Source organism: Danio rerio, chromosome 5, assembly GCF_049306965.1.
Source record: "Danio rerio strain Tuebingen ecotype United States chromosome 5, GRCz12tu, whole genome shotgun sequence".
Taxonomy (NCBI): Eukaryota; Metazoa; Chordata; class Actinopteri; order Cypriniformes; family Danionidae; genus Danio; species Danio rerio.
Window position 1 is genome coordinate 13,483,244 of NC_133180.1, and position 72,089 is coordinate 13,555,332.

Below are 72,089 nucleotides of genomic sequence, written 5' to 3' on the forward strand. Positions count from 1 at the left end.
CATTTACTACGGTTTAATTTGATTTCTCATCTCTGACTTGCGCATCAATCTGCAGTCTGAAATCCAACCGTTATTGTGAATCGGCATTGCTGTGCTCAGCACCGTCTGCCATTGCAATAGTGTCTGAGACGCATCAAAATATTCCTCTTTTGCAGCATACGGATAGACGATGGCTGATCTCAGGATATTGACAATTAACATTTAATAGTTTTATATGTTTTGTTACAGTTATTTTAATAGATTTGGCTTTGTTGCAACACTTGTCATAATTGCAATGCAGAACCCAGAATTTGTATTATGCTTGCAATTGATTTTGCATAAATAAATTAATTAATTAATAAGCATTGCAGAATATTATTAATAATATTATTATTGACTTATACATAAAATAATAAAAATAAATAAAATATATTAGTTATATTGACAATTTAAATATATAATTCTGTAAGGCATGAATTTAGGATATATCTGCAAACTTATTAATTAATTATGTTAAAAAATTTGGTTAATAAATTCATTGACTTCTAATAAATTAATAAGTTTGCAGATATATTCTACATTCATGTCTTACAGAATTATATATTTAAATTGTCAATATAATTAATATATTTTAGAATAATATATTCTTTTAAGAAGGAATATAAACATGACATATAACTTATTTTCTTTATGGAAACAAATGACAAATTTGAAATAAATACTGCTTTTTTGATCTGTGAATTGCACAAATAATCAGTAAAAAGTGGCTGCTGTTTTCAGAAGAGATATTTTGAAGAACCAAATTAAAATAGTGAGTTTCTAAAAAAAAATTTGATGATAATGGAATTTTGTCTTTAAATTTACACTTACCAACTACATTTGGCCACATATTAAAATAGTAAACAATGGACTTTTAATTTGCCAGTAACCTGGGTTAAGCGCTTCCGGCGAATGGAATGTCAATGCAAAATCCGGTGCGTTTAAGGTCTGTTTTCTTTAAAAATCAGCGATCTCCACTAGCTGAGTGATATCCGATTTAAAGTGGGTCTCAGATTGTACAAGAAGCACCGCATTAAATTACATTCCCTCTGCCATGTCTTTATAATATGAGCATTTATATTACCCCAGTATATTCAATAGAGCTTCTGCGTTAGCCTGCCGATTCTGACGGGCGCGTGCGAGTAAACAGTTTTTTGTCTCGTTTTACGCTTGAGCAACTAAATGAATGCTAAAGTTTATTTACCTGAATGTATTTTAATGACATTACAACATCGATGCTGTATAAGGAACCGTATAAAATGGAAAAAGTTCACATTAACAAGTCACCGGAAGTGTATTAGCATGGGAACAGCACTAGCTCGGCATATACCCTATACTTTTTTTCCTCATAAATTTTCCATCATAAAACCCAGTAAGATTTTGTTGTTTGGATGAATTTGTAATGTGCCATAAGTATTATAAGGAATTTTATATCAAATGTTATGCTGTAGACCAGAGGTCACCAATCATGGTCCTAGAGGGCCGGTGTCCCTGCAGGGTTCAGCTCCAACTTGCTTCAACACACCTGCCTGGATGTTTAAAGTATACCTAGTAAGACCTTGATTAGCTTGTTTAGGTGTTTTTGATTAGGCTTGGAGCTAAGATCTGTCGGACACCGGCCCTCCAGGAACAAGTTTGGTGACCCCTGCTGTAGACGAACAGCTACACACACACACACAAACTCACACACACACACAGTCCTGTTAAGTTCATTGTCTGTCCATTTTCTTTAGCATCTGGTTTCACTCTCTTTCCTGTCTGGGGAGCTGATGAGGTTTTTACATGTACCCTTGATCATTACTTAAAAGACTGAGCCATAAACCTCAAAAGTGTGAGCTGCAGAAATCAATGCAGTTCTATTAATCCCATTTGCAGGAGCGCTTCCCCTAAATCTCATTACTGTAAAGCGATATCATAGGAAGAGTTGTTATCAGGTTAGCAGTGCGAGTGCTTCTCTTTGCAAAAACCAGCATCTCGTCTTTCCTTATGCAAGATGATTTTTGATGGATGGATTGATGTTCCCAGAAGAGACGATGATTAGGAGCGGACTGATCTTTTAAGTACTTAAAAAGAAAAATAACACACAGAAAAAGGGAAATTTTAACAAAAAAAAAATACAATACTTTCATCTGTGCATGCTATTCACACAAAAAAAGAGCTACAGCTACTAATGTTCTGAGCAATTCTCAAAAGCTGCCCACTATACAGAAATTCAAAACTCAGCTGTGATTCACCAATCAACCTGCTACACCACTGAATAACCTGGCTCAGTCTATTCTTGTTTTTAAAAGACAGACTTTCAAACCATGCCACCAGAGCGAAGGATAGAATAGACTCAATAAAAGCACAATAAAAAAAAGAGTAAGCATAGTGGGGCCAATGTGAAAACGTGATGGTTTCCTGAGACAAAAAAAGGTGCTGATGCCCCTTCTACACACAGCTTCACAGTTTGCCTCAAAATGTATATAATCTAAATATTTTTACTGTTAAAATAAAAATAATCTAAAAAAATAAAATATTCTGATTAAAATCAAGGTCTGCTTAAAGTTCAGAGTTATTACAGTTAATCTAAACTATTAAATCTTAAACTATTTTATTTGTATGTTAAGTGAATGTTAGCTGAAATTAAATAAAACTTGTTTAATAATTTTTTTTCAGCTAGTTGCAAAGAAAAAATTCTCGTTTTTAATTAGATTAGCCTAACTAAAACTACATTACTTATATCAAGTGACGTGTGAATGAAAGCTCAAATATTGATTATTAGTATTCTTTTTTTAAATATACAGTGGTGGAAATAAGTATAAACATGTCATGTTTTTTTCCTGGGAATATTTCTAAAGGAGCTGTTGACATAGAATTGAACCAGATTTTGGTAAAAACAAAAACAATACAAATATTCACCACGGCGAATGAAGCTCTTCACAAAACTTTTGGCCAGCGCAGAAATTAAAATGGTCGTGCCCAACTGAGTCTGGTTCTCAAGGTTTTTTTTCTTCACTCCCACCAGGTGAAGTTTTTTTTTTCCCTCTCCGCTGTCGCCACTGCCTCGCATGGTTCAGGATTGGTAGAGCTACGCATCGATGAATTTGCTCTTCAGTGTTTGAAGTCTCAGTAATGATTAAATCACACTGAACTGAGCTAAACTGAACTGAACTGAACTTAAACACTAAAACCTGAACCACACTGTTCCAGTTACTATGACCATTTATGTGAAGCTGCTTTGACACAATCTACATTGTAAAAGCGCTATACAAATAAAGCTGAATTGAATTGAATTAAAATAAAACAAAACTTTGAAAAAGTACTTATGCATAATAACATTAGAATGACACAAGGAGAAAGTACTGAACTACTGAAATGTATACTTTATATAACAGGGCTTTTTGGTTATGGCAGCTTAAAGACGCGCCTCAGATGGAGAATGAAGCCACATGCATAGCTCAGGTGTGAGTTTTTCCTTCAACAGAGTGTAAAAATCTTGACGGTTCTGTGGGTCTCGTCTATCAAATCTGAGCTTTAATTAGAATTTTCTATTGGATTCACGTCAGGTGATTGGCTGGGCCATTCTACAGCTTGATTGTCTTTCTCTGAAAGCATTTGAGAGTTTCCTCTGCTGTGTTTTGGATCATTGTCAAGCTGTAATGTCCACCCTGGTTTCATCTTCATCATCCTCGTAATGTAGACGTTGGACTGAAGCAGCTAAAATTTATGTGCAATGAGGAAAGGCAGAGGGTTGCAGAAGAACTACTGAGCGATTTCAGCTGCTGTCTGGGCTTTCACTGCATTTCGTTTTATTTTATTACACAAAAATTCCTTTATAAGCTAATCAGTTTTTTTCTTTGTATATATACATTTCTTTTGTTGTTATCAACATCTGAGGAACATTTCAAGTCAGCAGCACCTTTAGAAATATGTTTTCTGAGAAAAATGGTGACGTGTTCAATACTTATTTTCCCCACTGTTTATATGTAATATTGCAATTTCTTAATTGTTCATCCAAGCCCTTCATGTAGTAGAATTAAACACCAAGCAAGTACACCATTGATCAAGATTTAATATTTACTGAAGCAAAGTATAACAGATATGTGGTTTTGCATGTTTTCAAAGCTTTTCTAGATTCAAATATGACATTTTATGATGCATTATCCAGCGCTTCATGTCGAAATACTGTACTCTGTACATTTGGAGCAGTGTTAATGCATGTTTATAAGGGTACGCCATCTGACAGGTCTGAGTGAGTGGATCCGTAGCTTGTGAGCGTAAAGTCTGTTGTTATTGGCTGGCTGGGCTGCTTGGAGACCTGAAAAAAACAAATAGAAAAAAAACAAACTGATGAATGAATGAAAGAAATCGAAAACATGTCAACATTAATTTCAGACGCAGCCAATAATTAGAAAGGCTGTGCATTTGACATTATGAAGCCAAAAATACTTGAAATGAAATACAAGAAATTTGATTGTCACAAAATGCATAGTTTATCTGTGTTAAAAGGTCAACAGCCAATGATATAGCTGTATTTGATTACAAGTGTGTATATACAGTGAATCAGGAAAGTATTGATATCGCTTCACTTTTTCCACATTTTTTTGTTATAGCCTTATTCCGAAATGGATTAAATTAATGTATTACCTTAAAATTCTACACTCACTACCCCATCATGACAATGTGAAAAAAGATTTCTTTAAATTTTTGCAAATTTATTACAAATAAAAAAAACGGAAAAATCACATGTACATAAATATTTAACAGCTAATAATATCAACATTGAAATGGGTTTTAAAATTTTTTTTAAACGTTTTAAAACTGAAAAAGTTTACAAAGTTTTAAAACTGATTTTATTCTAGCCTAAATAAAACAAATGAGACTTTCTTCAGTAGAAAAAATATTATAGGAAATACTGTTAAAAATTTCTTAATTGGGGATGAACAATAACAATATTTTTGTTTTTAATCCGATGCCAAGTATTTCATCGATATCAATATCAGTACTTAAATGAAAAATTTTATAGTGTTTTTTAAAAATGATTTTTAACACCTTTACTATGATTATGGTTATTATTCATAAATAAAACACAAGACTCCTTTTTACATGATTCCTTTTTACATTTATTAAAATTACAGAACTATAATTGGGTAAATAGCACCATATTTAACAAAAAATAATGCACTGCACAAACCTTGTTAAATTACAAAATAATAATTTTTAAAAGTAAAATATAATAAAACAAATAGTTGCCTAGCAAAAAATATATCCTTGACAACAGTCAATAGACTGAAATGGGCAAAAAAAAAATCAGTCTTTGGGGCTAGAATTTCTACACCTTATTTAAAGGTCAAAGCAGCAGAACTTCGGATTGAATCTTAAATTTCAGTTGCAATATTTATTTGTGCTTTCTGATTTTAGTCAGGTTTTTGTGAAGGAACAACCGAATGTTGATGTTTTTCCTCTTTAGGAAGGGGCAGATGATGCAGTGACCATAAGATTTTTTTTTTCCAGTTTGCTACGAGCAGGAAATGTTTGCTTATGATTTCTCCACCAAATGAATGGGTCTCGGTTTCGGGAAACTACTATCTCCTCAGTGTGGTGTCTACTACTGTGCCGTGACCTAACGCTGACCTATTAGTGGAGATACAGTGGAAGAATATTATAGTTCCCATTCGTGTTTCTATTTAAGTAAATATTTCTATAATATGTGGTGCTATAATTATTATGTTATTTGAAAATCTCAGATCACTCAATAAGATAAAAACCCCAAAAAGGATTGATACTTTTACTTAAGGATCGATCCTTTTGATACATTCCTAGCATCGAAAATATTGATACTTCAAGATCAATCTGACTATCCTTAATCCGTTAAATATCACTTGAGAAATACTTGAAGAAGAATAAACATTGCACAGTAGCGCTAATAATTTCGCTCTCAACTGTATATAACATGTCAATGTGACTTCACCTTAATCTTACTTGACTTACATCATCAAACTTCTTTTCGCTGAAGACTTCGTTCTTGTCGATGAACGTCAGCATGATCCAGTCGCAGATGATTGAGCACTAAAACATTAATAGCATTCCCAAATATTAGAATTGAGCATCAGGACAAAACCCTGACTGAAAGAGAAGCCGTGTGTGTTCAGTAATGCCTCTTTCCATTAGGTCGTCTCCAGACTAAGCACTATGAGCGAAGCCCAAGAATCATTCCCATAATGCAATTTGTGAAATGTTGATGTCTGCCATCAGAGTCATTCAGGCATCGTCATCAACATCTCACACATCGTCCTAAAATAACCATGCTTTTTATATGTATTCGGCACAAAAATAAATACATACAATTCCTACTGAAGTCATGGCCGTGACCGTGTTGATGATGGTTGGGATTAGACTGAATCGTCCTGCCTGAAAGGAAATGTGTACTAGATTAGTAGATGTCATATGTGCATTCGGCTTGTCACTAATGGACTTCCTGTATGATCTCACATGTCCATGAACGATGACATCCAGGCGAATCCCATAAGCTTTTATCAGGCTTCTGTACTCCACACCATCCTTATGGTAATATTTAGCAAACCTCAAACATGATAGAAAAAAATGTAAAGACAATATTATTATTGAAAGAGTGAGCATTTATACAGTTGAAAACAAATTCTATATCTGAAATTGTCCTCTATACCCTTAAAGTCAGCATGAAATCAAAATTTACTCCCATTTTAATATGTGTATAGTAGTTCTTGTTATTAAGGCTGTATCGGTGCATTTCATTATTTTGTAAAAAAAATAAATGAACTAATTTGCCCTCATGAACTTTAATCAACAAGCCTATTGAAAATATCTTTTTCACCTCCTGGTCAACCGGAATTTTTTTAGGCCGGGGCTATCGGTGCTTGAGGGTAGAGGTCTGCATTGACCGGACCAAATTTCTTGTGGCGTGGAAATAAATTTCAGAATAAAACTGAAATTTCGGGAACTCTGGTGTAGTTTGAACATGAGCAGGCAAAGGCACATTTTTCTGAGGCACAATATGTACCTGCTATGTGTTTAGAAATAACGCTGATATGATCAATGAAACAATCTGAAGTTGGCAAATATATTGAGTGGGTATCAGGGCTCAACAATAAGGACTGTCCGATGGCCCGGGGCCAGAGTGAGAGATGCTCGGGGCAGTAGACAGAATGGTGACTGGCCCGATCGGACCCGTGCTGCATTGTCATTCATTTTAATTTGCGTGAAACTATTTGTCAATTGCATGCAAATACAGTCTTAGAATCGAAAAATAATTTGTTCTTTTAAGTCTTTGAAAGCTACCTTTTCGGTGAAGTCGTAAACACCACATAGCTTTTCGGTTCCTCTTATCTGATTGGATGTTGTAAGCACGTTATTTTTTTACATAACCTGGTAAAAACCAGTACAGTGAAGAGACGACAACATGACGGCCACAACAAATTTTGAGGCTAAAAGAAAACATCTGTTTTTTATTAATTGCTATCAACCGCATTAAAAAGACTGAAACGTGTAATTTTGGCTATTCGAATGTAAAATTTATGTAAACGCAAGACAAAAAACTATTTACATTCAAAATGTAATTGTTTATTAGAATTTTTGTTTAACTTGTAACACAGATTTCTTCATGTAAACAACATACCCACAATAAACCATCAAGATCCTGGCTTGACAGCCATATTTATTACAGAAATAAAAGCACTGGCATTTTAATGCCATTTGAATTTCAAAACAATCAATGCCAATAAAGAAAACATTGATTTCCATGTTGGATTCTAAGTGGGCTGCAAAAAAATGTCAAAATACAGGTGTTACAGATATGGAAAATGGAAAAATTTAATAATAAAAATAAAGTATTGAATACAAACAATTGTACTTAACAGGAAAAAAACCTGCAACTTCGTTAATTGCGTTATTTTTTAATGCGGTAAATATTTCAAATTAATCGCATGCGTTAACGCACTAATTTTGACAGCACCAATCTGTTTCTAACATTGTGGAAACAGACATTTACATAAGTACAACACCATGAAAAAATGTTGTGATGTTTTGCATAGTTTGTCGTTACTTTTAAGTCAGCCACCTTTTGTTTTGCAATAAAATACCTGCACATTTTCTATACTGCTATATTTTACAGCTAAATATTTTAACATTTTCACAATATTTAAATTCTAGATTCACAGATATTATTTTTGACACATTATTTAAAATATGTGGCCAAGAAATATCTACAATAAATTTATTACATTTTTATTTTAGTGCGGGGCCTGTGGAAATGTTGGCAGGGCTAGTAAAAATCTGAACCACTGGTCCAATCGGGCCATAAACCCTGGGTATGTTTGTAAGTCTGACTTGAGTCAGTGCCTTACCAGCCTCAAACCTCACCGCATGTCAAGCGGTAACGGTTGGGTAGAAAACGGGGCGGGCAGTGGGTAAAAGAGGCTTAATATACGGCGGTAGCGGTTGGTTGCGATACAATACCTGGCGTGAGCGAGGTTAAATTTTCAGTCCCGCATAGATCTCTACTTTAGGGTGGGCTATTAGGACTTGACTTTTTTTCTGCTCTGCTCTCATCCATTCATCAATCTTCCTCAATTTTATTAGCTACCCCGTCATTCAACAAATCCAATTGGTTCCCAAAGTATGAAATCATCCATCGCCCTCTATTTTTTTTTCATTATAGGAGCAAGTGGATGTAGGTCACCATAGCAAAAAAAAAAAGACAATCTCACACCATGTCCTAACGACTCACATGATAAAAGGTATCTTTTCCATGTTAAAAGGATTTTTTGTCCTAACCTTTGGCCATTGCTATTTCCGCTACCTTGTGGCAGAACAACAGCATATACTATGACAATGATAACCTCGGCTACTGATTATGGGCTTCATTCAGTGTTAAAGGCTACCAATGTGGGTTTAATTACCATTTTACGTGACATTTTTTGCCATACCACTGAAAGCAGAAGCAGATACTGTACCTCAGATCTTGAAAATAAAATAGCAGATGGTTTGAAAATGAAAGCCAGAACTGTGAATCAGTCACTCAGTAGCCTATAAATAATGTTAGAGGTTCAATATGTATTAATTAGATTTAAAAGCTTTTACCATTTTGTTGGGAGAACAGTGGTTGGTACTTAAATGTTTCTGTCATGTTTCATTGCTTTTGGTGTAAACAGCCAAATTGCTTGTCGCTGGAATCATGTCATGTAAACTATTTTCATGGGACATATAATAGTGCACTATTTGAAAGAGCAGCCATTTCTAGTCGTGTCCGAAACCATAGTGGACGTTCTGAAGTGCACTCAATCCCACAATGCACAGCAAAAACGAGTCTACAACACGCGTACACTCCGCAGCTAGTACCCTAAATACCCATGCACTTGAGAGTTTGCGCACTGATTAAATTTGGATGTTTGTTAGTGGTATTTAGCTGAAAATATAATTTTAAAATCTTTTAACATTAAAAACCAAGATCTTTGAGAGTATATCAGGACGTTGAATCACATTCATCGCAAGTTGATTTCTGTAGTTCATTTATTGGCCACCGGTGTCGCTAATAACTAGGGTTTCAGAATTCTACTTGGTTCTTGTTAGTTGTAGCAGTACCTGTAGTAGTATCCAGAACTGGGCAGGTTTTTCCTCATGTCCAGCCTTCTGAATGAATATGTGGGAATACACGCAGACGGATCCACGTCAAAATCGCACTTCCAGTTAATGAACACTCCAATTATTCCACCCTGAATGTGTAGTAAAATGTTAACACTTATGTTAAACTTACATATCAAAATCTTATCATTGCTTAAAGTGCAGAAATCCAACCAACACAGGCTCATTGGAAATTAGATTTCAGTGAAACCGCAAAAAACATACTTCTACGTACTTTTGACTGCAGTTTTCAAGGTAAAATTAATGCAAAGGGGCAGTATGATGCGAACTACTTTTGTTGTTCACACTAATGATATATCAACTTATTTTGTGGTTAGTTTGGTTTCGACAGCTCCTGGGTTTCCACAAAGAGCACGGTTCCACAAATCATATAAAAGCACGGTAATATCATGGTAAAATTACGTGGTCACAGTGGACTTTTCTCTATTGCTTTTTTTTAAACACTATTGGTTGGGTTTAGATCAGCAGTTTCCTAGGTGATCTGTACGGCAAGTCATGCCTCATGGATGTGTACGCTCATAAAAAATCATTTAGGCCTACCAAATAAGATGTATTGTATTATGTATTCATATTGATTGCATATCAAATTTCCATCCATATGGATTACATATCAATTGAAATGTGCAACAAAACGTACAATAATTAATGGATATCATAGATTTGGAAAAATGTAGACAGTGCCCTCTAGTGGATTTGACATCTGAAATGTACGATAACTAATGTTTTCAGATTCGCAAAAATGTAGACAGCGCCCTCTAGTGGATTTGTCATCCGAAACATGCATCGAAATGTACGATAACTAATGTATTTCCGATTAGCAAAAATGTAGACAGCGCCCTCTAGTGAATATGTCATCTGAAACGTGCACCGAAATGTACAATAACTCATGTATTTCAGATTCGCAGAAATGTAGACAGCGCTCTAGTGGATTTGTCATCTGAAACATACAACAAAATGTATGATAACTAACGGATTTCAGATTCGCAAAAATGTAGACAGCGCCCTCTAGTGACTGTCATCTGAAACGTACAACGAAATGTACAATAACTAATGTATTTCAGATTCGCAGAAATGTAGACAGTGCCCTCTAGTGGATTTGTCATCTGAAACGTACAACGAAAAATGTAGACGTACAATGAAAAATGTAGACAGCGCCCTCTAGTGAATATGTCATCTGAAACGTACAACGAAATGTACAATAACTCATGTATTTCAGATTCGCAGAAATATAGACAGTGCCCTCTAGTGGATTTGTCATCTGAAATGTACAACGAAATTTCGATAACTAATGTATTTCAGATTCGCAAAAATGTAGACAGCGCCCTCTCTTGGATTTGTCATTTAAAACGTGCAACAAAACGTAGGCTGAGGCACATATTTCCAATAATCCTGAGGAATGAGAACAGTTAACGATAGATTGTGTACATGCCGTTCTGCAGAGTTCGCTGAATTTCTCTCTGGCCTGCGCTGCGATGAAGCCCAGGCTGAACACGGGACAGTAAGGGTTGGTTTCTGGATGATAATGGCATCGCAACAACTTCTTCGGCTTGTTGGGTTTAATATTGCCCCTGCAGTTAAAACCATCACTTAGATGTACTTATAGGACAAGGAGAAACATCAATTGAGATCAAGTGTGTCTGATTTCTGAAATATTGTGAAACTCATTAACATACCTGAGAACTTTAAACTTTGGGAAGTGGATGGCATTCTTTATGAACACTGTGAAATTAATGGCCTGTTCCAAAGCCGGCTCTCTGTGCAGAAAGAAAATACATTTTCCTGACTTTTTCTTTTTGACTTTAAACAGATCAGGCAATAAAAGCTCAGTACCTGACAACAGCATATTCCTCAATGGGACACCAGGATTTGATCTCACAGGTCTTGAATGTGTAGTTGTAGTATCGTATACACCGTCCTGTTCTTTGACCTATCCAAAAACAAGTGTATGATTTAATATTCACTCAAAAATGACATTTGCTGTTTGTGCAAACGTATTTAAAATGAGCTGAAATAACAAATTTCTTGAGTTTTCTTGGGACAAGTTGATTGTTTTATGTTCAATCCACTTAAATTTGTAAAAACTAATAAGTTAGCTTAATTCCTTCATCCACTTTTGCTATTTTAAGGATAGAAAAATACACTTTGTGCCCCGGTGCATGGTCTAACAGGGTTGTGCTTATTCTCTTAATGAGTTACGTGTGTGTTTTGAACAGAACGTGCATTAAACCAATCAGAGTCTCATCTCCCATTCACTTTCAGAGTCAGTTGCGTCGCACGAGGATAAAGAATGAGCCTCCTCCATTCGGCCTCTTTACTTTCTCTTTACATTACTTCTTTACTTTCGTGGAATGAGAAAACGGTGGAAACTCACTCCACTGAAGACATCCATTAGTCCACATATTTAATTTCGTTTGTTAAGCACAAAGATTTGTTTCAAAACTATTTCTTTATTCAGTTCTTATTTCCAAAAAATGAATAAATGAACAATAATAACAAAGTGTGGTCAAACAACTGAGTTATGTCCAAACACACGTCCTATTTTTTTGCCTCATATGGTGAAGCATACAAATCCAAAACCCGACAGATGGACAAATCTAAACTTGTTTTTAGTAAAACAAATATAAGTATGCATATAATAAATAATACTGCCAATAATAATAACATTATACAAATGCAAATTGTCATGAATAAACATGAATAAAAAGGTGTTCATCCTAGATGAAGAAGGCATAGAGGCAGTGATTTTTATATTAAGGTGGAAAATAATAATTTTTGCAACATTTTTATCCTTTATTTTTTCATATGCAAAGATATTTATGTATTCCTGTACATCATGTGTGTATTAAACAATGTTTAAGTGTTTAGACCTGCATGGGCTCATAACTAAAGCACTCTGTACTGGTCTTTTGACCAGCTTTTAGTTGGTCAATGGTGTGTTTCAGTTCTACAAAATAGCAACACACCAACACTGCGCCTTAACACACCTCCTTTTCAGAACAGGACACTTATGAGTCCACAGAGTGGTGCAAATAGATTTGCTATTTAAGCAATGTGGCGGAAAATGTGAAAATTACAGTTGCGCTGGTCTGAAAACAGTAACAAACCACGCCAACCACGATTTGCACCTTTTTGTGCCGGGTGTATGATAGGGCCTCTATATTTTTAAATTAATTGATTATTTAGAATGTCTTAATTGTTCCCAAGCAATAGCCTGCAGTTAACAGCAACATGTCACACTCGACAACATTAAAGTAACAGTAAACAAAATTAATCATAATCAAGTAAAGTAAAACAGAACATACAACCCAATTGCAGTTGGAACAGATGAATGCAAATATCTGTGGGTCCTTGCTGTCTAAAATAGGTATACCTTCTGCCTGATGGCAGGAGGCAAAACTTTGAAAAGCGGTTGGTTCTCATCTGCTAAAATGAACATAGCCCTCTTTATGACTCTCACCTCATACAAATGTCCAACACTGTTAAGATTTGTGCTCATAATCTTTTGAGATAGATGAACAATTTTTGAAAATCTGTTTAACTTGTCACCCTAAAATGACCATACCAGCATATTACTGCAAAAGTTTAAAGAGACTAAATAAAGGAATAAAATGTCCAAAGAAGAGGCTTTTCCATATTAATTTATGTAGCTTTAATTAATTATGTAGGATTAGATGTTAAAAATGAATTTGTTCTGAAATAATACTTCTTTTGTTTAGTTTTCTAGTGAACAATGTTATTTTTTAATAAACATTCTTAAATTTATTTTAGTGTAAATACTGTGTTTATTTCTTTTTTATTCAGAATTTTCATTAAAATGTGTATAGAAAAAAAAACTTTTGTGTATTTGTGTGTGTCTTTAATGTTTCATATGACAAAATTAAATATCAAAATATGTGTAATTATATTTTATTCTGTATAATAGATGTATTTATGCAAAAATTAAATTACATTCTTGGTGGTATTTATTAAAATATTTATATAACCCTCTTGCCTCTTCAGACCTAGTGGCTAAAATTCATATAGCTTTAGTTCAATATGTAGGATTGGATGTTTTAAAAACAACTAACTAGTCCTAAATAATACTCGTTTTGTTTGTTTGTTTTTAGTGAAAGATGTTATTTTTTAATGAACATTTCTAAATGTATTTAATGTATATTCTATATGTATGTGTTCATTCAGAAAATATTTAATTTCTATTAATAATTTTCATATAAATATGAGTATAACATGTTCTTACATCACATTTTAAGTGTTTTTTATTGTTTCAGATGACAAAATAGGATATGGAAAGTGTAATCATATTTTATTGTCGTTATAACAGATATATTTACATAAAAATGAAACCACTTTCTTAGTTGTATTTGTTAAAATGTGTAAAACCCTCTTTCTAAAAGCTAGAGCTTCGGGGAATAGTGACAATGTATATTTATGACAATTGATTAATTTGTTGGGGCTGTACTGTGATCAATAATTAAGCTCTTGTCATGAAATAATACTTTTTTTGGATGCCTGATAGGCTTTTATTGGTATGTAAACTCTTCACAAGTGATATCACACTTCATTAGGTGTCTTCTGTAAATAACTGTACTAATGTATTATTTTGGACTTTAAATGATTGTGAATGTAAATCTCACCATGACCGTCAAAATCACTTTCTCCTTGGATGCAGTCTGAATCTCTTGTGCAGTTGGCATTGGCAACACTGTAATGCTGCAAAACAAACATTTTCATAAACACTGACCAATCCCAGCTTCCCAAATCTCTCGACAGTAGCCCATGTCTTGCTCTCACCTCGGCACAAGTGCCCTGCGTCTGATCATGTGTCACTTCTTTCCTGAGAATCGTACTGATGACATCACCACCCTGAGCATGAAGAAAATCAATTCATTAATCAGACAAACAAGACAATTCCTCATGATGCTTTGTGTGAATTATAGGAGTTGTAAACTGTAAACAACCAGTGATTTTTAAAAACAAACTGTATAAAAGGACGTCATCATTCGCCACAAAATGGATCCATCCAAAGGAACCTTTTTAGAATGAACCAATTTCATTCAGTCATTCACTTTCATTTGGCTTAGTCCCTTATTTATCAGGGGTCGCCACAGTGGAATGAACCGCCAACTATTTTATCATATGTTTTACCCTGCAGATGCCCTTCCAACCACAACCCAGTACTGGAAAACACCCATACATACTATCATTCACACACACACACACACACACACATACACTACGGCCAATTTAGTTAATCCAATTCACCTATAGCGCATGTCTTTGGACTGCAGGTGAAACCGTAGCACCCGGAGGAAACTCAAACCAACATGGGGAGAACATGCAAACTCCTCACAGAAATGCCAACTGACCTAGCTGGGACTCAAACCAGCGACCTTCTTGCTGTGAGGCGACAGTGCTTACCACTGAGCCACTGTCACCCCATTAGTAATTAGCAATTGATTGTGTTTCTCATTTCAAGCGGATGTACATCACAATAGGGGAAAAACTAGTCTGCCTTTGTCACTAATAGTTAATGTTACTAATAGTTAATAGTTAATGTTGATGTAAAGTTTGATCACCTCAGATGGTCTGACGTATTCGGTGGTATCCTGAACGGCGTCTCCCAGCAGAGCGACTCCTCTCATCTCAGTGTAGACGGAGCTTTCAGGACGCGTCTCCGTCTCCTGATAGGCTTTCTGACTGATAAACACATACCTGCACACAGCAAAACCCCACTTACTGTACATTCATCCATTACCCAGATACATGCCAAACAATAAAACCTTCACAATATTAGAAATAATGTAGGCTACATATATATATATATATATATATATATATATATATATATACATATATATATAGCTGTACTTTTTAAAATATTTCCTAAATAATGTTTAACAGAGTAAGGAATTTTTGACAGTTTTTCCTATAATATTTTTTCTTCTAGAGAAAGTCTTATTTGTTTTATTTCGGCTAGAATAAAAGCAGTTTTTAATTAAAAAAATGCTAAATATTACTAGTGCCCTTAAGCAATATTTGTTTACGTTTATTTACAGAACAAACCATCGTTATACAATAACTTGCCTAATTACGCTAACCTGCCTAATTAACCTAAATAACCTTAAGTCTTAAAATTCCCCTTTAAGCTGTATAGAAGTGTCTTGAACAATATTTACTAAACTATTATATCCACTGTCATCGCAGCAAAGATAACAGAAATCAGTTATTAGAAATGAGTTATAAAACTATTATGTGCTGAAATGTGTTGAAAAAAACAGATTTCCATCATCAGCTAAAATGGTGTAATTGGATATGAACGATTTGTTGTATCACCAGTTTACTTCTACTGCCATTTACACTGCATTTTGTCAGCATATGTTTAATAATCTTCTAGAGGCAGAAAGAAATCCATCTATTCTATTGTAACTTTGCTTTTTTTGGTGTCATTACATTAACATTAAGTTAACATTATTTAAGCTAAAAAAAATTACTAATATTAATAATAGCAAGATGATTTGTAATGGATGGTGGTTCTCAGAAAATAGATAACCATTGGGAAAAGATTCACCTTTTATCATTAAAATTACCACGTAAGTTTTGAGAAAACTGCATGTCATCATGGCATAGATAAACGAAATGAGTTATTAGAAATTAGTTCATAAAACTATTTTGTTTTGACATCTTCATCTCCAATAAACAGAAATTTTGGGAAAAATATACGGAGGGCTAATAATTCAGGAGGGCTAATAATTCTGACTTCAACTATATCTACAGTTGAAGTCAGAATTATTAACCCCGCTTTGAATTATTTTTCTTTTTTTAATATTTCCCAAATGATGTTTAACAGAGCAAGGACATTTTCACAGTATGTCTGATGATATTTTTTTCTTCTGGGGAAAGTTTTATTTGTTTGATTTCTGCAAGAAGCATTTTAAGGTCAAATTGATTAGCCCCTTTAAAATATGTTTTTTGTACAGAACAAACCATCGTTATACAATAACTTGCCTAATTACCTTAACCTGCCTAGTTAACCTAATTAACCTAGTGAAGCCTTTAAATGTCACTTTAAGCTGTATAGAAGTGTCTTGAAAAATATCTAGCATAATATTATATGCTGTCATCATGGCAAAGATAAAATAAATCAGTTATTAGAGATGAGTTATTAAGACTGTTATGTTTAGAAATGTGATGAAAAAAATATCTCCGTTAAACAGAAATTAGGGAAAAAAATAAACAGGGGAGCTAATAATTCAGGGGGGCTAAGACTTTAACTGTATACTAAACTAAGAAATGTAGAAAATGTATCATGAAGATGTTAATAAAGTCAAAATATTTAAGATGATATTAGCAACTTACCTTTGCCTCACAGATTATATAATCAACTTTTCCATTAGATTTCCATCATCAGCTAAAATGGTATAATAGGATACGAAAGTTTTTTGTATTAGTTTATTTCTACTGCCATTTTCATTGCTATTGCCAGCATATATTTAATGTTCTTCAAGAGGCAGGAAGAAATCCCTCTATTTTATTTTAGCTTTGCATTTTTTTTTCATGTTATTATTCATTTTCAAGGCAAAAGTACATTAAAGTAAATGGGTTCAACATGATTTGTTAAGCTTAAAAACATGCATATTGTAAAATTACTAATAGAACAAACTTGTAATAAATGATAATAGATAACCATTGGGAAAAAGATTCACCTTTTATAGAAACTGTATAATTAAAATTATAAGTTTTGAGAAAACGACATGAAATCCATAATGCTCATATTGTATCAATATGTAAATTTACATTCAACAATCATGACAAATCTGTATCAAACATACAAATGTTCAATTAATTTATTCTTTTATTGAAGATTACCAATTACATAACTAAAGGTGCAGAAATGAAATTCCTCTGTATGCAGAATCTTTGGATTTCTTAGATTTATTACAATTAAGGACTTGAAATCAACATGAGAGCAGTTTAGCATTTCCATGTTGTGTGACGTTCTATCTGAGAAACAAATATAATAAAGGCTATAATAATTTATCATCATCTTTATTGTCTCCCTGTACAGAGACACTTATCTTGCCCAGTCAAGAGAGCAGATTAAATCAGGAAAACACAATACATTTTAGTGACAAACAATTATTAATAATATATAAACAAATACACAAAAACATTCCACAAAACACCTACACCTTCCCCAGAAAGAATAAGAATGATGATAATTATATTATTATTTCCTAATATTTAATAATGAAATTGATCATGGAATTAATGACCATTTAAGCCTATTTACCTTAAAGTTTGATACCCCATACCTCTCATCTGCAGATAATGGCTTGGACCACTGATTATTTCAAGTGTCTTTTTACAAAATATCCTGACGGGAATCAATTTTGTGAATTACAAAAAGCATAAACACAGTGGAAAACAGCTTCTTACCAAATGAAATACGTGATGACCAGGAACTGCACAGCTCTGTAAATGACTCCTAGCTTTTTGTCCTTCACCACCATTACTTTTGGAGTCTCATAGTCCCAGAAGCCCAGGAAAAAGTCTTTGAGGAACTCCAGACAACCCATTTTGTAAAAGTCTTATATAATAACAAATAAAGCTCCTGTGAAGTGAATGTCCCAATGTTCACTGAGGCTGTGTGGAGACACTCATCTACTGATTACAGCCTACTGTCCTCTCTCTCTCTCTCTCTCTCTCTCTCTCTCTCTCCATCTCTCTCTCTCTCTCTCTCTCTCTCTCTCTCTCACCCCTGAAGTGGCACCTTTGTTCTTTTTTTCATGGCTTTATGTCGTATTGTTTCTGCCTCTATGGATAAACGTGTTTTTATTACAGTTTATTCCTTAGATTTCTACATTAAATGTTAAAATATTCATTCATTCAATTTCTTGTCGGCTTAGTCCCTTTATTAATCCGGGGTCGCCACAGTGGAATGAACCGCCAACTTATCTAGCAAGTTTTTACGCAGCGGATGCCCTTCCAGCTGCAACCCATCTCTGGGAAACATCCACACACACATTCACACACACTTATACACTACGGACAATTTAGCCTACCCAATTCACCTGTACCGCATGTCTTTGGACTGTGGGGGAAACCGGAGCACCCGGAGGAAACCCACGCGAAGACAGGGAGAACATGCAAACTCCACACAGAAACGCCAACTGAGCCGAGGTTCGACCCAGCGACCTTCTTGCTGTGAGGCGACAGCGCTACCTACTGCGCCACTGCCTCGCACTCTGCATGTTAAAATCTTATGTATCTATATTTTATAACAAGTATGAATATAATTTATCTTGTATAGACACATAGAAAAAAGGATAGCACCCAAAAAAGGATTTTTGCTGCTTGTTTAAACCACTTGTGGTCCAGAATGTAATTTTAAGGCTTGGTTGTGTTAATAAGATGCAAAGCTTATGTTTCACTTAAAGGAAATCACTTTTTTTCCCCATAAACCTCACTTTGATTATATAAAGATATATATATATATATATATATATATATATATATATATATATATATATATATATATATATAAAACAAAAAAAGTTTGCTATGTTATTTAATTATAAAATTACAAAAATTTTAAAAACTATATTATATTAAAAAATATAGACCTACACATATATAAATAAATACTAAAAATAACTAAATAAAGCTATATAGAAATATTAAAAGAATTTATAATATGTGTATTTATATTATATAATGTATTCATAGAATTTAAATTTATAAAAATAAACCGAAAAAACATTCAAATTTTACAAATCACAATTAAAAATAATAATTTAATTTAATATTTAAACATGCATTTACATTTATACATACATATATACAATTAAAATAATAACGGTCTGCATTATGAACGAGTCAGTGATTCAGCAGGTAAAGAACTTTCAGAATGAATAAAACGTGTGCCTTTTAAAACTTCCCTTTGCTGCTACAAGGTAGAAGCAGATGCCAAATAATAATTTATAAATAAATGTATTTATTCATAAATATAATTTATAAATAAATGCATTGCACAAATATCTTTAACTTCATCTCATAGCTTATATATTAATTTATATGCCTTAAACTCAAACATTTCTCACCTTTCTACGACAAATCTGACGAGAAACACCTGAGGGAAAAACCTGAGGCACGACTCTAAAAGATCTAAAAGATCATTAAATGAAATGCAACCGGAGAGTAGTTTTTGTGGACTCTCTCTCTCTGTCACTCATTAGTATCCTGTTCTCTCCTGTCATGCCAAAATGAATGAAAGCGTCCACTGCAGCCATAACTCACCTTATATCTGTTATCAAGCATCTAAAAATACAGCTCCTGAGATGAAGAGCATCTGACAGTCAGGGCTAATGATGAAACTTCTGCTCGGACATGTTTACGAGCGAGCTAAATGCTGCATTGTGTAACTCAATGCAGATACGCCACTGTTACTTCATATGTGCTTAATTATCTCTCTGAAATCACGCAAAGACTTTTAAAGTGCGTAAAAGAGTATTAAGAGTTAAGCATGATACGACGTGAATACTAGTTAGCGCCCATAGCTATATACATTCGATGTCGCCTAACCTGATGTTGTCTATTGGAAGGAATGCGTCAATAGAGTCGCCATTTTAGTACAGGGGTAACGCTCCTTTGAAATGAGCGCCATCTAGCGGTCACATAATCTAATGACTAAATATTATGACAACTTGATCAACTTCTTTTATAAATATATATATATATATAACTTGACATTACTTTTTTTTTCACCACCACACTGGGTTTTTTACAAGACAAAATGTTGATGATGGAAACTGTATTTTATATACTTAAATTTGACTTTTGCATGCTAAAAGTACTTGAGTAAGAGACGTTTTACTTGATTTGGGTCATTAAAAAAACTCCCTATGATGTATGTAGCCCATACCTGCTGTAGTCAACCTAAAACCTACAGTAGGTTGACATAAAACCAAAACAACAGCCATTCTTGTCTTAGGACATTTTATTTGGCAAATTTTAATTAACAGTAAGTTTATGACATGTTAAATGTATAGTATAATTTGCTGGTTTTAAACATACAGAATAATAATAAATATAGTTATGAAACAACCATAACACCGAATGTTGACTAATGAAGGTACATTTATAACAACTATTTATTTGTTAGACTACTGTATTGTCAAACCATGTTGAATACAAATGCATTCAACAGACTTGTATGACAGTGCATTGCTGTAGAGGACAAATAAAACACGAGACAGATGTTTAGAAAGAGTATAGTTTATTTAGTTTGACATGCAAACTTATCTAAACAAGACACACTTTCAGAAAACAGCCCGGAAACATTATAATGCGCGCGCTCGTGAATATAACCCGCGGTTGTCTTCAACTGTTGTCTTCAATAGTCCTTCTTTGCTCAACAACTCAAGCTGAAAAACAAAGCAAAACATTACAACAGTCAGACATGGAGCAAAGAGCATAGAATTGCCAAGAGGCGACACTCTACAATTTGGGAAACAATAACGCGCTTTTTGAATAAATTAAATAAAAACAAAGCAGCTGCTTTCCATGACGAGCGATCGCGATCACTTCAAAATGGCGGAATCCGGGTCTGTTGCTCTTGGTCATTCTAAGCTCTTTGCATAAAGTTAAATCATAACAGTTACCATGGTTTCTATTTCAAACTATAGTAAACTAAAGTTTGAAACTATAGTTTAAAATAGAAGATGAGTGGGCCTCGCTACTCCCACCCACCATAACCCTCGCAGCGAGGAGCGTCCCACTACCGGCCCCCCGTGTTTCCCTGAAGGTCCTCGGGGGTTGTTTGCTCCCTGCCTAGGGCTCAAAGGCCGCCTCGCCCCAGGGAGTGCACGAGAAGACCGGGCGCCAGGCCGTGCCAGTATTCACTGGATGTTGCTCGGCGGCACATTTCGAGCAACAAACACGTAATGTTCTTCGCGATATGTCGTTTATGTACGCAAACCGCAAGGAACTACAGCACAGACGGGCCCGGGTGAAGCTTCACGAAGCGGACTTCGTGAGATTGGCGTGGCTCCACTCGTATCGTCGGTATTGAACTTATCTTGGTCAAGTACAAACAGCTACACCGGGCGAACTGACAACGTTGACAGAGAGCGCACGAGCTTTTTAGGAATGCATATGCAAATTTTTACAAGGCACGTCACTGTTGTCTCATTGTCATGGCAAGCACTGAAGAGGGCTCCTGATTGGAGCACACAGACTCTGGAGTCACAACAAGCTGCCGTCTGCTGTGGACAAAAATATATTAAATATATATTTTTAAATTTTTGGTGCTGTGTAATATTCTGAGATGCAGTAGAATATGGAGACAGATGAATATAATTGGATATATGCCGAGCTAGTGTTGTTCCCATACTTACAAACTTCCGGTGACCGGTTATTGTGAGTTTTTTCCACTTTATATGGTTCCTTTTACAGCATCCATGTTGTAATGTAATTAAAATACATTCAGTTAAATAAACTTTGGCATTCGTTTAGTTGTTCAAGCGTAAAACGAGATAAAAAGCCTTTTACTCGCACTCGGCCGTCAGAATCGGCAGGCTAGCGCAGAAGCTCCATTGGGGTAAAATAAATGCTCATATTATAAAGACATGGCGGGGAAAATGTAATTTAATGCAGTGCTTCATGTACAATCTGAGTCCCGCTTTATATCGGATATCACTCAGCCAGTGGAGATCGCTGATTTTTAAAGAAAACAGACCTTAAACGTGCTGGTTTTTCCTTTGGCATACAGTTTGCCGGAAGCGCTTGACCCAGGTTACTGGCAAATTAAAAGTCCCATTAGCATGCTTCAGCATATACCCTAAAATCCCAGGATGTCTTTCGAAAAAGAGTACGGGTTTACCCCGGCATCCTGGCCAAATTTACCCACTAGGCTCTGTCCTTCAGGGCCTCCCAACCCTCCCCATATCATAATTGGCTTTAACACACTTCTGTCTTCTCTCTCTGTGGTGTGCGGTCTGGTGCAAAATGGCTGCTGTCGCGTCATACAGGTGGATGCTACACTGGTGGTAGATGGGGAGATTGCTACCCAATAAATATCAAACTAGCTAAATTTAATAACAATATTTCCCCTAAATGCTCATTTTGTACTCAATATGATGAAACACTAAACCATTTATTTATTTACTTACTGTAAAGAGTTTTGGGTTGACTTTTCCAGTTTCATTAAAAAATTATTATTTCCAAACTTCTGTATTTCCCCTAAAATTGTATTCTTTGTTTACTTTCTGAGTGTAGAACCTTCTCATAGTAAATATTATTGATTCATTGCTTTTTTAGCAAAATTTTATATCGATAAATGTGAATTTTCAAAGAAACACCCTTACTTTTTTATTTTCAGAAAGGAATTTATGTGAACTCTTTAAAAGACTAACAATTACACTGGATGTAAAACACTTTCTTGGTGTAAATCATTTAAACTTGTTTAATTAGCTGGAATTCTATTTCTGTAACCCTCTTTGTCTCTTTGTTCATATTATATCTTTGTAATGTTCTTTCTTGCATTAAAAAAGTAGATTCCCCCTATGTGTAAAGCGCTTAAAGTGCCAAGAAAAGCGCTAAATAAATGTAAGGAATTTTTATTGTTATAATAAAGCGCTGTTCTACCATCATGATATAGCCAGACTAAAATAAATCGCATTATTTCGATTAGTTTACTCTAAAGCAAACACTCCACTCACTGACAAACAGCCCCTTTCATAAAGATTTATTCCACAATCAGAGATGCTGTTTATGTTCACACAGCTACATTACAAATCAACTAAAGTTTAGAATATGATAACATAGTGGACCACCCCATTAAAATGAGCTAAATCAACACAATTCACAACACAGTTTTTTTTAGGAGGCAACTTAATTGTTTATGTTCAATCTACTTACATTTGCAAAAACAGAAGTTCAACAAAAGTTCTCTCACAAAATGAAGGAATTGTGTGCAGCCCAGAATTTTTTTCTACAAAACAGACGGACAGACCGACAGACAGACAGACAGACAGACAGACAGACAGACAGACAGACAGACAGACAGACAGACAGACAGACAGACAGACAGACAGACAGACAGACAGACAGACAGACAGATAGATAGATAGATAGATAGAATAGCTGCTATATATTGCAAGCTAATGCCTATTAACTAATTTTACCACATATCGTATGTTACAGTAACTTTATATATATATATATATATATATATATATATATATATATATATATATATATATATATATATATATATATATATATATATATATATATATGTAACGGGTCCCACACGAGTGGAATCCGTTCTGCGTTGTGTTGTTGTTTTTCAATAAAGGACTCCAAACCTCTTACCGCTTGGCACTGTCTTTATTTTCTGCACAAATAGAAAATGTGTTGAAAACATGCATTCTGTGATTATGATCTTCATTAAACAACCGTTTAATGTCTCCATTAACCACGAGACAACCTTCTCTCAGCTCAGAAGGAAGTGAACTGAGAGAGCGATTTCTTGAAAGAACATGTATTAAACTAATCTGCTTAACATAAGACTAAATTAATATTAATGACATGAAATCACAAAAACTACCAACAATACAAAAACATACCTGCACAAATAGAAAATGTGTTGAAAACATGCATTCTGTGATTATGATCTTCATTAAACAACCTGTTGGCACACGAGGAGTAATTACAGCATGCTAATATGTGCTAATCTCACTCACAAATGCAAACGATCTCAATCACAACCATTTAGAACCACAGTTTCATATTTCCACATCACAGAGTATGTTTAGCAAAGCAACAAACATTTTAGATTTAAAATATACCATCAACCGTCAATAATATTACCGTTTAATGTCTCCATTAACCACGAGACAACCTTCTCTCAGCTCAGAAGGAAGTGAACTGAGAGAGCGATGAGCGCGCACACAAACGAGTATACACTCTTAAAGTGACAGTACACTTGAACAGGTCCTGAAAGTCACATACAAGCATAACCTCAAAACGATAAAATAATATATATAATAATATCAAATGAAGTAAATTAAAGTTATACTCAATAGAAAAAAGGATTTTGAGTGAAAATAATATTACCAAAATAACTCTGTTACATTCACCCCTCCTTATTTTCATCAAAATCTTTCAATGTACCAAAAAGACATTCCCAGTGAACATGATACTAGCACAAGTGACTCGCAAATCTAATTCACGAAACCAACATAAAAGTTACCTCAATTTCAAGGTTTAGGAAAACAAGAGGTTGATCAAGTCTCAAATTCCCTATAAGTTAATGTGATGCCTAATACACCACACAGCACTTGGCTCTATTAAACTTGACTTTTGTCACAAACAATGTCAGTACATTAAATTACTAAGACTTCAAAATGAATTCTCAATTTAAACAACTTGAACTTTTGAAACTGGCATCTGCACCATAGATTCAATCAATCTGTTTACAGATTTAACTATCCTTCCAACTCTCGTTCTAACAGGCTTGACAAGATCAGCATTTTCAGCACCTCTCAACGATGGATCACTGCACAGTAAGTCAGGAGAGCCAGGTAAGTATTGTGCAATTTCATTTGAATCTTGTTCATGTTTCTCATTTGTAGGCAACTCATTGGCAGCACCAGGAGATTGATGGATATCTGCATCCACTGTGTCTACCTCATCCAAATCATGAGAGTTTTCTAAATCTACAGGTAAAGTCACATGAACCACAGGGTTGCGGTCTGATTCACAAACAGGAAGTGGGTAAGGATAGTCAGAGGAAGATTGAATTGAGCTCTCAGTGAACGAAACAGCAGACAAGTCTTCGCTTGAGTCCTGATCTGCTCCATTCTGATCAGACTCCACAATGATCAGTGGCTGATTATTTTCACTGGTACTTTGCTCTTTATCAATTCCAACAATTGGCAAGAAATTCACTTCCAGTAAAAGATTCCTATGCACAACTTTAGTGCGGCCTGATGCATCCCTTATCCTATAAACATGAATGTCAGGATTCACTTCAACAACAGTAAACACTCCGTCTTCCCATTTGTCGGCCAACTTCCTTTTGCCTCTTTCTGATTTATTAGCCACCAATACTCTATCCCCCACCGACAAGTGAGTTCCTCTAACACGCTTGTTGTACTGATTAGCCTGATGTCTTTGCTCGACAGAGGAATGCTTTTGAGCGATATCCATAGCATTTTTCAAGCAGCACAGTAAAGACTTGACATAAGAGTCGTAATCAGCAATGTCGGGGTTATCGAGTACTTGATTGAACATGATGTCAACCGGAAGTCTGGGTATGCGGCCAAACATCAAAAAGAAAGGTGCATAACCTGTAGTTTCGTGAATAGTTGCATTGTAAGCAAATGTGAGAGTTTGGATCTGTTGTGGCCATTGACATTTCTCTTTTAAAGGGAGCGATCGAAGCAAATTACCCAAGGTTCTGTTGAAGCGCTCCGTGCCACCATTGCCCATTGGGTGGTAAGCTGTTGTGTGAGATTTTGCGACACCAGCCAGACGAAGAAGCTCTGCTATGAGGTTACTCTCAAAATTTGTGCCCTGGTCAGAGTGTATGCGTTCTGGAAACCCGTAGATGCAAAACACATTGTCCCAAAGCTTTTTTGCAACTTGCTTTGCTGTTTGATTAGCGCAAGGGAATGCATGAGCAAGCTTGGTGAAGTGGTCAGTAACTACGAGGACATCCACCGAACATTGTTTGCTATTTTCTGCTGACCAAAAATCTATGCACACCAACTCCATCGGGGCTGTGCTCTTGATATTCTCCAAAGGGGCACGAGCAGCAGGTTCTGGTGACTTTGCAAGGACACACCTTCGACAGCATTGAACATATTCTCTGATATTCTTTCCCATATCAGGCCAATAAAAGCGTTGTCTTGCAAGTGAAATAGTACGGTCCTGCCCTTGGTGGCCTGCGAGATCATGGATACCAGACAGAGCTTTGTTCCTCAGACTATCAGGCAGTACATACTGTAATCTTTTCCTCTTAGTCAAAGGGTCTTTCGTCACTCTATATAACACATCATCTCTAACTTCCAACTTACTCCACTGCTTCAACAGTCTTATTACTTGAGCACTTGCACCATGCCTTTCTCTTCTTGATGGACGTCTCTGTCTAATCAAGAATGACAACACCTTGGATATAGTCAGATCTTCCTGTTGACTGTCCTTGAGCTCCTGGGCAGAGAGCACTGGTAAAGTCTCCTGACAACCCGATATCATCTGAACATGATGGACTAAATGAAGGGCTCTTGACTCTGCTCCGTCTGTCCAACTGCAGTGTGACTGACAAAGAGCTTTGACTTCATCCACGTTGTAGTCAACACTTTGCGAAAGACACTCCATGGGCTGATTTGGCTGAATATGGCTACTGACCCTGAAAACATCGTGAACGGAATCTTCGCCTATCCCACTGGCCTCCTGCATCAAGTAAGAATACGGCTCATTCAACAGTCTCCGTCCAATTGGCTCAACAAAAGGGTCGCGACTCAAGGTGTCCGCCACAACATTAGCTTTTCCGGGCAAATGTTTCAGGTCAAAAGTGTATGCCGCCAGTTTGGAAACCCATCTCAACTCATAAGCATCAAGTTTTGGCTTAGTCAGAATATATGTGAGAGGGTTATTATCCGTCCAGATGGTAAATTTGTGGCCTTTCAGCCAATGGCTGAACTTCTCACATACACTCCACTTCAGAGCCATAAATTCTAGTCTATGAGCAGGATATCTGCGCTGCGATGTACTGAGGGTCTTGCTTGCAAAAGCAATGGGTCTGGCTTGTAGTTCACCTTTTGGCACTTGGGACAATACAGCCCCTAGCCCGTCCAATGAAGCATCAACAGAAAGAATGAAGGGCTCATTGAAGTCAGGATGTGCAAGCATGACACACTCCAGTAAAGCAGTCTTAAGTTTGTCAAAAGCGACCTGGCACTCTGTAGTCCAATCTGCAGGGGTAAGTTTACGGTAAGTGCCTTGAAACTTCCTTTCCTTAGACAATTTTCCTCTTCTTTTCTGTCCAGCTGTAAGGCCGAAAAGAGGTTTAGAGATAGATGAGCAGTTTGGAATAAAGTGTTGGTAATAAAATACCATGCCAAGAAAAGACTTAATCCTTTTGACAGACGGTGTGCAGCCATCATTATCCATCAGATCATGAGCAGTCATCCTTGTGATGACCTCCACTTTTGCTGGATCAACTGACACACCTCCACTGTCAATGATATGGCCAAGGAATCTTACTTGACTTTGAAGTAGATGACATTTTTTAGGTGAAAGTTTCAGATTGTTCTCCCTCAGTCTATCAAACACTGTACGCAGCCTGGACAGAGCCTCACTTTCAGATGGTGCAAAAACAAGGAGATCATCAAGGTAACATAGAAGCTTTGAAAAGTTCAAGTCTCCGAAGATCCCAAGCATCATTCTCATGAAGGAGGCTGGACTATTACAAAGCCCCTGAGGCATTCGATTATATTCATGAAGGCCTAGCGGTGTAGTAAAAGCCGTATATTTTTTGTCCTCCTCACTCATTGGAATATTATAAAACCCTGACGTGAGGTCCATAGTGCTGAAGAAGCAGTTTCCTCCAAGCGCAGCCAGACAGTCAGCCTGGTGAGGCAAGGGGTGTGCGTCTTTCATAGTTCTGGCATTTAACCACCTGAAGTCTGTGCAAATACGCAATCCACCATCCTTTTTCCACACCATCACTAATGGTGATGCGTACTCACTTGAAGACTTCCTGATGATACCTTTTTCTTCCATGTCAGTGAGAACTTGCCTTAATTTTTCATAGTGGGCAGGAGGTACTCGCCTATAAGGCAATCGAAAGGGTCGATTATCCGTCAGTCGTATTCGGTGCACATATCCAGTGGCTTCACCACAGTCCAATGGATGCTTGGAGAAGATGTCTTGGTAATCAGCTAGTAACTGGGTAAGTTGAGATTTACAATCATCACTTATCTGACTCCAGTTGACGTCAATTTCCTCAAGACCCAGGTTCAGCAGATTTTTGTCAATGTGGTCAGCTGCACAGGAATTACATGAATCATCTGACTTGTTTTCCACTAGAGTAATGTGCAGTCCCTGAAAAATCTCAAAATCTTCAGATGCAATACATGGAAACACATCAGCCATTTTGCTGTTCCTCTTCAATGTGATCACTTTATTTGTCGGATTCATAACTGTCATAGGCACCCACCTGTCACCCCAAAGTGGTACAACAAGACGACCAACTAGAATGTCTCGAGGCATAGCTTTTGAATTGGTCGGCTCAACGATCACTGTGCTGCCTGGCGACATGGGCACATTAGATGGCAAACGGCCCCAGACCAAATGTTCATGCTTTGGTAAAAGTACCACCGCTTGAGTGAGTTTGACAGTGCCTATTTTGTCAGGAACAGTTTCTCCTTTCCAACGCTCAACACCCGTAAACATTGACAAGAACTGCTGAACGTCTTCATCAAACTTATTGTCAGGTCTAGAAGCAATGTCCCAATAATCATTGTTGTTCTTCAGCTCATGAATTAAGTGTTTAATGATATTAGAGCCCAGAATAAGATCATCACGCTGGCCAGGCACGACCAAGCAAGGTGCAACACACCGAGTGTCAAAGAACTGGATCTCCAAATCATAGAAACCATCAGGCTGGGTTTGCTGACCTCCACAGCCGATCAAGACAATCTTTTCTTCTGAATGCTTTTTTTCAGGCAAAATGCCTGCAGAACTAATTTTCTCCACAGCATGTTTACTGATTGTGCATGCCATAGAACCGGAATCAATCATTCCGTTAAGAATAACGTGGCCATTGACACGAACAGGAACATAGAAAAGGCTACTGAAGGCTTCGACTTTCTGACTAGATTGTACAACTATCTTGGTCCCTCTAGGAGCACTATTACAGTTTTTCTCATAGAGCTGGGCAAGATCGCATTCTTCATGAAGGTATTTAGTATCCATACCCACATCACCCCTTCCATAATGCGGGTTCAATAGTTTAACTGGTTAGGTGGTCTGCCAGCCCCACTTTCCAATTGATGCTGGTTACGATCAGCTCGCTGAGGGCAGTCCTTTTTCCAGTGTCCAGGAGTTAAACACTTCAGACATCTGTTATCCTGTCTACAATGTGACACCGTTGAATGATCCAAAGATCTACAAACCCTGCATGGTTTGCGGTAAGTCTGAAATGTTGTAGCTTGATGATGTGGGCTAACTTGAAATTGGGTCTGTTGAGTGACAAGACGGTCCAATAGACTCACTAGACTTTTCATGCAAGCACTGTCACTGCCAGACTGCACCATAGGAGAAGGTGGAATGGACAAAGGAGAGTTAGAAGCAACTGTCTCAACAACATCAGGACTCTGAGTGCAAGCTCTATGTTCAGTTATATTCAAACTGTGTAAATTAGTGAAGGTCCTAGCTTTCCTCTCTTGCATATGTTCATCAAGTCTCTCCTGTATCTCACCAGCTGACCATTTCTCTGCTGATTTGAATTTGAAGACATTAGAAAGAGACTTATCTGGGCAGTGCTTGATAAACATCATGCTGATTTCATGACTTGGATCACAAACGCGCCGACCTTGTCTCTCCAGGCATTCCTTGGCAACATCCATTGTCTTGTTCAGCCTGATCCAATACTCCATTGCATCTTCAGATGGCATCGGTAAAGTATTGTAAAAATCGGCTAGGGGCATACTAGAATAGGAGATGGTGCTGAAATGCTGTTTTAAAATGTCAAAGATCAAGCGAGGTTTACTGGTGCAGTCAGCAGATGTGTTATTACGCAATTTAATTTTCACTACATCACCTGCTTTCCCCATTAGCCTATCCAATATTTCTTGTGACTGCTCATCAGTCGGAATAGCACGTTTTCTCAGGTACAGGGACATAATATTTTCCCACTCTTGTACAGTTAATTTATCTGAACCATCGCCCCTAAATATTGGTGGCTCTTTTACATCTGACTGCATCACTAGTTTGACATTAGACAGTGTCATCTCAGCTGGCTGTTCAGAATTACTACGGTTTGTACTGTTATCAGAACGTAGCTGAGCAGTAATAGACTGTCCTACTTTTTCAGCTATTTCACTGATGAGTGAACTCAAATCTGAATTTTGGTTAATTGGAGATGGCATGGCACGATCAACATATCTTGTAGAAGTCAGAACAGGTGTATCAAATGCTCTGCTAGTAGGCCCTGGCATCCTAGGTTCAGAAGGTATTCTGAAAAAACCCCTTCCCCTACCAAACTGGATACTTTGGTCAAACACCTCATTGTCCTTCATCTCTTCAGCAAAGCTATTAACGCCTTCTGCCATATTGCTGTATTGTACCAATTAATTATCTTCAAATTTAAATCAATAAATGAACTGAAATATTGTACTGAACAATGGCAATCAATAACAGTAACCAGTCAGCAAATGTATATTTTAAGAGTCTGAAATCAGTTCGAAAATGTCTTCTGTGAGAGAAAAAAAATGTATATAGTCCACCTCACTTTATATAAAATAGTCCTTTTGTCTTTGAAAAGTACCTAAAACCAGTCCATGCAGCTTCCACGGCGAGCGAGCAGACGTCGGTCTTCAGATGGATCCTTAAAAGGTCACGGCACCATTGTAACGGGTCCCACACGAGTGGAATCCGTTCTGCGTTGTGTTGTTGTTTTTCAATAAAGGACTCCAAACCTCTTACCGCTTGGCACTGTCTTTATTTTCTGCACAAATAGAAAATGTGTTGAAAACATGCATTCTGTGATTATGATCTTCATTAAACAACCGTTTAATGTCTCCATTAACCACGAGACAACCTTCTCTCAGCTCAGAAGGAAGTGAACTGAGAGAGCGATTTCTTGAAAGAACATGTATTAAACTAATCTGCTTAACATAAGACTAAATTAATATTAATGACATGAAATCACAAAAACTACCAACAATACAAAAACATACCTGCACAAATAGAAAATGTGTTGAAAACATGCATTCTGTGATTATGATCTTCATTAAACAACCTGTTGGCACACGAGGAGTAATTACAGCATGCTAATATGTGCTAATCTCACTCACAAATGCAAACGATCTCAATCACAACCATTTAGAACCACAGTTTCATATTTCCACATCACAGAGTATGTTTAGCAAAGCAACAAACATTTTAGATTTAAAATATACCATCAACCGTCAATAATATTACCGTTTAATGTCTCCATTAACCACGAGACAACCTTCTCTCAGCTCAGAAGGAAGTGAACTGAGAGAGCGATGAGCGCGCACACAAACGAGTATACACTCTTAAAGTGACAGTACACTTGAACAGGTCCTGAAAGTCACATACAAGCATAACCTCAAAACGATAAAATAATATATATAATAATATCAAATGAAGTAAATTAAAGTTATACTCAATAGAAAAAAGGATTTTGAGTGAAAATAATATTACCAAAATAACTCTGTTACATATATATATATTGTTGAGGTTTATATTACCATATAGCAATGTTTTAACAATGTTTTATTATGTATGTACACGTATATAATGTAATATGTAAAGCAAAAAGATAAAATTATTGACATACGCCAGCGATTCTCATGAATTTCTACGCAGGCATTCGCTTGGGTGAGCAAAATCCCAGGGTCCTACTCTCTCGGCTTTCTGGCGTCACAAAAAACACGTGTGTTCTGGAGACGCACGTTAGCGCTGAAGTATATTTGCTGTGTTTATTTACAGTAGTTTTTATATAAGTTTTGCCGAGTGACAAAACGCAGATACCGCTGCCATGGGCGGATTACAAAAGAAGAAGGTAAGACCGAGATTCAGAACAAAACTATTGTAAACAAAACGTGATATCTTGTTGAGCGCAGGGCCCTTTTGCAGGCTTCTGAACACAGTCGTTATTGTAGTGTTTACTTATAGCCAAATGGCATACGATATGTTTAATTGGTTTATTTTGACGTGGACCCTTAACTGTAATGTCTAGTTTCAGTTAATTGCAGCTTTGACTGACAGCGTATCATGAGTAAAACATATCTGTGTGAAAAAAATGTGTCGTGCATTTACAGCATGCACTATCGTTATGTGTTAACTTGACGTTTCTTCTTGTTTAGTATGAGAGTGGGTCAGCCACTAACTACATCACCAGGAATAAAGCTCGTAAGAAGCTGAGTCTGAGTCTGGCTGATTTCAGGTTGGTTTACACATCTGTCACACTCGCTTCTAGGGCTTCACGATGTTGGAAAAATCTGACATTGCGATGTTTTTTTTCCTGCTGTAAATATGTTGACATGAATACAGTTTCCCAAGATGGTTTGACTAGCTCTATTTGCTGGTTTTCTGGTGAGCCTAGCCTACCAGTATTCAGCTGCAGAAATTGAATAATCACAATGCAAGAAAGCATGTATTTCATGCTTTGTCTCGTTTTTGTGAAAATTTCTTGTAGACCAAGTAAAACTTATAGGTGGGCATAGATAATTTTTTTTTATCTAGAATAATCTCAGAATTAAAATGCCTTTGGCAGAATTCAAATGAGCCATTCAGAATATGTGTGCTACCTAAATAAGTCTTTAAGAACAGGTTTCTCAAGCCAAGTGGCGCATTAGACCAGGGGCCAGGCCCGGATTAAGAACACAGGGGCCCCTGGGCACATTGTCTTGTAAGGCCCCCTACCTGGCCGCACCCCTATAGTTGAATTTAAAAAATAAGAATAATAATAATAATTTTTAAATAAAATGAATCTATAATTTGTTGCACACAAATTTAAATAAATGCTATATAGTACATATGTATTTATAGTCTCCAAAGATTTAACTTATTTTTCAAAGCATTGAATAAAAATACTAAAAAAAAAAAAAAAAAWATATATATATATATATATATATATATATATATATATATATATATATATATATATATATATATTATTATTATTTTTTTTTTATTTTTTTTTTTTTTAAGGGTATTTTAATGTATTGCTTTTACAAACTTATAAAGCATATTATTGCCATGGCATATAACGCACAATGCCTCTCCAATCCAGTTCTATGAATCTGAGTTCTATGAATCTGAGTCTTTCATAATACAAACACTGATTTACTGTATCTCCTCCTCTCCCTGTATTTTCTCTACTCTTCTCGTGATGAAGACTTGATTATAAACCTAAAAGTATCCAAAATCACACACACTATACCTCTTCTCTCCCTCTCTCTCTCCTTTTCAGTCTGTCTCTCACACGATGAATACAGTCCGCGCTGCGCTGCCGTTAGCCTCCTCCGCCTGGTTAATGCTAGCTTCTCATTTAAAGTTACCATAACGTCTTCTTCTGTACCCTCATTCTCCTGATCATGGGTCTGTTTAAAGATGATGTGTATGGAAAATGCCTCGATAAAGATGCCTCCTCTCCTCTTTCTCTCGCGTTTGCTAAATCCACTTGTCCACTCATTTTTGATCTATGACAGATACTAACATTACACTACAGTCCGCTCAGTTTAGTGCGGGTTATTACAAAACTGACGTTTCCGCGCTTGACCAATTACAGCATTCTGTTTAGTTAAAGAAAGAAAGGCAATTTAAATATAATAATAATATTAATGTGTGATCGCGATTTTTTTTGCTCAGAGGAAATACAGTTGTCTGAGCAATATAGTTTTTGCAGAGAGGGAGGCACCTACAATAAGGCTAAACATTATTAAATACCCACGAGACACTTGTGACTTTATATCACATTTGCATAATTTTTTAAAAATGTTTCCTTCCTTATAAAAATAAATATATTTCCAATCTGATATGTAATGGGGAGAAAAAAAGTAGCACAAGTTCAGCAGATGGTGGATTCGAACCGAGTTTATAATTTATCGCGCCAAAAGATGGATATGTGTGCCTTACAAGTGCGCCACTGCAGCTGTAATGTTTAATAGCTCTTCACTTGTCTTGTCTCTATCAATCAGGCATCGATGGGCGTAAACCCAGAAAAGCTTATTCCAACTAGATGCGCTATTTGCAATTAGCCAAAAAAAGACACTCCGACATTGTCTTTTTTTCTCCCCCCTCGCAGGGGCCCCTAGGTGCCCATAAGGCCCATTGGTTAATCCGGCCCTGCCAGGGGCTCATCTCCTGTTTCCAAAATGCATCACAAACTGCTTGAAAAACTGTTCTACTATGATAATTGGTGATAAAATTAAAAGATTTTCAATAAGATGCATTTGTGTTGACTGTTTATTCAGTTAAACATGAATTTTGAACTGTAGGCCTACATAAGCTCAAACAGAAATCATGGTGAAAATGTATGTCAATCATAATTGTTTCGCAGAATTTTTACACCGCAGATGTATTATAACTCTTACTTTGTGTTTTATGTTTGTGCATGTAATTAAACTTGTGTATTAATGTATGCATCTGATGTTGTAGGCGGTTATGCATATTAAAAGGAATTTATCCTCATGAGCCCAAACACAAAAAGAAGGTCAACAAGGGCTCGACGGCTGCTAGAACTTACTATCTGCTGAAAGACATCCGCTTCCTGCTGCATGAACCCATCGTTGGCAAATTCAGAGAGTATAAGGTAAAACTGTGCCTTCGGTAAAGCTGTATGCTGGTCTTTGTCCCTAATTAGTTTGATAAATTTTGTACATTTGGGTTTTTGAGTTAAATGACAGTAGAGCTAATATACTGGTTGGTTGGTAATTCCCTTCTAAAAGTAACTAGAAAGATGCACCAATTTAGGTCTGAAGTCCTTGCTGTTTTATTGAACTATTTATTTATTTGTTTTTTTTGCTTTATTTTATAACTCTTATCTGTTTTCCTTCAATATCTTGGCTTATATTTAAAGCTGATTTCAAATGGTATCTAATTCCACTTTGGTCGTCTACAATTAGTAAATAATATAGTTGAACTATAATGTCTCTGATTATAGGGTGGTAATGATTCTGATAATGACTGAATTGTCTACTAGTCTAACTATGACACTCAAATATGTTTTTGTTTTTAATTAATTAGCATTTCACAGCTGATGGCATTGTCACTATAATTTTTGCTACACATTAAAATGTAAAATGAGAAATTTTACTTTATTATTAGAAATATTTTGGCTATTTGCATGCTGTTTTATCTAAAAATACCTGTTGTTCCTATGCTGAATTTAGTAGTTTGTTCTTGGATGTATACGGTGCATGCCATTGTATCACCACTCTATTCCAGTCCTTATGTGTAATCTCGCAACATTTATACCATTGTTTTGATCAAATAAATTATGCATAAAATCCAGATTATAAAATATCGGTTGATTTTGGCATGATCTGTTTGAATGCATTGTGTTTTGGTTACTGATGTTGACAAAATTGTGTAGGTCTTTAAAGATAGCAAGTTATGATTGGTCTGGAAACAGTTGTGCTTGGACATGTGCTGTCCATGACTCAACAAGAATAATTTTTTATCTGACAAGAATTTATGGACTTGTCTGACTTTCTGACTATCATAATAGTAGGGCTGTGCAATTAATCAAAAATCCGGTTTCGATTTGGCATCTAACGATTATGAAAAACCATCAGTCGATATTCCATCATATATTGCCCCCTTTCCAGTTGTACACATTTGTTGCTCTGCAAAGCTCAGTTCCACATGAAAATTACTAAAAGCATGTGCTGTAATGTAACGTTTGCAGCATGGGATGCGCATCATTCATTAATGTATGTTCGAATCATTCATGTTTTTTAAAAGCTTGAAAAAGCGCATGTTGGTGTGTGTGCGTGTGTGCCGCATTTAGCCTTAAAGCTAAAGATGCTTAAAGCAGTTTAAACATAACAGATTTAATAACTCATTTCTTTTATCTTTGCTATGATGACAGTACATTATATTTTACTAGATATTTTTCAAGATATTTTTTGTGATATATTTTCACATCCTGAAATCTTTCTTCCCTGATTATAGATCTTTGTCCGGAAGCTGCGGAAAGCGTATGGGAAGGCTGAGTGGAGCGCAGTGGAGAGACTGAAAGAAAACAAGCCTGGCTACAAACTGGACCACATCATCAAGGAGAGGTGAGGGTGAACGCAGTGCTTTCTGTGAACTGCAGATGGCAAACTTGAGCTCTCAGATCCCTCATAACGGCCTGTTAATTTTTCCATGCGGTGTTATGTGATAAGCACCTATTTGTGTCCAAACACTGTTGTGAGAACGAGCCTTGGTTCATGTCCACAAACAGATCAGTTATGAGAAATCCAAAAAGTCATATGAAACTATGAATATGATACTTTAATTATCTTGGCTGGGCCATCTGTCTCATAGACTGTCTGTCTCCCATTCATCTGCCACCATGCACAACTGTCACATCAGCAGCTTTTGGGATTTGGGATGTTTTTCCAACATTGTTTTTTTCAATATGGAACACAAATGTTTAAAGGTTTACTGTCACCCTCTTCAAATTCTCACTGAGGCAGAATTATTTATATATATATATATATATATATATATATATATATATATATATATATATATATATATATATATATATATATATATATATATATATATATTGTTTTATTTATATTTATTTATTTATTTTAGATAAGTTCCTGTTTTTGCTATGGTAATGATTAATCTAATGTATATGCACAAGTATATTATTGTAAAGCATACTGTAGAAAATATCATTTTAAAAGAGGAGTCTATCTGAATATCTGTGAGGGTATATAGGTGCATATTGATTCATATATATAAAATCGTTAATTATATCGAGTTCTACTCATTTGTATTGTTTTCAACTTTTCTATGTTTTCTGTTTGTAATATTTTTAATGTAGTTTTAGGGGTGTACAGATCACAACCCTGCGGATTAATAACTTTTTAAAAACAAGTTTTAAACAATTACAGAGAGATCGACTCCCACGTTATTCAAATCACGTGTATGAAAGCATTTTTGCTTCCCTGTAAGATATAATGATGATGGAAAAAGTTGGTGTGGAACCTGCCTAAATACTTTCTTAAGTTATTAATTAAAGGTGTTTTCTGTCACTGTTTGTTTAGCCTAATGCATTCAGTGTAAAGCTGCACACTTAAACTTTAAAAGATCGTGATCTCACTTCAAACGCACAAAAAATGAATGAAAATTAAATTTGCATATGTTTATTAATCCTTCGAAGAGCAGCATTCATATCTGTGTTTAATCGAGAAAGATTCAGTTTTTACACTTTTGCAGTTAGTTACAAACACAGATACTGGGAGAACAGTTTATAGTTCAGATATAAACACTAATGTTTATGGTAAAGATTAAAATCACAGTGTAATGGAACTTGACGCTTATCAATGTTGTAGCAATTACATTGTTTAACCACTGGGTGGCGACTAACAACCATCAAATATGACACTGAATAGGTTTTCAAAAATGATCCACCTACAATGAAACAAAGTTTTATGTGTGAATTGGTAAATCATTAATTGAAAATAAATATTATATGTTGTACAAGATGTTAGATTTCTATATTTGGCGTTATCAGCAACAGTAGCAAAGATCATTTTTCGTATTGAATATTTTTCTTTTTTTCAGCTGGTTCTTCCCTGATTTTTATTTTTATTAAAAATACAGGTTCTGAGTTCTGCTTATGAAAACCAGTGGTTTTTGCAGTAATGTTTCGTATGAATGGAAAGCAAATGACATTTGAGTCTCCCTTTTTTGCTGATCTAAAAAATGGTTCGATCCTTGACTCAAAAACTGTAGTGTGATCTAAACCGTGAGATTTGTGATGCGTTCACCTCTAGTAGTTTTAAAAGTTGTCCCTTTTTTGGTAAAGTAGAATTTGTGTGATAATTAATGCATGATTTTCAGTAATCCTGCAGATTTGCTCCTCAAGAATCATTTGTTAATGATTTATTACTTTTTTGTGTGGAAAACATATGTTGGGCTGCCCCTGACCAAATATTTTTCCATGTTTGTGTTATAACATTCATTTGCTATCCTGTTACTTGTTCTGTAAACAAAGCTTTTTAACTTGTATTCAGCTAAATCTAAATATAAAAAAGTAGTAATCTGGTCAGGAACTTTTATTAATATTATTAATAAGTTAATTTATATAATCTGTTATAGATCATCTGTGCATCAATGACTATATGTAATTACTCTTATTTATATTTTTTAATTAAATTATTTACACGGGGCTTCAGTGTTAAGGCTTTTGGGAGGGCGTGGCTAAAGTTGAGGCGCGATCATCATAGCAGCATCAGCCAATGAAATTAGTTCGCAATCAGCTACTGCGTGAGCCTGAGTATTTGCATAAAGCGATCTGATTTGCTGGCGCTGTTGGTGCTTGAAAAGTTAATAAATTCCAAACTTTTGCGTAGACGGATCCACAATTCAGTTTGGCAACCCTTGACATCACCCATTCAAGGTGAATGGGAAGTGTTGAATCGGGCATTAGAGGGCAACGTTAACGTTAGATTTTATTTTATTACTATCTTTTTTTAATTAAACAAACAGCATTTCTCTTAAATGTCACCACTTTCACTTTTGATCAATTGAATGCCTCCCCAAAGAATGATTATTCTGGGTATTTTAGTCTGGTAAAATATTAAAATGTTAATAATAAACTTTCTTTTCAGCATTTACAAATTTAGCTTAATTAATTCACATTCCTTTGAAGTGTTTTGAGCCGCCAAATGATTAATGTCCTTCCTGTCGTGTTGTCTTTGTATACAGTCTCTAAAATAAGTTTGTTTTCCCAGGTATCCCACGTTCATTGATGCTCTCCGAGATGTGGACGATGCCCTTTCTATGTGTTTTCTGTTCTCTACATTCGCTCGTACTGGAAAATGCCACGTCCAGACAATTCAGCTGTGTCGGAGACTCAGTGTTGAGTGGATGAACTACATCATCTCCTCACGCTCCCTAAGAAAGGTACATTTAAATGGTTTGAATTATAATAATTGTTTTTAAATGGTCAGTCTCTTTAATCTTCATCTGGAGAGCCAGCTGTTGGAGTGTTTCAGTCACTTCAGGCTTTTTGCACTGGTGTGCTTTCAGTTTAAAAATGTTACTTTAGAATAAAAATCCTCAAGTAGAGTAAAAGCTCCCTGTTTAGGCTGGTGTTTTTACTACATTTGAGAATCTCAGGATTCAAGCTCATTGAGTGTCTGCATATTTTACCAGCATTCATTCTTGCCATCTACTGTACTAATCAGGGAATGATATACAGCTTATGGTCATACCACTGTTACCGTGCCTGATCTTGTCTGATCTCAGAAGATGAATATACGCAGGACATCCAGCGGCTATTGTTTTTTTAGTCGGTCTACCAAAATCTATCTACACCGTGCCCACCGGGCTACCTATGAGCAGCACCAGACAATGTTGTAGATTAATTTTGGTAGCCTGGCTGAAAAAAACAATAGACGGGATGTTGGGCCACCAAATTTTGCGAGCCCTGCCCTGACACGATAGTCCAGAAGATATGTCAGAGGGCATTTCTGGATAGCGTTTACAAACTAAAAATGAGTCTTCATCATTTTCAAGAAGCTCCATTTTCATAGATTGAAGAAAAGAAATCAAAACTGAAAAATCCTGATACTGGATTTTTGGTACCAATCGATACTAACATTTTAAAAACGCCCATTTCCTGCTAACATTTAAACGCTGTTGAAAGCGTTCAACAGAAATGACTTATTGGCCCTGAAGGTCATCAGTTCTGTGTGATATGCGAACTGTACTGAGTGTAAGCACAGGTATAGGGACACTGGAGCGTTTCAAAGTTCCGTCAATCAGCTGATTTGTCTGTAAGCTGACATTCGAGTGGTCCGCTGATAATTCTTTAGGTTTTTAACGGCTTTAAGAACATGGTCAACAGTGCTCAAATGTTGGAAATTGACATTTTTAAAACTTGTGTCGTTTAGTACCAAATTCCTAAATGTTTTAGATGATTAGGGTTGTCAAAATTCTGAAAGTAAAGCAGCGTTTCTATCCATTGAATCAAAGACAACAAAATCATTATCACTTTCTGATAAACTGGGGCCAAATATAAAAACTGAGGTAAAAGAAGCCACTTTGGACCTTTTTTCTTGCATAATAAATTAATCTAAATTTCTCAAAAGATGAATTTTAATTAATGCACATTTGCTTTTGGAGGCATGACATGTTCTTTGGGAGCACAGACAATCAAGACAGTTCTGGAAGTTATAATACTGAAGCATTTTGATCACCGACTTTGGCTAAGGGATTTTAGACTAAATAAAAAAACAATATTTCAGATTTTTTACAATATGGTCGGCTCGCTGGTTTATCTGTTAAATCAAAATCACATACGTTTTGTTGATGTGCATGTTGGAATTTATTCGGCATTTTTGTTTGTTGGATTTTTTTGCAATGTTCCAAAACGCACATAAAAATATATGGATGGAAACATAGCTAGTGAAAACCGTAAATGGGGTTTGTCAGATAATGAAGTAAATTACCACCACCCTTATTGCTCATTCACTGTGAAGGATCTGGGTTTTATTGTGGACGGTAGCCTAAAGCTAAATAAACAAATCAATTCTGTCGTTAGTTCCAGTTTTTTTTTTTGGACCTTCGAAGACTAAAAACCCTCTCTAGGCAGAATTAGTTTTGAGATTGTAATTCATTCTTTTATACAGTAGTCAATGTGATTTAAAACAAATTTGTCCTAAAACTTTTAGAGGTCCAGTGAAATTAAAATAATATTTTTCTGATGTTAGAATCAGTAATGTTTTTAGGATATCTATAACTTCACGGGACCTTTAATCAACACCCTATTTTTGTCTGAAGAACAATAAAAAATTTGATCCACCTCAAATATTGACTACTATGTCATGACAGATTGATTGCTACAATTTGTTGTGTTGTGAGCTGCCTCATAATCTGATCATAGCCTCAGACTTCAGCTGGTGACATTTGCTGGTCATATTAGAGTGCCAGAGGGATAAAATCGTTCGAGAAATTCAGCAACGATTCTGAGATTTTTAAAATGCATCGCCTTGAATAGATTCTGAGCTCAGCTTTAGCAGCAGATGGTGTGTTTTAACCTTTTTCTATCACCTTTGATTGATACTGTTTTCTTTTTTTTGTAGGTTTTTCTTTCCATTAAGGGTATTTACTATCAGGCAGAGGTTTTGGGACAGACCATCACATGGATCGTACCATATCAGTTTGCCCATAATGTAAGTATAACATATTTTTGAAAACATTTTTGTGGATTCTTCAGTATTCATTCAGTCAATGACCTATGGGTCAGACTTTCGTTCACCGTTTATCAACGAAACCTGGAAAACTGAGAAGGTAAATATGGTCATTTTTCCACAGGAGTAGCTGAAAATTGATGCTGCTTTGTAGCATTCCAAGAATACAGGCTATTATTCTGTTATTAGTACTTGCTTGGGTGGCTCAGGTTTTGTGTATTTCTGTCTTTTTATATATTTACATATTCACTATCATGTTGAGGACATGTTCTCTTTCTGTGGATTGTTAAGGTACCAGTTATGGGAAAAGCTCAATAAAAAATAAATTAAACCAAACAATACACACCCTACACATCTGCTGTTAACTAACTCATGGTAACATGTACAGCACCTCTAATGACTATTGTTATTTAATCACTGGTCATGGATCATTATCAATATTTCAGATGCTGTTGTCCTTCTGCAGATTATTTTATGATGACTATTACATTGAACGTACTCATCGTGTTCCTGTTTCTTCTTCTCAGCATCCTACAGATGTGGACTACAGAGTTATGGCCACATTCACAGAGCTCTACACAACACTGCTCGGCTTCGTTAACTTCCGCCTTTATCAGACTCTCAACCTTGTCTACCCGCCCAAGGTATCGCTCACGAAATGTGTGAATGTGTTTCCATTTTATGGGGTCATAAACTGAAAAATCAAAATTCACTTGATCATTCGACATATGAGAGATTTTAGTACTATTTAAACATCCTGTAAGTTTCAGACCTCAAAACGATTTGTCTCAATTGTCTAAAAACAGCTCATAATAAAGCAAATCTCCCTAAAAATGACAGCTTGAGGATTGTTGCACTTTATTATATAAGTTAGTCTAAAGTATGCCTCAACAGAAGAATAATCAAAATTATTTAGCAAATATGACTGAGCAATGCTGCGATTGTCATGCACATCTTATCAGGGAAGCACAGTTCTGTGACAAGTAGTAAGTCTCCATATGAATGCTTAAGGAAGCTCTCCATTAAATCCCCATAGATTTGCATTATAAACAGACTGTTTAACTGCTTTCATTGATTAAATGTGACTAATGAAACAAGACTGTATAATTATCTCATAGACGTATTTATAACTAAAGTTATGAGCTGTGCTTTCATTGTGTTATTTCCACATGCTTTCAGATGTTGCAGCATTGACTACACTGAGCCGTAGTTTACTGGAAAGCCATGTAACAGCTGTTATCATTAGAGAACAAGTATATCAATATTGTCTGATTAAGTTAAATTAGATCTTGAACACAATTTTGCGAAGCTTTTCAGTGAACTACGGCTTAGTTTATTTAATACTAGTTTACTAGAGCTGGTTTTACTGACAAATTGCGCATGAAAATTGCCTTTGATTAATCACCCAAGCCATCGATGCATGCATTGTCTGTTTAGCTCAGCCCACTGATTTAAACTGTAGTCTTGAAAAGAGAGGGTTAAACAGAGATCTATCCAGGAATCAAAATAAAAAGAAAACGAAACAAGTCATTGTGTAATGCAAGTTGTGGTAAAAACAGTCATTACATTGTCTTCTGATACCAACATTAGGAAAGAGTAGATAACATTTATTTTTATTTAAGTACCAGGCATTTTACAGTAGATTCATTTCAAAACAAACAACAATTTACTGCTGGATGTGCTGAAAGGTTAAGCTAAAAAGGCCATGCTGTGCCATGTATGTTGCATCCAACATTTAAAGGTAAGGGCGTAGGTTTGCACTTGACATTCGTGGGGATGGACGAATCAACCTTGAGTATATGTATATGTATATACATAATATAGCCAAGACGAGTTCTTTTTGGATTATTATTATTATTGATTTTTTTCCTAATATTTAAATGTCCAAATTCTGACGAGAAAATCTTAATGTACTGGCCAGTTTGTTATTTGCCTGTAGGCTTCAGTGCTTAATTTAAAACTAGTTTTAACAGATTTTTAAAACTATGTAATGATAGAGAATAAATTTTTATTTTAAAAATAAGAAAATAAGAATCTTTTCATATTTTTTATTCAAAATTGTCATTATTTATAAAGCTTACAGTTTAAATGCACATTTGTAAATAAACACTTAGTATAGTAAAATACTAGGGTAAGCAATTTGACAAAATGGTTGGAAATATTTTTTGTATATCAAAAAGTGTGGTTATGATAACCATCCGACAAGATACTCTAGCAAAAATTTGTTTTTAATATGTCACCAAAATAAATAAGCAGTAGTCATATCTCATAATTAAATAGAATCAGGCGAATAACTGTAAAAAAGGTTAAATTTTCCAGAAAACAAATAGCCACTCTTTTATTAAGCTGCTACAGGCGTGACAGTGTAATGTTAGAATAATGTTTAATAACTGATAAAGAGAGAGTTTAATAAAGAATTCAGTTTATTTTAGCCATAGTGCAAGTATAATATGTCTAATAAATATAATAAGAACTGACGGGAATCATACTTTAGCTGTTCATTCTGCAGTTAGTTTTCAGAACATATTATTTACAGACTAGCCTATATCAACCTGCTATAACATCAGACTGTGACTCACACTTTCGTTAAAAAAAGCTCCTTATGTCCACCTTTAGCTGCTGTCATGCTTACCTGTGAGTGTCACCCAACCGCACACAACACACATTATTCTTGCATGGGGAAAAAACTATCCACTGCATTTGGCGCTGCTTATCTGAACGCAGCCACAGCCTCTCGCATGATAGCAGGGAAAGGCACATCCAATTTAAAATGTCCATGTTTGTTTTGGGGGCGGGAGGTCTCAAGGAGAGAACATGATTGAACCCTTTCTGTGTGCCTTAGTCAGTGTTGACAGCACGATTTATTTATTTATTTTTTAAAGTGGATTAAATTATTGGTGGAAACATTTAAATGGTCGGTGGATATTGATGTGGACGCGTCCCTTCCGTCCACCTTAAATCTACGCCCCGTTTAAGGAATAGTTCACCCAAAAATGAAAGTACTAAGTATTTTCTTTCCCTCTCGTGGTTCCAAGCGTTTATAAGTTTCCTTTTTCCTGTTGAACACTAAAGAAGATATTTTAAAGATAGCCTAAAATGTGCAACCATTGACTTCCATAGTAGAAAAAAACAAATATGATGGAAGTCAATACCTAATGGTTTCCAGCTTTCTTCAAAATATCGTCTATTGTAGTCGACAGATGAAATTAAATCGAACAGGTTTGGAACAGAAGTTACTCAGAAGTAAAGGCTGAGTAAATGATGACAGAAGTTTCATTTTTGGGTGAACAATCCCTTTAATGTTACAGTAACTGTTGTTTTTATAGATCATATGATATGTTAGCAGGTTTAAATTATGACTATTAAACAGCCTATTACTTCTGCATCAAGATGCTTTTTTAATCCCTAGAAGCATTATAAGTAGGCTTCAGAGAACACTACAAAATAAACCAAAAAAAAATCTAACTAGGAACTGAATTTCTTCTTTTATTCCCTGTTGTGTGTCAGCTTGATGGACAAGGAGAGATCAGTCTCAAAGCAGAGTTTGAAGAAGATTACGCCCTGGAATCTGAAAGCTACACTGAGGTAAAGGTTGATTTCTTTTTAATAACCCATGTCAGATGTAACTGTGTTGAATGACATGTCTATTGGCATGTGTTTGCAGAAACTGTCAGCATTGAGTGCCAGTCTGGCTCGTATGGTGGCGTCAGTGGAGGAGGAGGAGGCAGAGCTGGACCACTTCCCTACTGAAGGGGTGAGCGAGCAAGTGACTGACAACTGTGTTTATCATCAACACCCACACTGATTGACTAAAATTCACCTGTGGGAAATTGGCATTGGCTGATTCTGACAATATAATACCCTTGGATAAAAAGTTAATTTTACATGAAGTAAAGCCACTGCACTGTTTAGGTCCAAAGCTTGCTCAGATGTTGGAGTATAATTTATTTATTTATTTATTTATTTTTATTTTATTTTATTTTTTTTATGTCTGGTGAGTCGTGGACTGACCAGTAGCTCTTGATGTGTATGGTCCTTTGCTGCTGGAAATACTGTTAGATTGTTGGTAAAAAGGTCTTTGACAACACATTTAAAAAAAAAAAAAAAAAGCATACATATACCACATGAATAGTATTACAGAAATATTTTGAGGTTTTATAACAGTGACGTTTCCAAACCGCAGAAAACTTTGAAACTGGTTATCATCCCATGCCTAGTGGAGAATGCAGGAAATAACTGTAAGACATTCTGTCAGGGTGTCCGCGAGGTCTTAAAGTCTTTAAGTGTCTTACATTTCAAAAACTAAATTAAAAAAGTCTTACATACACTGAAATATTGGGTTGAAGGTCTTCAATAATTTTAAATTTCCTATGTTCAGGGAAAGCTACCCTATTGGGCCAACACATAATCACCAATAATCTGTCTCAGAACTTTTATTTATATATTTTTTTTTTTATTGCAAAGAGATACAATTAACAGTAGTTGTTAGACATTTTACAGCAAATTCTCCAAATTAAATTCCCTAATCAGGGAAAGAAAACTAAAGCAACACATGATCTTTCATTAATACAAAAACTATTTACAGAAGAAAATACAGAAAAAACTCATTAGAAAGAATCCTTGATGTTTAGCTTTGCATAAGTCTAAAATGTCTTTCACAATGGTCTTAAAAGTGTCTTAAAGTTTTAAGTTTGACTTGAAGAAACCTGCAGAAAGCCTGCCTGTGGTTAATGCCAGGTAAATGGCTGCTAAAAAATAATATTAATCATAGTAATAATAATTCATTTACTTGGTTCAAATACAGTAGTTTTAACTATGGTAGTTTGGGCATGGTTACAGAATTGTTGTTGTTTCACTTAATGATGACTTGGCCAAATAACCATGGTAATGCAATAGAATGATATATTAATAATATTAATAACAAAGTTTTTTTTAGACATGAACAAAAAATGTATAATGATAAATTATAATAAAGATGATTATTATGATTATTATTGTTAATCAAATTACCTTACTTGCTATTATTATTATTATTATTTATTTCTACTACTGTGCTTATTCGGAAATAGAATCTATCAGTAATACAGTTTACAATGTGATATTAATATAAATTCATATTTAAATCATTATTATTTATTACCATATTTACTAGGACTATATTAACTTGATTCTACTACTGCTTAAACAAATATTTTAATCCTCATGTATTTCTGCTATGGTTATTTTCTTAATAATAATTATTATTAATAATTACTAATAATATAATTAAAATGAATTGCTTCAGTCAAATTACCATTGTTAATTATTTTAATTATTATTATTAATAATAATAATAGTATTTTTTTACTGCTTAAAATAACATGTAATGTTCATGTATTGTTATTATGGTTATTATAACAGTTATTATTACTATTAATTCATTCATAAAGATAATAATAATAATGTTTTGCTTTGTCTTGTAATAATACTGTTGTACACCTTGAACTATGAAAATACCATAGCATCTGAATATGGTGTATATGACAGTAAATATTAAATATTGAACAATAAAAAGATACTTTCAGAAAAAATGGGAGACAAGAAACCGTCTTGAAAGTCTGAAAATCGCGGAAAGTCTGATGTGTGTCGGGTAAAAAGGGATAGTTCACCTTAAAATGAGTTTGAGTTTCTTACTTCTGTCGAACACATAAGAAGATATTTTGAAGAATGTTGGAAACCTGCAACCATTGACTTCCGTAGTATTTGATTTTCTCCAAAGAATTTTCTTTTGTGTTCAACAGAAGAAACTCAAACTGATTTTTTGGTGAACTATCCCTTTAACCTAACAATCTTTATACTGTTTTCATGTCTCCCATTACTGTTTTTGAACAAAGGAAGAGTGATTAAATGATGACAAAATAGGTGAACTATCCCTTTAATAACTGAAACAGTTACATTAATAATCTAGATATCGGTTTTCCTCAAATACCCCTCAAAGTGGTTGACGGGATCTCTCCTTGCTAAAGAACTTAATCTCCATAATTAATGCAGGCATGTGACTTCACAATAACTCTTCAAGCGTTGTCAAGTTCACCCAAGGAAAGTGTCGCAAGGTGGCTGTTATTGAGGTGTGAGTCGCTGAAGCATTTAACCTGAGGTTTGATTAATTGTTGTTTTGAATGGACCTCACATCCTGGTGTTTCTGTTCACTGAGGGAGCCTGTAACTGTGGCGACGGGGCAAAGGTGTTAAAAAAACAGACTGATGAAACCTCTGCGACTGTAACCGACCTTTGTCTTTGTTTAATGCTGCTTTTATAGAGCTTTATTTGTGTGTGTGTGTGTGTGTGCACGTGCAGGAGGACCAGGAGAAAATGGAGGTGAGGGAGAAGATGGAGCAGCAGCAGAGCAAACAGAAGAAACTCTTCGAAGGCCTCAAGTTTTTCCTAAACAGAGAAGTTCCCAGGGAATCGTTGGCGTTCGTGATCAGGTGAAGGAGTGTGACGTACAAGCTCGTTTTAATTACATGTCATTTCATTTTAATAACACTTTCCTTAAATAGGGTGCGAACAGGTGCTCTGTTTTTGCTTAGTTTTTTTTAAGACATTGAAGGCCAAATTACATGTACTTTAGAAGCCGATAGTTTTGTGTCAAATATTAATTTAACGTGAAATGTATTGATTTGTCACTAAAATAAATCATTTATTTTAGCTAAACAATTAACACTATTCTACACCATTAGCCCTTATTTTTCTTTAATAAAAATTAACATAATTCTCTAATACTGTGATGTGCAGAAAGTAATACAATTTCATTTATTAACATTTTATTAACAAAATAAAAAAATATACATACAAGTCAGTGTTACTGATATCACTGATATATTTGTATACATTTTTAAATATAAACACAATTGTATTCAAAAACGTATATATAGATGCAAATGTTTTGCAACATGACAATTTACGATTTGTTTGCAGGAAATAAATTCACATGCTGTTTGCCAGCTCAAAACACGTTGTAAAAATAATGCAACATCACCAATGACTCATTTTAGTGCAAAACAAATGCACTCTCAACACATTTATTTCATTAATAATGCATCATTAGCATTATTACAGGGCTAATTTTACTGCTAAATAAATGCAGTCAACACTTTGATCACTGCATGTTCTAGTAAGAATGTAACAATAACATTTTAGTGCAGAAATAATGCATACGACATCAGAACACAGATTTATGTGATGTTATTCATAAAATAATGCACGAAAGACAAAGGCTGTAACGTTACACTGTCAAATATTACACTGTCAGAGTCCTGCTCAGACACATATTTTACCAATTTGTGGTGGATGTTAGAAAGCTGCTAAAAATCCTGCTCAAGACGGTCGTTTTTTACGGTTCCTGCTCATCCTGGTCATCAGAAGTCTTCTCGTTGCACATCTACACTGCGTTCACCGGAGATGATGTTTACACACACTATGAAGTGAAGTCACACCTTCCTGGCTTAGCACTTCTCAGTTTCATTCATTCATTTGTTCATTCACAAAATATGTCCGCGTCTACTTCCCAGAGGACAACAGCCAATTACATTAGTTTTCCAGGGTTGCGTAAACGTGATTGGGTAGCATATGCTCAAGGGTATTTGCATGGAGTAATCTGACTGGCATCTGTTTGACCATTTAAAGTTCACTCAAAGTTCACGTGAATCTTTGACGCTGACATAAGAAAGATACCATTTTAAGAATTAATTTAAATAATCCGAGGGCAGTTTCATCCAGTTAGCCACCTGTGGGTAAAGCTGACATGTCGTTCAGGTCCAAAACCGCATGATCAGCAGAGCGTGACTAGTCGACATCAATCAAAAAGCATCACGGCAGAGAATTAAAGTCGATTAGTTGACTAGTTGGTGCAACCCCTTGTGTGTGTGTGTGTGTGTGTGTGTATTCTGTTACATGGTTGCTTTTAAATTAAATAAATGAATAAAATCGAATTTAATAAAACTAAACTTTATATTAACAATAGGGATACAACGATTACAGATTTTAGTTGTATGATTGCAGTCTGAGGAATAATCACGATTATTATGCATTCATTCATTTTAAACTCTTTTAGTTTAGAAAATCACATGAAAACTCCTTTTGTTTTAAAGTGTTATGTATTGCTATTCAATAACCAATGAATACAGCACAACATAATAATAAACCAAACAAACAAACAATAGTCCATTTTACTTTGGACTTAAAAAGAAGTTTTTGGCGTTTAAACAGAAGTAATAATTTTACACTGAAAATCAATGACAGAACAATAATAAATTAATGAATATAAATAAGAATACATTTTAAAAAGTTGTATTTTTCTAATGTCTAATAAATATAAACCACTTATTAGCTAAGGGTTTCCCTTTTAAAGAGATCCAATGTAGGCAAAGGCTGCTGAACCACTGTCTGAAAGGCACTTTTGATCAACTATATTTTAATATTATATACATTTTTCTCTTTGGAGTAGGAATGTATAGTATAGTCCATACAGAGTATGAAGCTGACCGTTTAGTTCTTGTCATGTGACTCGCAGTGCTTTCATTCAACTAGGTGCACCTGGAAAGCATGAGCACGTTGCACTGCCTGTACCTCCATAGTAAATAACAAACTTGCGTGCACAAAAGACAAGATATGTGAACAGCCTTATGGTTTTAGCTTCTGCCATAGGTAAAGTCAGCCTTTAATCCAGTGTGTACATGTGTATTGTGTACAAGCTCAGAACTTTAAACTAGCACACAGTAAGCATAACTTTTAGGTGCAGCAGTTTCCCTGCTGAAACACGGTGTTGAGAAGGCTTTACGATTAATTAACTGTGACGAATCAAAGCGCAGTTAATAGCGAAATTGGTTAATCGTTGCATCTGTAATCAACAAAAAAGTCAGTGTTAGTTTAATATCAATAATATACGATTATATTTTTGGTCAGTTTTATTTTTTTATATATATTTTTATTGGGTTAATGTTTTAGCATTTTTGTTGAATGTTTCTGTCATTTTTTTATGTCAGTATACTGTTTATTTAGTTTTAGCTGTTTTACAAGACAAAGTTTTGGCAATTATTCGAAACAGATTTTAATATACATTTCATTTTAGTTGATTTTAATCCAAAAAAATGTAAAGAAATGTTAAAAAAAACACTATGAACCTGCACTTTTGTCAGCTTATATAAACTTGTCATATGTTGTACAGGTGTTTTGGTGGAGAGGTGTCTTGGGATAAATCCCTGTGCATCGGCAGCACGTATGAAGCCACAGACGAAACAATCACGCATCACATCGTGGACAGACCCAGCATGGACAAACAGTATATCAACAGGTCTGAAACCAACTCTCTGATCATATACAGTAGCTGTGTTTACTGTAGTTTCTGTGTTTACTGTAGTCAGTTTATGCTTTAGTTTTATTTGTATAGTTTATAATAGTTGTTTTATAATAGTTTTATTTGTATTTATAATTATAATTTCAAAGCTTTGCAAAAGGTGCATACTATTGCATTACAATCAAATTTGGAAAGATTAAGGTTATTAGTTACCATAACGTTATTAGTTACTAATAACATTAATTAACTAGTAACCAACAGTTTTTAACAGTTAAAGTTAGTATATATAAACAGTTAACCTGTAGTTCTAAAGTTAATAGATTATGTCTTTGTGTATGTGTTCAATGAAGTGTTTTATGTTTGTGTATTAAGTGTATATTCTTGTGCTTTATGAATTTTTTCAATGGTGCAGATACTACATTCAGCCCCAGTGGGTGTATGACTCTGTCAATGCTAAGATACAGTTACCTGTGGAGGAGTATTTTCTGGGAGTCACACTGCCGCCTCATCTGTCACCGTTTGTGGAGGAGACTGAAGGAGATTATGTGCCGCCAGAGAAACTCAAGCTCATGGCCCTGCAGAGAGGAGAGAAACCACGTGAGGGTTTTACTTACTGCTGTGTAGAGATGCACTGATTTTCTTTGCTAATTACTATTTTTTTAAATTTTTATTATTAATATTTTTTGGCAGGGCTGTGACCTGTCTATATGTACGTATGGTCATTTTACAGCTCCGTTGGGTTAAGTTTTACCATTTTTGAATCCATCAAGTCTATCTCCGGGTCTGGCGGGAGTACTTTTAGCTTAGCATAAATCATTGAATTGGATTAGACAATTAGCATCTGACTATTAAAAGTAAAATTAATTCCTTTTCAGATTTTTTGTGATGATTGTAGTTGCAAGCTGCTAATATAGTATCACTTTCACACACTAGCTATGTTTCCATCCAAAAATGTGAATTAGATTTATGTGCAGCACTGAAATATTAAATAAAACATTTGTGAATAAAGCAGCACTTCCATTCTAAGGCAAAAAGAACAAAATGACTTCCTGATAACCTGGCACTAAAGTAATGTTATAATACTGAACCACCTTGACGACAGACTTTGGCTGAGGGATTTTACAATGACCAAAGCAAAAAATAAATAAATCTGTTAAAACAATCACATAACTTTTTTTTTTTTGATGCACATGCTGGATTTTATTCTGTAAATGTTGTTCCATCAAAGTTTTGTATTATATGATGAAAGGTTAAACCCAGGGGTGCCCAAACCTTTTACTATAAAAGGTCAAAAAGCAGTCTTTATTGAGGGCTGTGAACCGAATATATACCAAACCATATACATTACATTTGCCATGGGTAATTTCCTAATTTATTTGGTAATATTAAAAAATAGAAAACATTGCTTTAAATCATATTGACTAATGCAGTATAATTTTTAACATTTTATAATAAACTTAATACAGTAAAATCCCATCCATAAGTCCTATGCTGAATACACTAGTCAAGATTACTTTGATTTGCTCACAGATTTCTTGTGCATCTGTCAAGTTACAGTATTTATTAGTATTTACAATATTTACATTTTAAAAGTCGGAAGCATATACAGTATTTAATTGAATCATTCATTTTTTAGTTTAGTTTTAGTAGCTCAGTAAAAAAACAAAGAAGCAAAAGGTTTTGTTGAATTGGAAATGACGATCACTGTCAAAGGCATTCGCCCCAACCCCTCCCCATCATTCTCCCTCTTTTTTTAGACGGGATGGTGGGCCAAATCGAAGATTACATAGGGCCAACTTTAGCCCGCAGGTCATACTTTGGGCTTCTCTGGTTTAATCTATTCAGTTATGTGCACATTTTTTATTGCACATTTTCAAAATTATGTGCATCTTTGTGTTTCTATTAAGCAATTTTAGGAAATTTTTCAAATAAACAAATTATAGGTGGATGGCAACTACAGAAAAAGTTTGACGGCTCTGTGATGTCACAATCTGCACTGTGGCTAACAACAGATCAGTTGGAATCAGCTTTAAGACCGGCTGGTTACTGGTTTGATCAATCAAGCAAGGAAACTGATTCTAGTCCCTGGCCAGTCGATCGTGCATCTCTACTGTTTTGATTTGTGAGTGTCGAACGATTGTTAAATTTACCATCAATCTCTTAACAGAAGCAGAAGAAGACGAGGAAGAGGAGGGAGAAGAAGAAGAGGATGATGAAGAAGACGAAGAGGACGATGAGCAGAGTGAGGATGAAGAGGAAGCAGAAGAAGAAGCAAATCTAGCTGAAATGGAGGAGAAGAGATCTCAGGGAAAGGTTAGTAGAAACTGTAAAAAAAAATATGGACGTAGTATCGATTACGTCACCCATAGGTTTTGAAGCGCGCAAATGAAGCTATAAGTGGGCATGGCCAACTGGTGCCATGTTTTTTTTTGCATGTCATCGCACTGACCGGGGGTAACCAAAAATGGGCAAAAAGGTGGAGCTACAAATGTGTCTAGACCTTTGCTCAGATAGGGGGTTTTTTGGGAGAAACGCTTAGGACTTTATTACCTGCAATTCGTTTGTGTTCTGACCACGTGCTTGGTTGTATACTATATCAATAAAGTGTTTAGTCTTTTAAAAACACTGTTGTATTACATTGAGCCACTAAGTATTGTTCTTATGATGTTTTTCTACAGGAGGAAAATGTAAATTACTTACAAATACGTCAAATATAGTCTGTGTTAGTAAATGCAAGGCTATATATGAAATCCAGGCAGAACACTGTTTGACAATGTTTCAGATGACTGTTCTACAGCATACAGCTAATCAATCTGTCAGGTTCAAGAGTGCTTTACAATTCTAGAGAAAATTATGAATGATAAATAAATCTTAAATAAAATAAATACATTTATAGATATGAAATACAAGTAAACAATTTCACTAACAAGGGAAATGGAGGCCACTTGAATAGCATTTGACTTTGTAAAGCCACATAAAACAAAACGAGTTCAGCAGCTAATCAGCTGGAATCAGCTGAGGTGAAGTGACTGCGACCAGCGATACCTAGCTGTCACTCAAGTGGCCACACCCGTAATTATGCAGACTTAATATAACGCAAAAGAAAAAAAAATAAAGAAAAAAGGATGAGTTATAAAAAAAATCACCCCCCTTACAGTTGTCATGAACAGTGATATTATTAGCTATATACATCAAAATTGTTTTTTGTACCAGGCTTTAAACTTTTTTTTTTTTTTTTTTTTTTTTTTTTTTTTTTTTTTTTGCTGTAAAGTTGGCCATTCTAACATTGGGCTCAATAGAAATTAGCTCTTTTGGAGCCAGGCCTAGTGAATTTTTGATGAATAGCAGTTTCAGTTACTTGCGTGTTTACTTGAGGAGGGAGAGCGGGAGATTGCCCCTTGGTTTTGGATGCTCTTGATTTTGCACGTAGAATATTTTTGCAGTTCTGCTTGTTGACTTCAGTTTTACAGAAATTGCACACAGTAAAATATTTAAGGCTGTTGCATCACATCTGTTAAAAGTGAATGCTTATTTATTCGCCTTCAGGCCATCCAAGAGGTGACTTATTCTTAAGTAGATCAATTAAAGAAGATTTATATCTCGATGGTCATTTGCAAAATGTAAATTAGCAGTTACCAGCACTTGTATACCTTTACACATAAAGATGGCAGAAACAGCCAAAACAGGGTTTTAACAGTGATGCCACAATAGAACCATATCCAGTTCCTAACAAAACTGTAGTTTGAAAATCAATTACTTAATCTAAAGCCTTTTTGATTGTCCAGTACCTGTTTGTGGAATCAGAAAGTTCCTGGAGATTAAAGGATTAAAGGTTATTTGTGGAACTATCAACGCTAATGGATTATATGCACAGCTAGTGTTTTTCAGCCAATGATAAACTTCTGGTGAAGGCTTAATGTTACTTTTTATTTTATTTCATATGGTTCCTTTTACAGCATGAATGTTGTGATGTGATTACAACACTCTCAGTTAAATAAACTTAAGCATTCATTTAGTTGCTCAAGCAAAAAACAAGATGCAAGACTGTGTAACCGATAGCGCCGTTAGGATCAGCAGGGGAGAGCAGAAACACAGTTGAAAAAACTGGGATAAAATAAATGTTCATATCTTAAAGACATTGCAGGGGGAAATGGAATTTTATACAGTGCTTCTTGTCCGGTCTGAGACCCCCTTTGTATTGTATATCTATCAGGCAGTGAATATCACTGATTTTTGAAGAAAAAGTGACAATTTTATTATGTAAGGACAGTTCACCAGAAGTGCGCTGGCTGGCTGAAATTAAAAGTCTGTGTGTATATACTCCATTAAGAACCTTTAAGTGTGTAGAGTAAAAAATGTCAAAACCCGAATTAATTGCCTTGCCTTTTCTTAAAAATCATTTTGTGAATATTTAGTGTAAAGAAATATTTTAAAAAATCTTCAAAAATATATATTTTGTTATTATACATCACAGTGCTGCTCCAAAATCTTAATTTGTTATTTTAAAACTTTGTACTTTATCACTATCCTTCAAAACACTGATTATATATATATATTGACTTTAACTGCTAAAAGCTACTAGTGAGTAGTTAGTTGAAGTAATTAGCAACTAATAAAGTTGTTGACTAATAACTTTTTCTGATGTGGATTCTGATACAATAATGTGCACCTTTTTTAAAGCTGCTTTTCACAATAATTATTGTGAAAAGCACTATTCAAATGAACTTGATTTATTTAAAACATTAAGTATGAGCACATGTAAAATGAGTACCATTCAGATTAAATATGTATTTTCGTTTTTACATATGTAAGGCTGAATGATGGACTGAACCTTAAATCACCCTTATTTTTTTTTCCACAAAATGTTTAGAATCATTGAAGTAGTCACTTAGTAGTAGTCTTAGTATGCTTTGTATGTATGTAAAATCACTTTTGCTAACTTAATTTAGGAATTTTTTTTTTTTTATCAAATTCAATTTGTTGTGGTTGTCCCTCAGAGCCTCTCAGTAAAGGTGACTCCTGGTAAAGCCAAAGCTGAGAACCGTGCGAGAGCAGCAGAGGAGGAGAAAGCAGAGGAGAAGAGACTGGCCATTATGATGATGAAGAAGAAAGAGAAATACCTCTATGACAAGATCATGTTCGGCAAGAAGAGAAAAGTCAGAGAGGTAAGACTGATTAGAAATAGATGCATCAGCTATGTTATACACATCACATTTTATAAAACAATACTAGAGGTGTGGAATATTGACAAACAAAATGTATCTTGATCTATTTTGGAGTTTATTTGTAATGATTAGTTTTATGCTGGTAACTTGGCAGATGTAGGCCCTTCCTCGATAAATAAAGGGTCTGTTTTAATTCTTTGAGATATTCATTCAATTAATTTATTCCTAAAATATTGGATAATGGAATGATTATAATTTCCTAATGTCAGCACATGAGCTCCATCACAAATGTGGTTATTGATATTAAGTAGAGCATTTGTGTCTCATAGCAACATTGTGATGTTCTGTCTCTGAACAAAATGTGTGAGTCATTGATTTAGTGGTTTATTCGTACAGCTAGTTAGTTACTTTGTTTGTAAGTCAATTGGGTGTTTTGAACAAATTATTTAAATCAGTGATTCGATTAATCACTCATTAAGGCCAGAACTTGCTGCCACCTTTTGGCAGATTTAATGTCATTTATCCCTGAAGGGCCTAAAGGCTGGGACACACAATACGTCAGTTAATGTCAATGTTTATTTTGTTGTTGGCTCCTCCTACACGTTGCTCCTCGTGAGCTCATGTTGGAGGAAGTTTACCTGTATGCAGAATCAGATTCAGCTTTCAGTGAAAGAGAGCGCTCTGATTGGCTGTTCATCTATAAGTCGCAATGCGAGAACAAAAACTGAATTGACAAAACTAAATGATGCAAGTCAAGAGGGATCAAATATAAGCTAGCTGTCATTTTGTTGCACTTTTTAAATATCTGCAAACGATATGGATTATAAAACATATCTGGATAAGTAAATCGCTCTGTGGTGTGTGAGAAGTACTGAGAAAATTAGGAATGCAGGGTATTGAGCCAAAAGAGAAAAACGCATAAAAAATTAGCCGACAAATGGGTATGCTGTGCCACACTGCCCAGCAGTGTTCAGTACGCTGGATTCATTCTCCCTTCAACCATAATCAGTCACTGGGCAGTTTGGTAGCTTTTACACTGGACACAGAAAGCACTGCATTATGAAATGCATTCATTTTATTGCGCCTTGCATAGGCCAGTTTGATCAAAATGCAAGAGCAGCACACTGTCAACAATAGCTATGTTTCCATCCAAAGATGCAAACTAAATTTATGCACAAAACTGGAATATCACATAAAAACATTTGCACATAAAGCAGCGTTTCCATCTAACAAGAAAACTAAATCTTCACTTCCTGATAAACTGCAGTTTAATATCAAAAGAAAAATGAAAGTTGCTGTGTTAGGAGAAGACCTTTTTTCGTATGTAATAACTTACTTCCATCTTAGAACACATACACAAAGCACAGTGTGCACAGTCATGTCATCTTTCTTTTAGAATCATCTCCGCTCATACCTAGAAGATTTGCATGTTCTGCTGATGCTTTCCGTTAAGGATGGAAAACTATAAAAATATTCGGACCTCAACGTACCTGTCACTTTCGTCATTTTTTATTATCACATGTTCTATTGAAACAAAATCTCATGACTTTTTTTTGATGCGTGGGCTGGAATTTATTCGATAAATGCATTTCCATTGGAATTTATGCACATTTTTTCTTATTGGGTAAAAATTTGTGCTCCTTATATTTTTATGCACATTTTCAAAATTTATGCTCCTCTTTCCAATTCAATCCAGGGTATTTGTAAGCGATATTTCAAAATACCCATATAAATATGTGGCTTGTAACACAGTTACTCCTGCATGTGATCAAAGTTCACAATAGCTAAATATTTTGCTGTGATATCTCTCTTATGTACACACATACTTCTCTATGAGCCACACATGCTCACAGGAAAAACTAACTCTGACATTTCTTTGTAGTAATTATTCCTGCTGCTTGCAAAATTGCTACTAAGCTGTCATGGCGACACATAAAACTGCCTCTTGACTCCTGATTCATCATCATAAACATGTATCCGTGTTAAATCAGTGTAATAGAAAGAGAAATTTTAGTTGTGGTCTGGAATTTTCATATCGAAGCATCACCTAGTTATACTGGTCCATGAACTCTACTTTGTTTACGTTTTGTATGTATGCAGCACTAGTTCTGGTTTCCCTTTGGGAAATGACAAGACGGATACTGCCACCTGCAGGTGTAGAATGGTACATCCTCTTACAGAACCTCAAAATATACATTAGACCAAGGGTGCGCATAGTTGCATAGTTTAGTTCCAGCTTCCTTCAACACACCTACTTGGAGGTTTCTAGTATACTTAGAGCTTGCTTAGCTGGTTCAGGTGTGTGTAATTGGGGTTGGAACTAAACTTTACAGGACACTGGCCCTCAAGGACTGAGTTTGGGGACCCCTGCATTAGACATTCATCATACATAAGACATCAACATTTGAAGTGCATCAAAAAATTTTCTTAAAGTTGTCCTAAAACTAATAAACCACACCCATTCTTGTCTGAGGACAATTTTGAAACGCGTTAATGATCCACTTCATATGTTGACTACTGTATATTCTTGTTTCAGCTGGCAGTCGTCTGTTTGTGTGTTGTTTTTGTTTTGTTTTTGTCGATGCAACTGACAAAAGCCAACAACACAGTCTGTTTTAATCACTGCTAGTTCTTTTGACGTCAGCTTGGTGTGTCCCAGGTGTAAACTAACACAAAATATTAATTAAATATGGCTAATGGCATTAAGATGGCAATATTGCTCACCACTTGTTGCAAAGTGAGTGCTTTGGTTAATGGGTAAATGATGCGGTGCTAATGTACAACCAGCACAGTGACTGCCAAAGCACTTTAAAAGGTGCTTGACCTACATTTGGCTCATTATTTAAGCTCCAGTGACCTTCATAGTCTTCATTGTTCATGAATCTACTGAACACCTTCCAACAGGCTAACAAACTGGCTGCCAAGAGGAAAGCTCACGATGACGCCAGCAAAGCAGACAAGAAGAAGAAGAAGAAGAAGTGCTGAAGAACTTATTTTTATATGTAATAAATGTGCTTTTTCTCACTGTCAAGAGACTTTGAGGAGTGTTTCTTCTCATTTCAGCTCACTGCATCATTTAAAAGGACAGTTCACAAAAAAAAATCACATTTCCTCATTTACTTGAACTACTGGTTCTAACATTTTATGAGTTTCATTCCTCTGTTCAACACAAAAGAAGATATTCTGAAGAATGTTGGAAAAAAACAGCCATTGACATCTATAGGAACATAAAATACTGTGGAAGTCAATGGCTGCTGCTTTGCTAACATTCTTCACATTATCTTCTTTTGTGTTCAACAGAAGGAAGAAACTGAACAGGTGAAAGGTGAGTGAATGATGAAAGAATTTATTTTTGAGTGACTGTCTGTTTAATGGAGATTATCGATGATTCACTGAACTGAATCGATTTAGTTTTGCTAAACTGGTTTTCAGTGGATTTCATGCTGTATTTCTTGCCTGTTATCGTGTCTGTCTTATCGTTGACACATTTCTAATAAACAAAAGATGATTATTGTTAATGGGTTTGAGTTGCTTTTATTGTAAAAGTTTTACAATTGCATTTAGAGTCAACTTGATTAAGCTCAAGCACTGCAAATATTTGTTAACAGAACTACTGGAGCAAGATACTATTCTGCTTTTTAAAATCCTTTAATAAGAAGGTCATAAATTATCAAATGTTATCTACTATATTGAACTACTAATAAAGCCATTGCTATCATGGCTTCTATAAAAAAAAATTAAGCAGTGTGCTTGTTTACGACATTAATAATGATAAAGCCCTATTCAGACGCCAGTTGTTTCTCATGGAAATGTCTGTAAAAGAAAATCTCCATAGCTCCTCAATCATTAAATACAGCGGGGGAAATAAGTATTGAACACGTCACCATTTTTCTCAGAAAACATATTTTTAAAGGTGTTGTTGACTTGAAATAACGACCGAAGAAATCCATAGATGCGAAAAAACAAAACTTTAGTTTACAAATGAAGTTATGTGTAATAGAATGCAACGACATAGGGAAACACATGAAGAACAGGAGGAGTAGAAAGCCAGTGAAATCCCTCAGTACTCTCTCAGTAGTTCTTCAGCAACCCTCTGCCCTTCGTCATTGTAATTGAATATTGGCTGCTTCAGTCAAATCAAATCACTTTTATTGTCACGTCATCGACAGCATGTATGGTATGATGAGTGAAAAGCTTAGGTGCTGGCTCGAGACAGTGCAAATACAATAACAGTGCGAAATACTGACAAGTGCAAATACAACAACAATGCAAAATACAGACAGTGCAAATATAATGACCGTGCAAAATACTGACAGTGCAAATACAACAGCATACTCCCAAAGAACAGGACAATGTAAAATTGACAGCTTCAGTCCAACATCTTCATTATTAGGGTGATGAAGACGAAATCAGGGTGGAGATTTCAGCAAGATAATGATCCAAAACAAAGCCAAGGAAACTCTAATGCTTTCAGAGAAATCAAGCTGTAGAATGGCCCAGCCAATCACCTCACATGAATCCAATAGAAAATAAGTTAAAAGTTAAAGCTGAAATTTTATAGACGAGACTCACAGAACCATCAAGTTTTTACACTCTGCTGAAGTCTTGAAAAAACTCATACCTGAGTAATGCAAATTTTTTTTTCAGATTATTTTGTTTTTTGTTTTGTGCTGTTTGGGTTTTTACCAAAATCTGGTTTAATTCCTTGTCAGCATCTCCTTTAAAATAATTATTCCCTGGAAAATCATGATGTGTTCAATACCTATTTTCCCTGTACTTATTAATCTTACGAACCTGGAAATGCGTGTCTCATTCCCTGGGAAATGATTACCATCCAAATAGGGCTTTATATTGATTTCTGAAAGGATCATGTGACACTGAAAACTGTAATGAAGCTTTGCCCATATGGGTAATTTGGGTAATATAATAAGTACTGTACAGATTACTTGTTTTTGTCACTTTTACATAATTATTACCAATAATCTTTGCCCAGTACTAATTAATGGTTATGTAAAATGTCAAATAGATTATAATAGAAACTTTTTTTTTTTTTTTTTGCTAGTTTTTACTGTATGAAGTAAACAGAGCCTTTCTGAACAAAGGAAAAGATCAAATGGCATGTTTTGATATTGAGATGTACCTTTAAGGATGCTTTGTTCTGTTATCAGATTGTTCAAATTTGCGTATACTTGATATGTGGTGTGTGTCAAAACGTGAACAGCCTGACACTTTTTATATCACTGAAAGAAAGACCCTTTTTTCCGGTTTTATCTATTCGTTTCTGTTGTAAATGGGACTTAATACCCAAGGGCTCTCTGGTGTATTATGTACTGTTGATTCATAATACAAAAACATTCATTGACACTCCCTTTCCTGAGGATCTTAATGTAGGACATCTCAAGGCTTTGTAGATTAATTTCTGCTTAAAGCACTTCTGGTGTCTTGTCTTATACACTCACCGGCCACTTTATTAGGTACTCCTTACTAGTACCGTGTTGGACCCCTTTTTGCCTTCAGGACTGCCTTAATCCTTCGTGGCATAGATTTAACAAGGTACTTCCTCAGAGATTTTGCTCCATATTGACATGATAGTATCACACAGTTGCTCTACATCAATGATGCGAATCTCCTGTTCCACCACATTCCAAAAGTGCTTCATTGGATTGAGATCTGGTGACTGTGCAGGACATTTGAGTACAGCGAACTCATTTTCATGTTCAAGACACCAGTCTGTGATAATTCACGCTTTATAACATGGCGTGTTATCCTGTTGGAAGTAGCCATCAGAAGATGAGTACACTGTGGTCATAAAGGGATGGACATAGTCAGCAACAATACTCGGGTAGGCTGTAGCGTTGACACGATGCTCAATTGGTATCATTGGGATCAAAGTGTGCCTAGAAAATATACCCCACACCATTACACCAGCAGCCTGAACCGTTAATAAATGGCAGAATGGATTCATGCTTTTATGTTGATGCCAAAGTCTGACCCTACCGTCCGAATGTCGCTGCAGAAATGGAGACTCATCTGACCAGGCAACATTTTTCCAGGCATGCCATGTTCAAAGTCACTTAAATCCCCTTTATTCCCCATTCTGATGCTTGGTTTGATCTGCAGCAGATCGTCTTGACCATGTCTACATGCGTAAATGAATTTAGTTGCTGCCGTGTGATTGGCTGATTAGAAATTTGAGTTAATGAGCAGTTGGACTGGTGTACCTATTTAAGTGGCCGGTGAATGTGAATACCACGATGTTAATAGGCTGATGACATAAGGTGTGAACTTTGCCTCATGGATTTTGTTGATTTTATAGTCTTTGTATGGTTAAAACATCTTGCAAGTTATAGCTTCCATCGCTCATTATAAACCAAACATTTATGCAAGCACTGAAAACAGTTCATTTGGATTTAAAGTGGCATGTGATGTAACAAGGCCGTGTTTGCATAAACTCCTCCTCCAGTATCTGCACAAGTGCCTCCTTCACCATGACACCAAAGGCCCCGCCCACTGACATTCAGTCACTTAAAGATACTTGCCTATTGTGGGTTTTAGTGTTTTTTCAAACATAATTCAACCTATTCTAATGCTGTGTTTACACCAGACGCGGCAATAGATATGAATTCGAGGCACTTCTGTTTGCCTGGTGACTCTAGCTTCGTTGCTAAATGGCTAACATGGATTTTATTGAAAGAAAAGCTTTGTTTATGTGCTTTAGGAAGGCTGAAAAACAGCGTAGATGCGTTCGGCATTTAGTCCACTAGATCCTTTCAGAGGTGCACCCATCTCTGAAAGTTGATTAACTCCTCCAGAAAATATACCTGGATGATGGAAGCTTTCAGCGGTGCCTCAGACTGAGCCAAGCCCAGTTTGATGATCTGCTGTCTGGTGTTGACAGGAGGATTCTCTGCTCAAGACACCAACAACAGGCGCTATGTCACAATCACGCCCCTTCAAGAGCAAGCTCCTGATTGGTTAACGCTTCATGAAGTTTAGATTTTCCAACACGAGCTATTTGTGTCAAGAGCACAACATGCTCAACACGCGCCACTTCCTTATTTGCATGAATAGTGCCGCAGGATGTTTATTTGCGTCTTTGCATTGACTTAACATGTAAATCACTCGCACTTAACATTTCATCCCCGTCTGGTGTAAATGCAGTATAATAATGCTTTTGATGGCAGGTTGTTTTATAAATGAGGTATGGTATAAATGCAGAGATCACCAAAAAATATTTATAAGATGAAGCAGCTCTATTGCATATTGGTGCAATGGGAAGGGAGCGTTGATGCTATTAGCAAATTACAACAATGACAATTTACTTAAAGGTTTTTTAATAAGGAGGTCATAAATTATCAAATGTCATCTACTATATTGTACTACTAAACAAACAAAAAAAGTTTGACCAGCCGGTTAATTAGCCAGAAGTTAATAATTCTATATTTTCAGATTTAATTTAGGGAGGACTTGTAAAACTACGGCCAGTAATGGGAATAAAAGGACTTTCTTTTAAGACTGATCAAAGTGGTGCATGCAGCTATAGCCCCTGTTTGGTTCCTATGCAGATTGTTGTTAAAGTCCTTGAAAGTCCCTCTGAGAGTTGAGCTTTTTCCACTGGCGTGCTAACCATTAAACTGTGTAACCTTGTGGGAAAGTGAGGTGTGGAGAATGTCACTCTATTAGCATTCCTTTGTTTCTCATAGGTCTTCATAAAAACTGCTGCTTTGAGATATTATAGAAGTACAACCCCAAATCACAAAAGGTTGTGACAGTATGGAAACGCAAATAAAAAAAGATTAGTGATTTCCAAATTTACTTTGACTTGTATTTCATTGCAGACAATGTGAACACAAAGTAGGTCAATGTTTTGTCTGGTCAACTTCATTTCATTTGTAAATTTACATCCTTTCCTGTCATTCAGACCTGCAACACACTAATAAAAAAAAGTTGGGATTGGAGCAGTTTAGGGCTAGTAATCAGGTGAATTGGTTAAAGTTTATTTGAAACGGGCGATGTTAACAGGTGATCATAATTGTGATTTGGTACAAAAGCAACATCCAAGAAGTCCTAGTCCTTGAGGAGCAAAGATGGGCTGAGGATTGCCAGTTTGCCAGCAAATACGTGAGAAAGTTATTGAAAGTTTTAAAAACAATGTTCCTCAAAGAAAAATAGGAAGACATTTGGATATTTCAACTACAACAGTGCATAACATCATTAAAAGATTCAAGAAATATGGAGGAATTTCAGTGCGTTAAGGACAAGAGAGTAAGCTTAAACTGAACATTCGTGATCTCCGTTCCCTCTGGCAGCACTGCATCAAGAATCGTCATTCATCTATAAGTGATATCAACCACAAGGGCTCAGGACTACTATTGGCAAACCTTTGTCAAGTACCATTATACGTAGTTACATTCACTATTGTCAGTTAAAACTGTACTGTGCCAAAAAGAAGCTCTATGTTAACAGTGTCCAGAAGCGCCATCAGCGTTCTGGGATCAGAGGCCTTTGGGATGGATCATAACACAATGTAAACATACAGTGGTCAGATGAATCAGTATTTCAGGTCTTTTTTGGGGGGGAGAAATGGACACTGTGTGCTATAGACCAGAGAAGATTAGGATCATCTAGACCAGGGGTGCTCAAACCTGGAGATCTACCTTCCTGCAGATTTCAGTTGCTACCCATATCAAACACACCTGCCTGTAATTATCAAGTGGTGTTCAGGTCCTAATTAATTGGTTCAGGTGTGTTTGATATGGCAACTGAAATCTGCAGGAGGGTAGATCTCCAGGAACAGGATTGAGCACCCCTGATCTAGACCGTTAACAGCAACAAGTCCAAAGCCAGGGTCTGTCATGATATGTGGTTGTGTCAGTGCCCTTGACAAAAATTGCTTGCACTTCTGCGATGGACTATTAATGCTGAAATACTCTTACTGTTGTCTACTTTAAGACGTGTTTACAGGTAGAATGGGACAAAATTACACCTGAAACACTTGTGTCTTCAGTCCCTTAATGTGTTAAGTGTTGTGAAAAGGAATGGCAACATTACAAAGTGGTAAATGCTTTACTGTTCTAATTTTTTTTAATGTGTTGTTGCAACCAAAATTGGAACCTGTGTTTACAAACACAATATCAATGAAGTACAAGTCAAGTTAGAAATCACTGCATTCTTTTTTTTTATTTGGGTTTTCCATACTGTCCCAGCTTTTTCTGATTGATTTGGGGTTGTACTTCCTATAGTTCTTGAAATTATTCCTGCAATTTGATGATTAATTTACATTATCTAGACCATTTCATGACTGAATGAAATGAATCTTTATTTCTATAGAACTTTTACAATGGAGATTATCAAAGCAGCTTAAGATAGACGTTCTAGGAAATTGAAACAGTGTCAGTCCAGTTTTCAGAGTTAAAGTTCAGTTTAGTTTAGCTCAGTGTGGTTTAATTTTCACTGCTGAAAGTCCAAACACTGAAAAGAAAATCCATCAATGTGCAGCTCTACAAGTCCCCAGCCAAGCAAGCCAGTGGCGAGGAACAAGCTTCACCAATTAACGAAAATGAAGGAAAAAACTTTTAGAGAAACCAGGCTCAGTTGGGCAAAACCATTTATTTTTATTATTGATTTTTTTTTTTTTTTTTTATTAAATTTAAAAATATTTTTTGAATGTTTTTGCTACCCGAGGCTGAAGTTCTTTGAAAAAAAATACAATACATTTTTATTTTGTTTTTAAATTTCTTTTTTGGAATTTTGTTATTTTCTATAACAACTATAATAAATTCTAAAATCTATTATAAGATATGCAACAACTACTGTCAAAAAATAAAAAAATAAATGCCGGGTTCCATGCAATTCCTTCATGTCCATTTTTTTTCTTGCAATTTTAATTGGATTGAACACAATTAAGTTGTACCAAAGTAAACTCAAGAATTGTGTTCATTTTAAATAAGTAGATTGAACAAGCAGCAAAATTGATTTTTTTTTGTGTATATTTATTGTTTTATAAATGGAATCACAGTAAGACCAAACCCAAGGACAATTGACAACATTTTAAACCTTACCTAATATTAAACAACTTAACTCCTTTATAAAAAGACTCGCGTATTGATCATGTAGTTTGAGTTTTAAAGATCTGCTTCTACAGAGGATGATGGTTGCAATGTGAAAATGCATTGAATTTCTTATTGTCATCGTTACGGAGTCAAATTATCCTGGTTTAGGATGGCAAGCTGAATTATTTAGCCATTTGGCTTCTCCAGTGTCCATTTCGGTCCTTAGTGGCAGAATTTGAATATACTAGGTGTTTATATATAGAGAGAGTATAATAGTATACTATTATGTGTAGGCTTAGTATAATTCTGAATTTGTTTGAAGAGTTCAAAACTAATCCGTTCTCTATTATGTGAGCATGTCTATAATACAGTCTGTTCTTTTATCACACCCAGAGAGCCATTCAATTATTGTTTCTTTAGTTTTGTTTTTAAGTGAAGCTTTATACCATTGGCACTATTTTTATTTGGGCTGTAACTAACTCACAGAAACACTTGATTTGCTCAAACCTTAATGTGGGCAAAATTAACAAGCTGTAATAAATGACCTATTGTGTAGGTTTGAGATAAAACTTCACAAATACATTCAGTGGACGCCAATGATTTATTTTATATATTATAAAAGGGGTCAAATATGTCATATTTAAGTTATTTGTTCCAGTGTTGGACAAAGTACATGAAGTTCTAAAAATAGATATACAGTACTGTAGGTCAAATATTACAGTGCTCCTGTTACACTTTCACTTGAGTAAAGGTAAAAGTAGCCTGTTCCAATGTAGGGGAGTGCTGAGCACAAAGTAACTCAGGTTAAAATGTAAGTTTTAAGGTATTTGCTCAGGGTTAGCCATGGCATGCTTCCAGTGTTTTCACCACAGTGTTGGCAGGCGTCTTTCTGCCAATTATTGAAAAAGTTTGGCAAAATTTGGATGAGAAACCACAGATGGGGTAAATAGTATAATTTTTACTCCTGGTACTTTTGGCAGTACTGCACAGAAACCACAGGTCTGGCCATCACACTATCAGTGCTCATTTGTAGGAGAGGCTTGTGTGTTGTTGGTAAAAAATATGGTTTGTCCAGGGTGTAGATTTGCTCTTGACATTGATGGGGACAAACATCCCTAGAGTGCATACATTGAACATCACAAATTCTGTTTCGCACTTTTAAAAACAAAAAATTTTAAAATCTCATGCTGCAAAAGTCAATTTACATTTTATTGCAGTTGGGCTTTGAGAAGCTATGAATGTAGAGAAATTTAGTGAGGTGTGTGACGCAATTAAACTGTTTCATCCCGATTATTGTTTTTCATGATCATAAAGGCTAAAATCGACTCTGAATTTTGATTAATGGCAGAGCCTTGGTTAATAGTGTTACGCTGAACTCGTAGCGAGCTTGACTTTGTGCATGTGTAGGTTACTAAAGGTTGACAGAGCATTATTTTATTTTAAATCTTGATTAAAGTATTGGTAGGGACATTTCATTAATTGGTATACATTGGTGGGGACACGTCTCCTCCGTGCATGACCATTCTACGCCCTTGTGGTTTGTCTTACCTCATTACTTCGTTCATTATTTGGCCAAATCCAAAAAGTGTTACTTTGTGCCCCGCTCTACCCTACTTCACTGAAAAGGCTAATATAATATCCCAGTTTCTTGCTTAATTCCCAATATGTGAAAACCTTGAAGCTAATCAATTAGAACCAAATGAAATAACATGATTTCAGAGCAAACCGTTTCAATTTAAGGTAGGCTTATATTTTTAGGCCTAATGTATTTGCAAGACTAAGTAAAAAAACAAACAAACTTGTATTTACAAAGCTTCACATGAGTTTTCCTTTACTATATTACATCAGACAAAATCCTAATGACTTGCATAAAATTATGCAGAGAAGGCCAGAGTTAGAGACAAAAGTTTCATCAATCATTTGTGAAGACTCTGTGGCACTCTCAAAATGGTAACGTTGTACTGACGTTGAACCAAGCAGTGACCAAAACAGTTGAAAACAGCACGTTCTTATTCTTGACTGGTGCAAGTTTGTGCAGTCATGTTTTAATCCACTCGTATAAATAAAACTGAATTACAGGTTTTGCCAAATGTATTTAAGTAAAAAAGTAAGGTATTTGACTTTTAACATAGTGAAGTTAAAGTACAGTCTCCTCAAATGGAATTACTGCAGTAAAGATAATTGAAAAGACTACTTGCAGTACATTTACTTCGTTACGGTCCACCACACATTTATTTATTTTATTTTTATTTTTTTTTTTTGAAGTATCTGTACTTTATCAAGGTACTTTTTACATTTGGAAACTTTTACTTCGCTACATTCCAAAACAAAAGGGGCTACAAGAAGCTCAAAACTGAATTAACACCCATACAACCCATTTTGCCTGCTCAAAATCTTTGCTCGTAACAAGTCATTTTGCTTGCTCAGAATATTTTATTTATTTTAATTTTATTTGTTTATTTGCCAGCAACAGCGTACATTAATTAGCAGTGTTGGAGGTAACATGTTACTATCCATAATAATATTATTTTTCTAAGTAAAGCAACGGTCACTTTTCAAAATTAAGTAATAATATTTGATTTACTTTTTTGAAAATGTAATGTGAATTACATTTTAGTTGAATTAATTAGCTTTTAAAAGATAAATTGCTGAATTAAAGTTAGTCACAATGAATCGCGCAGTCAATGGGAGAATGTGTTTATTATTTTGAATGCATCAAAGAAAAAGAAACACATTGCTTTAAACTTTCATTAATCTGTATAAATAAAGGTGTAGGTACAGTGAGTTTATAAATGCAGAGCTCCTCTATTAAAACAAGAAGAAAAAAAAACAAGTTCTGCAAGAGATCAAGCCTCATACAGATAATAAAAAGTGACTCAAAAATAACGTAACACATTACTAGGGCCAGACATAATCTGCGGACATTTTTTGCTATTTCTGCAGATAATTTTGTTAAAACAATTAGCAGATTTATGCGGAATGATTTTGGGAGAATCATAACTGAAAACCTAATATATAAAATAAAAATAATACTCTCTTAACCTTAATTTAATGTTTACAATGCAATTCAAATTACATTTACATTATTTGATAAACAAAGCAAGTCTCTCATATAATATCTCTACTAAAAGACCGAAAATATTACTGCACAAACTGCATTGAAAATAAATCATATAAACATGGTCATATTGGTCAGTAATATTACTGAAATTAATTAAAAAGCTAAAGAAATGTAAATTTTCACACTCAACGGAGGGCTAAAAATTTCTGCGCAGGCAGATTCTGTGTGAGCCTACACATTACTTACCATGAAAATTAACTGAGTAACACTAGTTACTTTTTGGGCGAGTAACACAATAATGTAAAGCATTACTTTTAAGAATAACTTATGCCAACACTGTTATTTAGCATTGCTGCAAATGCACTAGAATTAGTCAAAAAGCTGTTATTCAATTGTTCCTGGACGGATGTTAAAACTGTCACCCTAAAAACAATGCAAAAATAGTTTGCACTAAAATGGACATACAGGAGTTAACTAAATCTAATGCATATAAACAAAAACACCAAAATAATGTAAACACATTATGTAAAAACATGATATTTTGTGCACAGAATTGTGTACGTTATAGAATAGGGACGTTGGTGTTTTCCATATGGCTGTGTAACCCCTGTGGGCTTCAGGCCAGGCGACTTATGGCCTTTTTATTACTCATTCATGTTGATGCACACAAGAATGCAGTGTTACCCACGTTACCCATCTGCATTTCTGCCATGTGCTCTTACACGGCCAGGCACTGACATGACATTCTGTGTGTCTGTGTGCGTGTGCGTCTGCGGACAAAGAGCCGAGTGTTTAAGAGCAGTCAAAAGGAGACTGGGATGGACCGAATAATCTTGTGCTGGACAGTAGGAGACATTGAGAAGTGGACAAAATAAAGAGAACAGACTGAGTGATGTCACTCAAGAGGAATGCAAGTCTAAAAAAAAATAATAAGTTAAATATTAAAGTCGTTACTGATATACACTACCTGACAAAAGTCTTGTCGCCTATCCAAGTTTTAGGAATAACAAATCTTAACTTCTGGTTGATCATTTGATATCAGAAGTGGATTATATGAAAGGCAAAGGCCTCTAGATTACGCTTATTTCACCAAAATAAAGTATGATCATGCCTTGATTTTTAATCATTTCATTAGGACAGTAAGTTCTGATTTTGCTCAGACAAAAGTCTAGTGATTTAACAGAAATAATACACAGTATAGAATATAGTCATGCTGCAGTGGAAAAAGAATGAATATGGTGTATGACTCCCATGAGCTTGGAGGACTGCATCCATACATCTCTGCAATGACTCAAATCACTTATTGATAAAGTCATCTGGAATGGCAAAGAAAGCGTTCTTGCAGGACTCCCAGAGTTCATTAAGATTCTCAGGATTCCTCTCCAATGCCTCCTTCATCACCCCAGACAGGCTCAATAATGTCCATTCTGGTGACAGGGCTGGACAATCCTGGAGCTCCTTGTTTGATTTCAGGAACTTTAATGTGGAGGCTAAAGTATGAGAAGGAGCGCTATCCTGCTGAAGAATTTGCCCTCTCCTGTGGTTTGTAATGTAAACAAATGTCTTGATACCCAAGGCTGATGATGTTGCCATCCACTCTGCAGATCTCTTGCACACCCCTATACTGAATCTAACCCCTAACCATGATTTTTCTTTCAACAAACTTGACTGATTTCTGTGAGAATCTTGGCTCCATGTGGGTTCCAATAAGTCAAGTTATTTGTTGCTCTTACAACTGGGATCGACGATTGGACTTTTGCCAGGTAAATGTTCATTCAAATGTTCAGTTTTCACCCTAATTTTAAAGTCTTTGGTAATGTTATTGTAGTTTTGACATTTCTAGTAGTTTTTTTCATTTTTAAATGTCCATATTTGTATTGCTGGTGTTGGAATATCTAGCCAATTCCATCCATGTTCAAGAGAAAAGGTCAGGAGAGGTTTTTCTTCAATGTCAAAAATCGTAACAATTTATTGGATACAAATAAATAATTCGATGACAGAGCTCTGGGTTACGTTACCCCAATGCAATACAAGAATTACATTCAAGAGGTTCGCAACTAACAATCATTTCCTGACTCATATATACACATGACAGCATATATACACAACTGATCTTAACAGGTGGAGTTTTCGGTGTAACGTCACTTGTCAGTCATTGTTCAGTCCTCCATTGGCCGCACCTTTGACATACTTCCTCTTTCTGCAACCCTTCTCTGCATACCAGAACTGAACAATTACGTGCATCTTTAATATATTTCACACTTCTACAAGCATCATGACAACTTGTGACATGTCTAGACAGCAGTCTGGCACAAACCTAAATTTATTGTTATTTTGCTTTTTCCACTAGTCGGCAGTTCTTCTAAAAAGTATGCAGCACAGTAAAAAAGAGGAAGTTTGTCTGGTCAAGATGTTTTATAATACAAAAGAGAAAGATTGATTAATCTGTTGTTAGTCTAAACATTTTTCTAATAAAAACAATACAAAAGTAATAAAAAATAAATTCCTTTTCTCCAACACTGGTTAATTCTGGTTTAGTTTATTTTAAATGTCCTCTGTAGAATGTATTTTAAAAGGTATTTTATTTTATTTTATATTTGTTTATTTTTCATT

At 35.4% G+C, this 72,089-nt stretch overlaps 2 protein-coding genes across 3 annotated transcripts; one reads left to right on the plus strand and one right to left on the minus strand.

Moving 5' to 3' along the window:
- Nucleotides 1-4,054: 4,054 nt before the first annotated feature.
- p2rx2 (purinergic receptor P2X, ligand-gated ion channel, 2) lies at nt 4,055-20,060 on the minus strand. 2 transcript variants are annotated; one of them, XM_073949951.1, is made up of 12 exons: nt 19,975-20,060; nt 15,255-15,390; nt 14,470-14,541; nt 14,313-14,388; nt 11,509-11,605; nt 11,352-11,432; nt 11,108-11,246; nt 9,619-9,749; nt 6,493-6,583; nt 6,346-6,411; nt 5,992-6,069; nt 4,055-4,318 (listed from the first exon to the last, which is right to left on the minus strand). In XM_073949951.1, the coding sequence occupies exons 2-12, from the start codon at nt 15,318-15,320 to the stop codon at nt 4,223-4,225; spliced, it is 993 nt and encodes a 330-aa protein (XP_073806052.1). In that variant the 5' UTR covers nt 15,321-15,390; nt 19,975-20,060; the 3' UTR covers nt 4,055-4,222.
- A 12,281-nt stretch (nt 20,061-32,341) lies between these two features.
- pes (pescadillo) lies at nt 32,342-59,885 on the plus strand. The gene is given in 15 exon segments (NM_131030.3): nt 32,342-32,497; nt 32,802-32,881; nt 35,098-35,251; nt 36,616-36,725; nt 39,402-39,573; nt 41,757-41,846; nt 42,392-42,508; nt 45,372-45,449; nt 45,529-45,618; nt 48,201-48,331; nt 51,070-51,195; nt 51,611-51,795; nt 53,366-53,511; nt 56,196-56,363; nt 59,268-59,885. Coding segments are annotated over 15 exon segments (1,752 nt in total). The 5' UTR covers nt 32,342-32,473; the 3' UTR covers nt 59,349-59,885.
- Nucleotides 59,886-72,089: the final 12,204 nt, after the last annotated feature.

What these genes read in the sequence shown, in the direction of transcription:
- p2rx2 (XM_073949951.1), bottom strand. Translation starts at nt 15,320, where the DNA reads ATGAGAGGAGTCGCTCTGCTGGGAGACGCCGTTCAGGATACCACCGAA. An exon ending in AATACGTCAGACCATCTGAG is followed by an intron (nt 14,542 to 15,254) that starts GTGATCAAACTT and finishes CTTCATGCTCAG; the next exon opens with GGTGGTGATGTCATCAGTAC. An exon ending in AGTTCTGGATACTACTACAG is followed by an intron (nt 6,584 to 9,618) that starts GTACTGCTACAA and finishes ATCATGTTTGAG; the next exon opens with GTTTGCTAAATATTACCATA.